The sequence below is a fragment of the Papaver somniferum genome, chromosome 5, assembly GCF_003573695.1.
Source record: "Papaver somniferum cultivar HN1 chromosome 5, ASM357369v1, whole genome shotgun sequence".
NCBI lineage: Eukaryota > Viridiplantae > Streptophyta > Magnoliopsida > Ranunculales > Papaveraceae > Papaver > Papaver somniferum.
Genome location: NC_039362.1, coordinates 100,989,040 through 101,061,128, shown reverse-complemented (window position 1 = coordinate 101,061,128; position 72,089 = coordinate 100,989,040). Strand labels below are relative to the sequence as shown.

General features: G+C 35.9%; 2 protein-coding genes and 2 long non-coding RNA genes across 8 annotated transcripts; 2 read left to right on the top strand and 2 right to left on the bottom strand.

The window, feature by feature from the left end:
• Positions 1–37,039: 37,039 nt before the first annotated feature.
• LOC113282318 lies at positions 37,040–39,570 on the bottom strand. 2 transcript variants are annotated; one of them, XR_003326754.1, is made up of 3 exons: positions 39,146–39,570; positions 38,527–38,656; positions 37,040–37,646 (listed from the first exon to the last, which is right to left on the bottom strand). It is a non-coding gene; the product is annotated as an uncharacterized LOC113282318 (long non-coding RNA). The 2 variants fall into 2 exon arrangements; XR_003326755.1 differs by lacking the exon at positions 37,040–37,646 and adding an exon at positions 37,853–37,991.
• Positions 39,571–40,108: 538 nt separating this feature from the next.
• On the top strand, positions 40,109–43,391 carry LOC113282316. The gene is made up of 9 exons (XM_026531299.1): positions 40,109–41,169; positions 41,485–41,540; positions 41,606–41,688; positions 41,797–41,875; positions 42,445–42,555; positions 42,663–42,772; positions 42,865–42,948; positions 43,034–43,071; positions 43,160–43,391. Exons 1-9 carry the CDS (start codon positions 40,230–40,232, stop codon positions 43,228–43,230), a joined length of 1,572 nt encoding a protein of 523 aa, XP_026387084.1. The 5' UTR covers positions 40,109–40,229; the 3' UTR covers positions 43,231–43,391.
• A 299-nt stretch (positions 43,392–43,690) lies between these two features.
• LOC113282317 lies at positions 43,691–47,898 on the bottom strand. 4 transcript variants are annotated; one of them, XM_026531301.1, is made up of 14 exons: positions 47,622–47,898; positions 46,763–46,949; positions 46,533–46,641; positions 46,280–46,420; positions 46,046–46,150; positions 45,484–45,567; positions 45,293–45,408; positions 45,085–45,186; positions 44,884–44,997; positions 44,729–44,785; positions 44,586–44,652; positions 44,450–44,503; positions 44,260–44,334; positions 43,691–43,822 (listed from the first exon to the last, which is right to left on the bottom strand). In XM_026531301.1, the coding sequence occupies exons 2-14, from the start codon at positions 46,789–46,791 to the stop codon at positions 43,709–43,711; spliced, it is 1,167 nt and encodes a 388-aa protein (XP_026387086.1). In that variant the 5' UTR covers positions 46,792–46,949; positions 47,622–47,898; the 3' UTR covers positions 43,691–43,708. The 4 variants fall into 4 exon arrangements, with proteins under 4 accessions (XP_026387086.1, XP_026387085.1, XP_026387087.1 ...); XM_026531300.1 differs by having other exon boundaries at positions 46,763–46,860; XM_026531302.1 differs by lacking the exon at positions 46,763–46,949.
• Positions 47,899–64,114: 16,216 nt separating this feature from the next.
• LOC113277687 lies at positions 64,115–67,507 on the top strand. The gene is made up of 5 exons (XR_003325055.1): positions 64,115–64,244; positions 64,671–64,903; positions 64,988–65,066; positions 65,764–65,846; positions 66,235–67,507. It is a non-coding gene; the product is annotated as an uncharacterized LOC113277687 (long non-coding RNA).
• The last annotated feature ends 4,582 nt before the right edge of the window (positions 67,508–72,089 follow it).

The following is a 72,089-nucleotide window of genomic DNA, read 5'->3' as shown; positions in this document are numbered from 1 at the left end:
CTGGTCGGTCGAATACATACCACGCCTCCCAAACAACCACCGAACGCCAGCCTAAAGTAGGATGGTTGGGCTGGTGTGGAGCATCTTGGAAAAGCTTGTACGCACAAGACTGCCAATGTCGGTCTCAAAACAGATCGCGGTCGTCCAACTTCGCCCGCATGGTTGGACGGCATAGATCGTCCTATGACCGGTTGGACAAGCGTTGTCCTGCACACCGGCGGGGCCCCCTTTCTACTTACTTGATCGACCTTCTCACGGCCTAGCCAGGGAGGAGCAAACACTTGCTCGAAGTTCGGCCGGCGTGATGCTTTAAGGTTCACAGGAAAGTCCACTAGTGTCTTAAATTGATCACGACCATCCAACTTCACCTGCATGATTGGATGGCTTAGATCAATCCTATGACCGTGGGACAGGTACACACATGCTCACCACCGGCTCAATGTGGGCCCCACATGGTCGACCTCCCCAAAGGAGGAGCATAGCTTGCCAAACCGTTAGGTTGAAGTCGTGTACACACGACCGATCCAAAACCCTAATTAGGGTTTGCGGCATGTTACATGTGTCGCTAATCGATCACGAGCGTCCATCTTCGCAAGCTTAGACGAAGGGTGTAGATGTAGACTTAAAAGGTCCCGAGCATGTCAACATGATCACCGTGGGCCCATCTAAAAGCATGACCGATCGACCAAGGCCAACCATGGCCGGACGTCTCAAAACGCGCGCCCGAAGTAGGCATGTCGCGCGGTTTCCAACTCCTTTGCGGCATGGGATTTCTGTTGCAAATCAATCTCAACCGCTCCTCTTAGCCTGTCAAATTGAGTGGCTTAGATCACACTTTCATGGGATAGTGAGGTACAGACGTGTAAACCGGAAAGCCGTCTACACGCATGCCCGGTCGGTCCTGCCTAAAAAACCTCCCATGCTTGGTTTCGACCAAGCTGAAGAGTGATGCTTGCACACCTCTTTAAAACCCTATAATTCCACCAACGGTCGCAGATGAGCATCGTAAGATCAATTCGTCCCTCCAACTCTACCAGATTGGTTCGGCAGCCCTGGCTAGCAGTTAGTCGACCAAAGAAGCATCCCCATGATCACCGCCCGCTACTCTTCCGCATAGAGTGATATGCCAAAGCAAGGCTCGCCCATGCAACCTCCAAACGATCACTTGAAGATGGTTGGACGTGATTCTATTTTAAGACACTTGATCGTGAATTACTCCGTTAAGCATTAAAATAGCGATGCTTCATACATGCTGAATATATTTGATGCATTACATGCGTAGAATACACACGATATTTCATAAATATCGGTTTCCCAAAGAATTTAGTTATTTAATCTAGCACCGTATGCTACCTTATGTGGGTCCCATGATCCACACAGTCGAGACATCAAGCATGTCAAAAACTGGGGGATACTTACTGGGGTATTGGTCTGGCGGTTTACAGCGTGCAACGCGCCTTTACAAGAACGTGTCAGGAAGACATGGACGGTTAGCGATGATGGGAGAAGTGGGCCAAGACGTGATCGTTAAATCACTCACACACAACCCCACTACTTCATCACTCCACTTCCTCCACTTCCTACAAGAGACGAGGTTTGTGCTTTATGACTTGTATAAATAGGTCCATCACCTATTTCCAAACAACACAAACAGACAAGACAGAAATCAAGTGTTGATACAACGTATTCAAACACCCAGAGATGATTGCTTACATTATTGCATGCCAGTTAGATATTCTGATACAAGTCATAAATAGCCAACACATCCATAATCTCAACACCTTCTTCGCTTCCCTCCCTAAGATCAACCCCATCTCCTTCACTTTGTAACCGAAGCAAGTCTGGAACGACCATTTCTTGGTTTAGGCCAGAATTGTATAGATTGATCTCTCGAATCAGAAAGCACTCCCATGCAGTACATTTGTTTAGGGTTTAGATTCGTTTCTCATTCACACACCCAAATTTACCACAAACCGCAGAAACAGTTTTCACCCATAAACAAACATCAAAGTAGATAACTGCCAGTTTCTTCATATATTGGGGGGCAGCGAGATTGATGTCAAAAGTATAATTAATAATCCCACAAGACTGAATGAACGATTGTAAAGCATGCTGGTACCTGAGGATGGAGTCTAAAATAGAAGGTTGATGTAAGATGGTACTTTGGAGGTGCCGAGTCTGAACACATGAAGCAAGGAAGCAGTACTGCCCCGTATCGGCCATGGTGTATACGCCTAAGCCGCCGTCTTTGATTGGCAGTGTAGCCAAGCGTTGTTGGAGTAAGCCAAACCCTGCCCCATCTCCCACGATAATGTTCCGCAGGTACAACATTAAGTGTTGATCGTAGTAAGTTGCTGCACTCTGAATAAAAATGGATGGGTGGTCCGTAATGTGAAGTAAAGCCTGGAAACACCGCTACACTACCGCAAGAGCAGCAACTCACATTGTGGATCACGCAAGGTCTTCATTCTGTCCATAAGTTGCACTGTCTTCTCGACTCTATCCTGAACTATGTCTCTGCAATACTGTATGTACAAGCTGACTGGTCCGCCTAAAAGCTTTACTCTAGTAGTAGGTTTTCCAATGGAAGTAGGAAAGTTTCCTGGTGTGTCTCTTCTAGGATCGTAAGAGGGCCAAAATATCTCAGTCTTGGTGATGTTCAGATGTAAACCTCTCCATGGGCCATCTTGTTGAATGATTTTGAGGGCTTTGGCGACCTCTAAGGTATCTCCTGTTATAGTCCCGTCGTCCAAGTACCAGGCATGCAAGGCTAGCGAGCATTCAGATGCAATCTTCTCAGCGATGGGGTGTAAAGCCAAGGAAAATAACAGGGGACCAAGGGGATCTCCCTGCTGTAATCCTTGGGCAGATGAAAGGGTTGTATCATTATAATAGAGTCGTGCTGGTTTTGAGTAGCATAACTCGATCCAACGGGAAATGCTGGGACAGTGAGCTTTAGCTTCTCTAATAAGAGTAGACCTGTCAACTAGGTTGAATGCATTAGAGAAGTCGACGAGCAACATTGTCATGGTATTGTCAGCGCCTTTCAACTCCAAAAGCCTATTAGCGGAGTGCAATATGCCTTCGCCTCCACAAGGTATACCAACTCCAAACTGGTATGTACCCAAATAAGATGCTAGGTCCTTAGAGACCGCAGTAGCTGCAAGTTTGGAGCACAACTGTCGCCAAATTGTACCTACAGCTATAGGTCGTATCCCTCCACCAGGTTTAAGTAAGGGGGTTAGTGGTGCACTTGCGATAAATTCTCCAAGAATAGGTGGGCACATACCTGCTAGCCATAAGTTAACAACCCATGTGATAGATTTCAAAAGTTCATCTGCCACCGCGGCCGCTGCCCCACTCAACGCATCTAAGAGATGTTGTGCTCGAAGACCGTCTCGTCCACATGATATTCCTTTAGGGAAAATTTTCAAAGCAGTAAGCACAACATTGGCATCAACAGTTAAAGCCGGAACTGTAATTTCCTCTGCGGGGATGGAGGGAGGTGGTGCGTATGGGTGTTTCTGTTGTAGATCATCCAAGGTGTCCGGTGTGGCAGGTGCAATACCATTGGACGATAAAATGCGTATGGCTGCTGAAAAATGGCCAAAACCAAGTTTTCTCCTACAAGCCTCCAGATTGGGGTCTTTATTTTTCTGTTTCTTAGTGCACTGCCTTGGAAGAAGTTTTGGCTGTGAGAGAAATTTATGAATCATTGAAGAGCATCCATTAGGTTCATTCCAAGTCTGAATAGCCTGGTTTATTGCGGCAACCTGAAGCTTTTTCCTATTGCCGGAACGTTCCTCAATGGCGCATGTTGGGACAAATAAATTCAAGGTACACATAGGAAGAAGCAATAATTGCAGCCAAGCAAGTGAATCTGTGGGATGTGCTAGTACCTTGTCCAAGGCCGCCTTCAAGGCACGAGAAAATTGTAACCTGCATTGTGGGAGTATACTCACAATGGTAGTAACACGCTTCTGGAAAGCTAGATGGAGCATCTCAACTGTGAGTTCGAATGCATCATTTTCATGGTTGCAATTATCAGGTGCAAATGTATAGGCTGCTGGCTTCGATGTCCCATGGATAAGAAAGTCTGCCTCATTATTACTATTAAGTGGACCTGCAACAATGTCAGCAGGGTGAGATTTAGCTATACAGGGATTTTTCCATGAATGAATCTGAAGACATTTTATGCAAAGCCACATTTGCATACGAGCCCGGGCACTCTCCCATGCATCAAAACATGCTACATTGGTTTGTATCCTCTCCTTGCAAACAACTTTAGCCTCCTCAGTAGGAAAGTGTCTGTCCGTAAGATGCTTGTAAATTGCGCTCTTAGCATAACCCCCTCCCCTAACACCACCACCACAACCATCGAAGCCTTTGAAAGGGCACGGAACTTTACCACTCTGTGAAACAACAGGTGGAATCTGCGATGAAGATACGAGCAATGAAGGACATGGTGATGTAGAAGGAGCACCTCGTAAAGCATTAGACAATCCGACTGAGGAAGAAGAAATAACAGATGACGATCTAGTTCTTGGCATATTCGTATCCCCGTGTGAAGATGATATGGAAAACTCCAAGCAACTGTCTTCAACTCCAGTTGTGCAACCAAAAAGTTTTGAAGAACAATTGGTGGTGCAAATCCTCAACACCACACACCCCTGTAACAAATTCGAATTGGGATAGTTGAGAACTAGGTGATAAAACGCCTCCCTCGCAATCAAACCACAATACCTAACACAAATTCAACTTCAATTCCACACAACTGTCAATCTGAACGAAGAAACCCCGCTTTCAAACACCTCTTTCAAACAAAACAAACCTTAACCAATTCAACTCACAGCAAACACTAACAGAATTGATGGTGCGAATCCTCAAACACCTCACAGAAACACCTTAGTCACCAATCGAAGAACTCCCCCAAAGAAACTACAAAATAACAACCCTAAACACCAATCGAAGAAAACCTCTCTACGAACTGTGAAAAACGGTACTTCGAAACCCTAATTAAACCACTAACACTGGAGAATCAAAGAAAACTACCAAAGAAACTGGTAATTCAATCACCAAAGAGAGAATTTTGATGTTGAACGAACGGAAAAAAAAAAACGAGAGGAAAAACCCAAAGAGTATTATTACATTAACTAGTTGGAAGCCTAACAAGCTAAGCTCCAACAACGTACTACTACATTAGTTAAACATGTTGTGGTCCTACCCTATCAGTGAGCCTCATTAGGAACCATGCCAAGGGAGCCGAAGCGGATAGGGGATGTGATTATGTGGGGGAAATCTAACTCTACCTTCCATGTCAAACTCTGTAATATTGCGCCATCGAGGACTCGAACCTGGGACCTCCTGGAGCACATGAAACCTCTGCGAAACGGGGATGACCAGCTGAGCTAGGTGACCCGTTTGTTAGATTATTATTATATTATAAAAACGAAAAAAATGTCTTTACAATGAGGTGGTGGGAAGCCTAGCAACAAGCTGAGCTCCTACCCCTTTTTGAATAAACATACCTAATCTATGAAAGAGAGAACCACATATCTTATAATTTGCATCGTAGCTTGCAAGGCATTTCCTTTTCTTCAGAAAGGCAATTGTATCGACCTCGAGTTCCCCTAATGTTGAAAAAGTCAACACACCAAAGTTGTATCCATGAGCATCACACTTGTCAAGGTATTTGGTGCATTTATGATTGACTGCCGCTGAAATAGTATGTCCCCGCGTAAAAGTATGTGTTCTAGCACTCGTAAAAGGTGATGCACCTGAGACGTCAAAACATACATACTTCTCATCCTCCCAATTATACACCAGAATGTCAGCGGGCTTCAACGCACTTTCATTATCAGATAAAAATCCCATGAGTATTTCTTTCCACGCTGCCACACCAGATTTGTAACACATATCTGCAAGGACATCCCTAACTAAGTCGTGCCTGAATTTAAGACCCACATCTTTAGATGATCAGATAAGTGTTTTTTTTTTAATATCATTAAACATATTATTTAAAATAATATTATTATTATCATTATTTTAAATTTATTTATTATTAGATAAAGAGTATTATTACAAGAAACTAGTTGGAAGCCTAACAAGCTAAGCTCCAACAGCATACTACTACATTAGTTGAACAGGTTTCCGTGCTAGCCTACGAGTGAGCCTCATGAGGAACCAACCAAGGAGCCGAAGCGGATAAAGGGACTGATTATGTCACAAGGGGGCAAGCTAACTCTACCTTCCATGTCAAATTCTACAATATTGCATCATCGGGGACTCGAACCTGGGACCTCCTGAATGATCATATAAGTGTTTTTTTTTTCTTTTTTATAATTTAATAATTATTGGCCGGTTCTTTAAGACTAAAGGAATAGACATTTTAATAGACAAGTGGGGTTCACAAATGAATTTATGGACTTATAGTGAGAAAAATCTTATAAGTTTAGTAGGAGTTTCCCTTAAAAGAATGTGATAAATACATGTTAACCAATAATGTGGCACGTCCTTGATAACATACGGGTTCCCTGATTTAATCAATAAACGGTAAAGAGTAAGATATTTTTTTATATGTCAACCAATTGTTATTTTTGTTATTATGTTCATGTTTACACAAAGATACCACACACTTCAACCAACCTAGGCAATTTGGAATCCCGAGGTTTTGTATAAGGACTGAACATCTCCCATAAAGCTCCTCCTATTCTGCATCTAATGTATGCAGATGACCTCCTAATCATTTATAAGGATTCTCCGGAAGGCACTTTTCACCTTAGGAGGCTTCTTCAATCCTACAGTTCCTCAGAAGGTCAGGAAATCAACACAGCAAAATCAACAATAGTTCACCATCAAAGACTGCAACCAAATCATCTAGACGTTATTCAATAATTTTTTGACTCCACCAATATACCTGGGAGTTCAGTTTAAAAACGGGAGAGCCTCTCGTCACATCTTCGAACCATTACTTCAACGCTTCGCTAGGAAAGTTCAAGGATGGATGACCAAATGCCTGAATCAAGCAGGAAGGTTAGTACTTATTAAAACTTCCTTAATACCTACCTCAAACCACCTTATGCACACATAATTATTCCCTACTCATATACACAAACAGATAGATCGGATCACTAGGAATTTTTTCTGGGCCATGATTCAACAGTTAAAAAACTTCACCCAATAGGATGGACCAAACTAAATAAACCAACAACAAAAGGAGGTCTTAGCATTAGGAAAAGTAGTCACCACAATAAAGCCTTATTCATGAAAATAATCTGGAACATCCACGATCAACCTTATTCCATTTGCTCCATATTATATAATGAGAAATATCCACACAATCAACCAATCTTCAAGGAAAAAACTCAAATTCCATCATCTTCCAGCCCACAGTGGAGACAAATGGCATCTCTCTTACCTACATTACAAAAACATATTTTCCATCGTATTGGAAATGGGTTAAACACGCCCATCCACGCAAATTGGTTATCTCACCACCAAAAACTAAACCCCGACCAATGCTACCCAATCCAATCAGTTTCTGATCTCATTGATCCCTACACCCACAACTGGAATCCTGAAAAACTAAATCACCTCCCACCTACTGCTATCCAAAACATAATAAACATCCACCTTCCCCTAAACATGCCTCAGGATAACATTATATGACCACACTCAAAATATGGAAATACACTACTACCACTGGATACACTTGTTTAATACAACAACAAGACACCCAGCACCACATAAATCCCCTACCTCCCACAAAATTCTTATGGAATTTTCCTTGTCCACCAAAAATTCAGCTTTTCTTGTGGAAAGCTATAAACGAAGGTCTACCGACTTTCTCTATTTTACACCGCATCAACATCACAAACTCCAACCTATTCCCCAGATGTAATGTCGATCCAAAAACAGTGGAGCACATGCTTATTCACTGCCCAATATCAGCAGCATCCTGGAACATCCTATCATCTCGTCTATCAACAAACCAAACCAACATCAACTCCCATATCACCATAAATAATCAAACAACCATTACCCAAATACTACATGATGCAAGCCATGCCACCAACATATCAGCTTGTTGTTTTCTCTTCTGGAGCATTTGGATGTCCAGAAACGATTTAGTTTTCAAACAACACCAAACAACCCCAGATAACATCCTCGCACTTACCCTGCAGCAACAAAGAGAGTTTGAATGGGCACAAAAAGTTTTACCCCCAGCTTTATCAGGGGAAGAACCATCCAGATTCCCCACCCCCCCCCCCCGACATATTTCAGAGCAACAACAACAATATTAGCAGGATGAATCAGATCAGAATCGGATTGGATAAAGATCAACACTGACGGGGATGCTAGAGGACATCCAGGACTAGCGGGAGCTGGTTTTATTTGCAGGTATTCGACAACTCAAACTGTGGTGGCTCTAGCGCAACCACTAGGCATAACTACGACGATAATAGCGGAAACGCGGGCGATTCTGCTAGCTTCAAGGACGGCAATGGAGAGGCAATGACCAAAAGTTATCTTTGAGACAGATTCAGAAAATTTAATGCGCTTCGTAAAAAGAGAACTTGAAGATCTGTGGTATGTTGCAGAAATGATTACAGGAATAAAATAAAGAATGCAACAAATTCCTTAATGCACAATACAACACAACTACCGAGAGGTAAATCAAGCAGCAGATGGTCTGGCAAACTTTGCGGCAGATGGAAGTCAAGCGGGAAATTTATCGACTTCAGTATGGGACCAGCCTGTCCCACATTTTATTAGCCAAATCCTATTTAATGACTCCGTGGGTGCAAAATACCCACGTGTAATAGCTATTTAGTAGTTTTCTGTTACTTTCTCATGCTTCAAAAAAAAAAGATACCCCACATAATATACAACTAAATTATATCTCTACATATTAAACATAATTGTTTCCTACCCTTGTTGGTGGTGGTTATATTGTTGTAGGTAGAGTTGACGGTGGTTTTGCAGTTGTGAGTATAATTATGAAATAGATTTATTTGATTTTGGTAGTGTCACTGTTGGTTATGAAATATGCTTATTTGATTCTTTGCTGGGATTAGGAAATTAGATGTTGGTGGTTTCGCTGCAACTTGACTTGGAGGCAGCTGAAGTGAGGTTGATAACTACCATTTAACTAATGTGAGTTATTGGCAATCTTAAACCTGGCTAGTTTGGGGCCTATGGTTACATGACAAAAAGAGTTATTAAAAAGTAAAAACGGTAACCCCTTATCCAACTATTTTACATAACTGCTAATTTACCCCTGATTAATTAGTGTTAATCGGGTGATTAATTAATGTTTAATCAAATTAAACTAGACATTAACTAATCTTGATTCTTCATCAAAACATGATTATTCTTTTTTTCCTTTTTTTTTTGAAAAAACTCGCCCAGAATCTGTGGATGTTCATACTCACATAAACCAATTGTAAGAATCGGTTTATAATATTTAGAACATAGTCTGATTGTAAAATTCAAGAATTTCTGTGATTTTTTTCGCCAGAATCTGTTTATGTTAATGCCCACATAAACCGATTGTTAATCTGTGCATTTCTTCGACTGTTTTGCTCATAACTTCTTCGTCCGATGTCGGAGTGATCTCATTCTTTTTGCTTTCAATTCAAAATTTCATGCTTTATAATATAAAGATAAAAATTTCAAAATTTGTGCAAAAATTCAAACATGGTTAATGAATCGGTTGATGTGTGCATCAGCATAAACCGATTGTGGTTGATGTTCATCACATCAACCCAGAATCGGTTTATGTAGGTGTACCATATCTACCGATTTTGGGGAACATCAATAACAATCGGGTTATGTGGACCCTTAAATAATCCGATTGTGAGCATACCAATTAAGAAATCAAAGATTGTACAAACGAGTTATGTGGACACACATATAATCTGATTCTAATAAAAAAAATATACAAAAAAGACGGTTATCTCTTCCGTACCAGAATTGGGTTATGTTGACATTAACGTAGACCGATTCTGGTTCAATTTTCTCGAACCAGAAAACACATGCAACACAATCGGTGCTTGTGACCAGGAACATCAACTGTTTCTAAACACAATCGATTCACAGGTACATTAACATCATCTGATTCTGGGAAACCCGGAAAATTTTGAGTGATTGCATGTTGCTAAAATCTAATTTAGGGGATTGGGTTGCTAGAAAAGTACCTGATTCATGCCATTTCATCTACTTCTATGTCACTCAAAAATGGTTCGTCTTAGGGGAGAAGAAGAGAAGAAGAATCAGTTGATTTTGATTTTAATTTTAATTTTATTTTATGATTTTAGTTTTTAGTTTATGATTAGGATTTAATGGGGATACATTTGTAGTATTAGTATTTAATAGAGGGTAAATTGGTAGTTTCATCATTTAAGATCCTTTTTTGTCCTGTAATAGCAGGCCCAAAATAAATGGGATATGCCCTAAATTAGCTAGGGTTTTAAATTGATGGCAGTTACTACTACTCGGTCTCCTTTTATACGCACACTTATTAACGTTTTTTTTTTTGGGTGTCACCCGTAATATGATTAGAGCATGTATAATCAAATATATTTAGTTGTATTTGTAGGTTACTACTCCAGTTTCACAAATTGTGGCTAGTGCTATTTCACTTCTAGATTTATTAAATTCAACTTCTATTTCTTCAACTAATTCAGCTATGGCTACTGATGCTTGCGTGTTACATTCATTTTCACTATTATCTTATCAACTAGTAATAGTCATCAAATTTCTTTCTGCTGGCTACTTTTTCTTAGAGAGCAATCTTTGGAAAAGAAAGCCTAACATTTTACAAATACAACTTTTACAATTTTTTCGTCAATCAGATTGAGTCAATCCTACCGAGTACTTACTTGACTGAGCTCCCTCTGGAAATAATTCATCTTTGATGAAGATCTAGGCTTTTCGTCAAATTATTCTCATTATTCTATCATTATTGAATAGTGTTTCCTCTTTATTTCCAATAAATATTCTGCTTCTTTTCGTTAACAAAGTCTTCTAGGAAATCACAAGATTTTCTTTGTATGTAAGGGAAAGATTATTATTCCACTCTTGCGTACAAGTGACGTAAAATTGGTACCTCGGTCTTAATCCGTCAGTAATTATTCTTAATATATTTTCAGTATAAATTTGTTAATTTCATGAAATAACAACAAATTCTTTAGCTATGTTTCTCAAATTCATAAAGTATTGGTTGATCAACATACCTTCTTTCTATGAGTTGCTTACTTTATTTCCCAATACATATATGCGAGCATTATTCTTCCTTGAGAAATTATATTGAAAGCATATCATATTCCATACAACGTAGTTGTATCCTTGATATGATCTAGCAACTTATCCTCAATGGTTTTTTTAATAGCATACATTGTTTTCCAAGCTTTAATTCGCCATTTCGTCGCTTTATGAACTTTCACTTTCCCCTTTCATCCATATGTCCATATTTTTTATTAATATTTGTTAGATCACTGCTCGGTAAAACTCGCAAGCGTTGCTACCTCAAGCTTGTTTGTCAATTTTAGTCGTCAAAACGATAAGTCTTGATTTCTAGTCTATTTGTAGCCATGTCTCGGATTAGGATAAAAATGTGTATTTGAGCTTTAGACTTCACGACGTTCATCGATTGAAGACGAAGTGTAAAGACCCTGAAGCTCGTCAACGCTATTAGACCAGTCAAGAGACGATATAGTCGCTAATGACTCGATTAGTTTAACACAAACCTTAATTAATAGGAATTAATCTAACAACGATTTAGATACGAAACTAGTACCGTTGGATAGATCTCGAAAAGTTATGCAGAATGGACTACTCGAACGTGTCATTCGGATACCGGACGAAGAAAAAATCACCAGACTGGTTTGAAGGATAAAACAGTTATTTTGCGGTATAACTGACTTGGTATCCCTTATCCAAGTTGTTGGGCGCCTCAGTAATTGGTCGGCCTTATCCCCAAATCTAGAAGATGTTTCTTTTCTATTTCTCTTTCTTTTCATTCTTCTTCTTCTTTCCTCTTTCTTCTTCTGCTTCTCCCATGTTCTTCGTCTGCTGATGTTTGTGAGATTTAAATGAGGATTTTGAGATCGAATCAAGAGTAGAAAGATCATGAAAGGGTTTTTGGTGGTGATGGTTGTAGTGTGGTAGGTTCTGAGTTAAAAGAAGTGACGAGTTAGAGAAGATTAAGTTCGGGTTTCTGTATCTGAAGTTGGGTTTGTGAAGTACTTATGATTATATTGAGTTGATGATAGATGAAGATTGAATGGGTTGATGATGAATTAAGGATGTGAAGTTGTTCTGGTGTTGAATCGAAAATAAAAAGGTAAATTAGGGTTCTTTTGATTTGAGGATTAAATTATTTGAAGTTGATTGATTAATTGAATAATTAGAGGTGGGTTTCATTTGATTATGAAGTTGGTATAAAAATTAGGATTTGTGTTTTTCAAATTGGGGTTACGTTTGGATGGAGTTACAAGTGGTAGTTGACTATATCTGAGATCAGATAAGAATAAATGTTTAGGGTTATGCAATGGGTGATTCTGAAGTTGCGGGTGTTGTTGAAATAAGAATTGTAGTTTAGAATTGTGTGTATGTTTAAGGATTGGTTGCAGATGGATATGTTGTTGTTGCAGGACATAAGATATAAGAGAACAAGGATGGTTAAGAGCTTGTTCCTGAGACGGGAAGATACAGGCAGTGGTGAATGGTGTTATAAATGAGAGATTGTTGTTAAGATGGCAATTTGGTGTTGGTGTGGGTCTGTTGAGTTTAAGGCAGGCGGTATGAGATTCAATTGAGTTTTATTCAGCTCATAGTGGTGATATGCTAAGGATGTATATTGCAGGGTTGTTGTTAATTGAGTTGCATTTGCATTTAACATAATTAGTAGAGTCTCAGTTTGTTGTGCAGGTATGAACTGAAATGGGTTTAAGCAATCCATTATTTGGCTATAGTTGTTAGAATATGAATGTGCATGTGGAGTGTAAATGGAATTAGGGTCATAGTGGTGGTATGTTGAGCTGAGGCACAATGTACTTGAGTATTTGTCTGAAATGAGAGAATAAGTTGAACTGACAATAAGTTGATAGAATGAAGAAATGTTAGATTGTTGAAAAGCTTGGAAATGATGATGTTGCAGGTAAGTTATAGTTGTATTTGTAAATTGATTTTGAAGTTCATTTAGAAAGAATGGATTTTTATTGAAATGATAAGAAGATGATGTTGTTCCAAGAAGAGATTAGATGTGTCTGTAATATTGGTAGAGTTTCAGTTCAGGTTGGTAGTTAATTTGTAGTTATAATTGACTGTATACCTGTTAGTCATCCCAGTCAGTTGTCGAACTCGCAAGCGTTGCTATCTCAAGCTTTTTTGTCAAGTTTAGTTGCCAAAACTATAAGTCTTGATTTCTAGTCTACTTATAGCTAAGTTTCGGACTAGGATACAAAGTGTAGTTGAGCTCTAGACTCCACGGTAAAGAAGAAGAACTACTCAAAGAACTGGTGAAACTTCATCGACTAAAAGGTATGTGGAGACTTGAACTTATCTATCACTAAAAAGTCTATCTACTCTATCTCCTATCTTGAGACAAAAGTTGTATTGTTATATAGACTTCGATTATACATATTTGTTACTTCGAGCCGAGTTTATCTCGCTTATCTATTTCTTGAAATATGTGTTGGTAAGCTTTCGCTTTGGCCAAGTCCATCTTTACAAATGAAAAAAGTCATGTTGGTTATTTCAAGATCTTGAAAATCGCTTTGATGAAAATAGTGTGTGAATAACCTCTATTTAACATCCTCTAAGAATGTTTCAATTATTGAAATGAGAAATCATACTTGTGTAAGTCCAAAATCCTTGAACTAAAGTATGCGTACTTTACTGTTCAGGATGTCCGGAAGCTAAGTCCGCGTACTGCCGAAAGTTCACATCCCGTGAATTTCTGCTGGAGTTTGTGAATTGAAAACAAACTCAATCGGGGTACTTAAGTATGCGTACCGGTATGCATACTTGAGTGGGTTATTTTCTAAAAATGGTTTATTCATGAACTAAGACATATATAAACTAAGGAATGCATATTTGAAACCCGTGGCTATAATGTTCATGAATCGATTCGAGTGAATCAAAATCGTTTTTGTTTCGATTGTTTCTTATATACTTCTACGAGATCAAAGCAATTAAACAACTCTCTAACTAGTTCTTATGAGTCATTTGAACTAGTTATAGTGAAGATGAATAAGGTTGATATGAAAGTGCTCATATGGCTAACCATTGGTTGACTACTGTTGAACCAACTAGGTGTACACATTTAGGTACGGTTACACAAACCTAAATGAACGTGCATTTCATTTGTGTATAACAAGCTAAGATTCGATCTAACAGTTGAAAGATATTAGCTTGAATCTAATCAGGTTTTCATCTAACCGTGAATATTGAATGCTTTGTTACCAAGGTAGCATTGATTGCAGACCCTGATTTGAAGACTATATAAAGGAGAACTCTAGCAACTGGGAAACCTAATCCCCACACCTCCGTGTGATACTAGTTGTATAATCTAGAGTCGATTCTACTTTAACATTAGGTTTCTACCGAGACCCTGTAGGTTAACGACTTGAAGACTTCATTGGGATTGTGAAGCCAGACCCAACTATTCTCTGTAGTTGTGTGATTTGATCTTGTTGTTTCTCTCGTGATTGAGTGCAGTCGTAAGATTGGCTTGAGATTAATTTCTCCGATAGGCAAGATAGAAAAGTAGTCATAAACATCTTCGTCTCATCGTTTATGACTCCACAATATCTTGTTTCGTTAGTCGATTAAGATTATTGTGAGGTGATTGATATTTCTAGGCTGTTCTTCGGGAATATAAGTACGGTATATCAGTTGGTTCCTGTTCACCTTGATTTATCAAAATACAGAACAAAACCCGTAGGTATTTATGTGGGAGACATATTTATCTATTCCTGTATACTTTTCTGTGTGATACAGATTTGTTTATTAAAGTCTTCGACTTTGGGTTGTAGAAACTCTTAGTTGTGGGTGAGATCAGCTAAGGGAATCAAGTGTGTGGTATTCTGCTGGGATCAGAGACGTAAGGATCGCAACTGTACCTTGGATTAGTGTGAGATTGATTGGGGTTCAACTACAGTCCAGACCGAAGTTAATTTGTAGTAGGCTAATGTCTGTAGCGGCTTAATACAGTGTTCAATCTGGACTAGGTCCCGGGATTTTTCTGCATTTGCGATTTCCTCGTTAACAAAACTTCTGGTGTCTGTGTTATTTCTTTTCAACATTATATTTTGTTATATAATTGAAATATCACAGGTTGTGCGTTGTATCGATCAATTGGTAAATCTAACCTTTGGTTGTTGATTGAAATTGATTGATCCTTGAACATTGGTCTTTGGTACCGTTCAAGTTATTTCTCTTGTATTCAATCAGATTCGCAGATTTCTATTAGTTTGAGTTGGGATTGAATCGGGAATTTGAGATATAACTCTTTGATATACTTTTTATTAAGATTGAGTCTGATTGACTAGTTGATTCTCTTAAAAGTATATTTGAGTTAGTCCATACAGATTGTTAAGTGAAATATTGGGTGAGGTTGTTGTACCCCCACTTTTTCAATTGGTATTAGAGCAGGAAAACACGTTTAAGACCTCAGAAGTCTGTATTTGTAGCAATCTGATTATTATGGACGAGTCTATCTCTAATAACGTACGAGGTCAGAAATTACCAAATGATTTTCAAAGCTTGAATTCACCTGAGAGAACTGTCGCATCTAAGTCAATATCTAAACATTCTCTGAATGTAGAAACTGTTGATTGGCAAACATGCCTAGAAGAACAGTTGATTGAACTTTCTGATGAAGGTGATTCATATATTGATAGGGATGTTGGTGAGGAAGTCTCAGAGTATGTTAAGTTTTTGAATTCATTAAAAATGAAGAAGATTACAACTTCTCATGTCACACCTCTTCTGACTCCCCTCTGTCGAGAAAACAAGAAATTGAAAAGGATTTACAGAGGTCTTTATGGTTGGAATCGCTCTTGCGAATCGATCCTCAAAGATACCGAGGAAAACCTGAGTAGAAAGTTACTTAAATGTGATCGTGTTTATAAAAAATACTTCTTGTTAGAAGAGAAACTTGCAGAAATTGAAGCAAGGATTAATTCCCAGCAAGCAAGTTTTGATGACAGAGAATGCGCATATCTCGATCGAGAAAAACGCCTTGAGGATGATTTAGCTGCTGCTCTTGATAAAATCAAGATGTTGGAAAATGACTTTAAAAAGTTCAATTCTAGTTTAAGCAAATTAACCACTATGCTAGGAGCAAGTAAAAATCATCGTGATACACGAGGATTGGGCTATAAGGGAATAGATGCTCCAAGTACTAGCAAAGAGGTAAAATTTGTCAAGGCTAGTGATTCTTCTCAACAAAAGGTTTACACTGATGTAAAAAGTGAAATACCTTCACCGGCAGTTAAGGTTCAAAATAGCAAAGTATATCAACCTCCAAAGTCATCACACACGGATCGAGGTAAGAACATTCCTTATGTTTGCCACTATTCCGGAAATAAAGGTCACCTGGAAAGGAGATGTCGTTTCCGTATAAGGAATGAGAAACTTCATGATGTTCTTGTTTGGGCATCACAAGAAGTTGTGAAACCAAGATCATATGTTAAGACTAATCCCCTTAACGTTACAGGTTGTAACTGTCTAACCTTTAGGAAAAGGAATCAGTGTTGTGATAAATCTAGATTTGCCTATGAACGTCATACGAATCCTTTTCACAATCGTAATGGTTATCAAAAGGATAACTTCGTAAATACGAAGACAATATCTGATGCTCCCAATTGGAGAATGACTAACTTGCAAAAGAATAGTCAATCCAATTCTCTTCCGAGAATTCTAGAAGAGAGTAATGGGAAGAAGGTTCTGATTTTTCCTACACGCACCCAGAAGTGGATACCAAAGAAAGTCAATGATGTTTTGAGTGTGAAAAGGAATGATCTCCCAGAAAATTTCATGACTATGGATAAGGCAGTATCCATGATGTTGGAACTTAAAAAGTTCTTTGGAAAGATGAATTTGGATGTGAAAGGTTCTAAAAGCGATCTCTTTCATGATAATCCAAAAGTCACTTGTGGTGAGCAATACATTGCTTACCTCAACACAACTTGAGTGTGTTTGTTAGTGCATCCTCACCAAGGAATGCCCTGCTATGTATACGGTGAGGGAAGCACAAGAATTGGGGCGCAAAGATTATGTTCGGTAAGGCTGTAGAATTCGAGTGGATTCTTCTAAAAAGGTATGTCTATAAACTTGAGCAAGATTTGTGTTTTTATTTTCTTAGAGTACTTATAATGATCCATGTACCTTGCTTATCGTTCATTTCTACCTAACTTGATCTGTGTTTAAGGTTCTCAAATGTTTGGTTTGAAAATAGTAGTTCTGTTTGTTTGGACTTCATGGTACACATACCAGGTATGCATACCATCACTTAAAATCAAAATCCAGGGAACCCGTTTGCATACTGCCCCAGGTCATGAAAATTCGTTTGCAAACTCGTATGCATACTTGCCTGTAGACGTCGATATTCAGTAAATGTTTTGGCCGTAACTTCTTCGTCCGAACTCGGAATGACCTCGTTCTTTTTGAGTTCTCTTCCTCTTTGAATTCTGTTCAAAATGGAGATGAGAATTATTGAATTTGGATGAGTTAAGATTGGTATTTGTCCTGTTTCTTGTTTTTGAGTGTTTTGCTCCGTTTCCTCGTACTTGTTCCACTTCTCTTGGACTTGGGCACTTGGATTCTTGGAGTAATACTCTTCTAAGATCATTTGTAGCTTTTACAAGAATATTTTTGGTGAATCACAAAGAAGGAAGTTCAAGAATGGACAGTAGTGCGCATTGCTATGGGATTCTTGAATGTTCACAATCATCTTATGTGAACTATGGTGCATGGTCATTAATGACTTTATATGTTCTTCTTTGTTAAGAAAATATTTTTATACGCCTTTGGTAGCTATTCTTGGTGTAAATCCATGCGAAAAAGATTGATTTTACCCTATAAGGACAAATCATCTTACATGTGCATTACGAGTTTGTCTTAATATCTAGGAAACTTCTTATGAGAATTTTATTCTTGTGTTTTTAAGAAGGATAACTAGGGTTTGGAATAGCCTTATTGTGAATACACATATCTATGTCCAACGTTTTCATCTTCAATGTTTTTAGATTTATTTATTCAAATTCTAAAGTTTATTTGGAAGATGATTTTGCAGTATTAATCTTTATGGTTTAATATATTGCAATTTGTTATGGGATATGTGTGTTTGCATCCATGAACTATGATTGTCCCATACGTGGTCAAAAGTTAAGTCTTTCGTATGTCGATATGCAAGTATTGATAAAAGATTGAATGAACTTTTGACAAACAAAAGTTAAGCCTTTTATGTCATTATGCAAATATCGATGGAAGAAAGGATGAGCTATTGTTTACAAAGATTAAGTCTATTATATGTCATTGTGCAAATAGTGATGAAAGATAGAATGAATCTTTGTTTACTCCGCAGTATTGATCTTCCCTGATCCATATTTTGTATGTATATATTGTGTGGCTCCGTAAGTTCTCTTATGTTGAGCATTTCCGATTAAATTAATCATGGGTTCACTTGTGGTTAATTTTAATTAGGTTTTTGGATACAAATTCATATTCTTATATGATTTGTTGTTGTCCAAAGAAATCATTCTTTTCTTGTGAAAGTAAGGTCGCTCTTGTTGTTCTTTCGGGAATGACATTTTACGGGGGAGAGTTCTTAATTGAACTTGTGCTTAATTGCCAAATCTTTGTGGGGAGTGCGGCTGTGGAATATTATAGGGTTATCTTGTATCTTTATAAACTCCTTGATGAATGCATTTAGTTTCGGCTATATGATTGCATCTAAAAAGTTGATATGTGCTTTCTTTTCTTCATGAAGTGTCTCTATGGAAATTTCATTAGGATCCCACTAGTTTTCGTACCTTTGCCAATTTTATTGACAAAAAAGGGGAGAATTAATGTGTAGTTCACACTACAAATACATATGGTTTTCGGATCTTTATGTAATGGGGAGTGGTTTTCATATGAGATGAAGTATTGACTAAGGGGGAGTGATACATATCACCATATTATTGTTGTCAAAGTTGTGATACAATTGAACTTTGATGATGTGTAATAATACTATGACATTGTGTAACAATGATTGAGAGCTTTTGTTTTCTCATTGTTATGGCTACGGATCTTCAACAATAAGACGCTGATTTGAATATCTTTGGAATCATTGGAGTACTTGGAAGTGATGAAGATTTCGAGTGACGTTGAAGAACCAAGGAGATCATGCATGTGGAAGAGAAGCTGCAAAGTTTATTTATTTTTTATTCCATATGTATGATAGTTTTGTCAATAAAATTGACAAAAAGGGAGATTGTTAGAGCATTGCTCGGTCGAACTCGCAAGCGTTGCTATCTCAAGCTTGTTTGTCAAGTTTAGTTGCCAAAACTATAAGTCTTGATTTCTAGTCTACTTATAGAAAAGTCTCAGACTAGGATAGAAAGTGTAGTTGAGCTCTAGACTCCACGACGTTCATCATGCAAAGACGAAGAACTACTCAAGGAACTGGTGGAACTTCATCGACTAAAAGTTATGTGGAGACTTGAACTTATCTATCACTCAAAAGTCTATCTACTCTATCTTTTATCTTGACACAAAAGTCGTATTGCTATATAGACTTCGATTATACACATTTACTATTTCGAGCCGAGTTTATCTCGCTTAACTATTTCTCGAAATATGTGTTGGTAAGCTTTCGCTTTGGCCAAGTTCATCTTTACAAATGAAGAAAGTCATGTTGGTTTATTTCAATATCTTGAAAATCGCTTTGATGAAAAATACTGTGTGAATAACCTCTCTTTAACATCCCCTAAGAATGCTTCAACGATTGAAATGAGAGTTTAGAATATATAACCTTGAATGGATATAAACATTGTATGTGAACTCATACTTGTGTAAGTCCAAAATTCTTGAACTAAAGTATGCGTACTTTACTGTTCAAGATGTCCGGAAGCTAAGTCCGTACTTGTACGCGTACTGCCGGAAGTTCACGTCCCATGAATTTTTGCTGGAGTTTGTGAACTAAAAACAAACTCAATCCGGGTACTTAAGTATGCATACCGGTATGCATACTTGAGTGGGTTATTTTCTATAAAGGTTTATTCATGAACTAAGACATATATAAACTTAGGAATGCATATTTGCAAACCATGGATATAATGTTCATAAATCGATTCGAGTGAATTAAAATCGTTTTTGTTTCGATTGTGTCTTATATACTTCTATGAGATCTAAGCAATTGAACAACTCTCTAACTAGTTCTTATGAGTCATTTGAACTAGTTATGGTGAATATGAATAAGGTTGATATGAAAGTGCTCATGTGGCTAACCATTGGCTAACTACTGTTGAACCAACTAGGTGTACACGTTTAGGTACGGTTACACAAACCTAAATGAACGTGCATTTCATTTGTGTATAACAAGCTAAGATTCGATCTAACGGTTGAAAGATATTAGCTTGAATCTAATCAGGTTTTCATCTAACGATGAATATTGAATGCTTTGTTACCAAGGTAGCATTGATTGCAAACCCTGATTTGAAGACTATATAAAGGAGAACTCTAGCAACTGGGAAACCTAATCCCCACACCTCCTATGTGATACTAGTTGTATAAGCTAGAGTTGGTTCTCCTTTAACCTTAGGTTTCTACCGAGACCCTGTAGGTTAACGACTTGAAGACTTCATTGGGATTGTGAAGCCAGACCCAAATATTTTCTTTGTAGTTGCGTGATCCGACTTTGTTGTTTCTATCGTGATTGAGTGCAATCGTAAGATTGGCTTGAGATTAATTTCTCCGATAGGCAAGATAGAAAAGTAGTCATAAACATCTTCATCTCATCGTTTGTGATTCCACAATATCTTGTTTCGTTAATCGATTAAGATTATTGTGAGGTGATTGATATTTCTAGTATGTTCTTCGGGAATATAAGTCTAGTATATAAATTGGTTCCTGTTCACCTTGATTTATCAAAAGACAGAACAAAACTCGTAGGTATTTCTGTGGGAGACAAATTTATCTATTCCTGTAGACTTTTCTGTGATACAGATTTTTTTATTAAAGTCTTTGACTTTGGGTCGTAGGAACTCTTAGTTTTGGGTGAGATCATCTAAGGGAATCAAGTGCGTAGTATTCTGCTGGGATCAGAGGCGTAAGGAGCGCAACTGTACCTTGGATCAATGTGAGATTGATTGGGGTTCAACTACATTCCAGACTGAAGTTAGTTTGTAGTAGGCTAGTGTCTGTAGCGGCTTAATACAGTGTGTGTTCAATCTGGACTAGGTCCCGGGATTTTTCTGCATTTGCGATTTTCTCGTTAACAAAACTTCTGGTGTTTGTGTTATTTCTTTTCAGCATTATATTTTGTTATATAATTGAAATATCACAGGTTGTGCGTTGTATCGATCAATTGGTAAATCCAACCTTTGGTTGTTGATTGAAATTGATTGATCCTTGAACATTGGTCTTTGGTACCGTTCAAGTTATTTCTCTTGTATTCAATCATATTCGCAGATTTCTATTTGTTTGAGTTGGGATTGAATCGGGAATTTGAGATATAACTCTTTGATATACTTTTTATTAAGATTGAGTCTGACTGACTAGTTGATTCTCTTAAAAGTATATTGGAGTTAGTCCATACAGATTGCTAAGCGAAATATTGGGTGAGGTTGTTGTACCCTCACTTTTTCAGACTCAGTTAATCTGACTGATTTGAATCGTTGTGACTCACCGAGTTTCCCTATCTTGAGTAGAGTTGACTCAATGACCTAATCACTTGACCTGACCTTAAACGTTTGACTTGACTTGACCATACTAGATTTTGACTATTGACCTGACCTTGGACGTTGACCGTTAATTGACCCTTTTGACTGTTAGTTGCCCTAGTGGACCAGCCTTTGTGTAATGGGCTTGTTTAGTGGACTTGGGCTTAGGTTTAGTTTACTTATTTTGATGTATTGGACCCTTATTATCTCATTTAGCCTTTGGTTCCTTCTACAAAGTTGTAGATATTCATGAGACTTAGCTAATGGATTATAAAACCAACCAAATTCAATTAGTGAACCTTACATATGCTAAAGATAGAGAATGAAAAGGTGTAAAGTCATAAATGGGCTTAGAACCATTAGATAGACTTGTATGAATCTTGTGTGAGCCATTTTGGCTAGATTCTTAGAGTTCTTGGGCGATTAACAGTTAGTTATTAACAACGATCGATTCAAATGATGAACCAGTGTATCGTGGATCTCGAGGTAGGCGTGGATTGTCATCAAAAGAGGTGGAAATTTACATTTAACTCTTTTGAAACCACTGTTGTTTCTTTTACAAAAATTTATGTTTAACAAACTCATGCATCGTCTGTTTGTGCATTCCATGCATTGTTTAGTTTGTATTATTGATAGTTCTGTTGATTCTTTTAATCTTTCCATGGTTTGGAAAGGACTTGTAATGTTTTGTTTGTAAATATGAATTGTTATGGGAAATAAGAATTTCCACCTGTGGTATATAGGATACGCTCCTTCACATTTATACCTACTTACTTTCTAGCTTTTATGTTTATATTGGTCGTCAATCTGCGAGTTCGGGATCGTCCACATCCATATATGCTATTAGGTGTGAATTTGCGAGTTCGTAATTTACAACCATATTATAAATTGTTTGAAGAAGGAGTTTGTCCATATACGTGTTTGTTTATTTCAGTGACTTGGTCACTTTTTAATGTTTGGGAAAGCATGCATTGTTTTCCAAGTCTTGCCCATGATTTCTTGAAAGTTAAATGTTATTTCTAATGGGCACCCCTTTTAGGGATGATGTGCTCACCAATTCCCACTTTCAGTTTTAGAGACAGATCAGAGATCGCAGCGAAAGCTTCGAGGAGTTGAGTCCGGTAGTTGGTTAACTTCGGCTATGTTTATTATGTTGTATGTTTTATTTGTAAACCAAATGACTATTGTATATATATAATTTGAGAGGAGTTCTTATATATATATATTTCAGAGCGGGGCTAGTTTTTGGGTTAAGTTTTGAAGCAGATTTATTAATTGAATGCTTAAGTATATGATTTAGATCCTTAGTGCCTTTTTATTTAGTTAATCTCTTGGATTAGTCAGCTGCTAGCTTTGGGGGCGCTACAATGTTGGTATCAGATCTCACTATTAGATCTTATATGGGAAAAGATAGAATTAGCCAGTGCTAGTTAGTGAACTAAACTAGTTTAGAACCGGGTTGGGTTGTGAGATTAATCTTAATCTCTAAAAGCTATCAATAATCAAAAGATTTATTTGATTGATTGATTTGTTTGTTTGGTTGTTTGTATATGTAATGAAGTAAAAATTTTAGGGTACACCAATAACTTTAGTTAATAAAGATTAAAGATTAGTCTAACAAAAATAATGTGAACATATAGACAATTCAATACTAAAAATAGTGAGATTAGTATTATTGATAAATCTCGAAAGTCACATAGAAACTCACTGAGTACCTTGACTCATATGTAGAATCAACAGTTTATAATTACATAAATGTTAATGATATTTTTGGGACATAATAATATTTGTAAGATAGAATAATAGTTTGTGAAAATGCGGGGATCTAACAACCACACCCAACAATTTGTTTGGCAATCTGAGAGGACTTACTCCAATACACTTTCTAGAGAATCAACTAGACAGACAAACTCAATCTAGAATAAAGTATATCAAAGAGTTTAATATCTCCAACTCTTAATCCAATCCGCAATCAGCAAATAGAAATCTGCGAGCCCGATTGAATATAAGAGGAATTACTTGAACGGTACCAAAGACCATGTTCAGGTGTCAATCAATGTAAATCAACAACCAAAGGTTGGATATTCTAATTGATTGATCTTAACGCACAACCTGTGATATTTCAATTATATAACAAAATATAATGCGGAAAAGAAATAACACATACACCAGAATTTTGTTAACGAGGAAACCGCAAATGCAGAAAACCCCAGGGACCTAGTCCAGATTGAACACTACATTGTATTAAGCCGCTACAGACACTAGCCTACTACCAATTAACTTCAGACTGGATTGTAGTTGAACCCTAATCAATCCCATACTGATTCAAGGTATAGTTGTGCTCCTTACGTCTCTGATACCAGCAGGATACTACGCACTTGATTCCCTTAGCTGATCTCACCCACAACTAAGAGTTGCTACGACCCGAAGTCGAAGACTTGATAAACAAATCTGTCTCACACAGAAAAGTCTATAGGATTGAATAAGTCTGTCTCCCACAGAAATACCCAAGAGTTTTTGTTCCGTATTTTGATAAATCAAGGGGAATAAACAATTGATAAACCAGACTTATATCCGGAAGAACATCCTAGTATTATAAATCACTTCACAATAAACTTAATCGACTAGTGAAACAAGTTATTGTGGAATCACAAACGATGAGACGAAGGTGTTTGTGATTACTTTTCTATCTTTCATTTCGGAGATATAAATCTCAAGCCAATTTTACAATTGCACTCAATCACGATATAAACAGCAAGATCAGATCACACAACTACAAAGAGAATAGTTGGGTCTGGTTTCACAATCCCAATGAAGTCTTCAAGTCGTTAACCTACAGGGTCTCGAGAAGAAACCTAAGGTTAAAGGAGAATCGACTCTAGTTATGCAACTATTAGCACACAAGAGGTGTGGGGATTAGGTTTCCCAGTTGGTAGAGTTCTCCTTTATATAGTTTTGAAATCAGGGTTTGCAATCCAAGTTACCTTGGTAACAAAGCATTCAATATTCACCGTTAGATGAAAAACCTGATTCAACCAAGCTAATATCTTTCAACCGTTAGATCGAACTTAGCTTGTTACACACAAATGAAATATACCCTCATTAGGTTTATGTAACCGTACCCAAACGTGTACACCATGTTGGTTCACAAATAGTTAACCGAGGTTAGCCATATGATTACTCTCATATCAACCTTATTCATCATAACCATAACTAGTTCAAATGACTCAAATGAAACTAGTTAAAGAGTTGTTCAATTGCTATATTCTCATGGATTTATATAAGAACACAATTGAAGCAAAATCGGTTTGATTCACTCGAATCGATAGATGAAAATTATAGCCACGGTTTGCAAAGATTGCATTCCTTATTGATGAATGGATTATGGGTTATATGAGTTGGAGCAAGAAGATTGAATAACTTCCGTAGACAGTTGAAATGGATTTGCAGATGTTAAATGAATGTTAAGCTAAGAATGAAGCAGGTATTGGTATTGCAGGTAGTGATGAGTTATTACAGTGAATAGGGATTATATAATTGGAGTTACATGAATTAAGGAAGTGTCTTTATGTTATGTAAGAGTCTGAGTTAGCCTGGTATTAGTTGTGGTGATGTTGCTCTGGTTAGTTGTGTTGGTGCTGATAAAGAAGATTTGCAGCTGTAATAAACTGAAACTGTGGATGAGATGAGAATGGAATGGAATGGGTTTGCATCTATTGAGTGATTGGTTAATGAGATTATCGAAACTCAAGTTGCACGCAATGAAGATATTGAAATAAGAATTGTTTTGATACTGAAATAGTTGGATTTTGATTCAAGCCTGGGAAATAGGTTAATAGAGAGTTTGTGTTTGCACTTGTGTTGTGATGCATTAGAATGTGTCTTGTGTCTTGCTATGTTCTGCTCTTTGTTAGCTGAGGTAGTTGTTTGACTTAGATCTTGTTATGTCTGACTCGGTTTGTCTGACTGAGTCGACTCACCTGAATCAGTCTATATGACTGAGTTGACCATTGACCCTGGACTTTGACTTGACGTGGACTGTTAATTGACCTCGTTGACCGTTAGAGACTGTCAGTTGACTCAGATGGACCAGGCTTTAGATAAATGGACTTGTTTAGTGGGCTTGGGCTTAGGAATAGTTTTCCTATTTTGATATATTGGACCTTATGGTCTGAATTAATCTTTAGTCCCGTCTACAAAGTTGTAGATACTTTTTAGACTTATCAATTGGACTATAGATTCTACCTAATGAAATTAGTAAACCTTTGTTATGCTAGAGATTGATAATGAAAAGGTGTAGAATCATAAATGGGCTTAGAACTATTAGATAGTTCACTTAACCTATAACTAGAGAATTGTATGAGATTATGTGATGAGCCTTGTATGAGCCTTTTTGGCTAATCTTTAGAGTGCTTGTGTGGTTAACAGTTACTCTTTATCAACAACGACCGATTCAAAGGATGAACCAGTGATGTATGGATTTCAAGGTATGCGAGGCTTGTCATCAAAAGAGGTAGGAATCGATAACGAGCTGTCTTGTATTCATTATTGTTTTACAAATCTATCTTTTGTCAAATTCATGCATATCTTTGTTACTATATGATAATGTATGGATGTATTATCTGTGTGTAATACAAACTAGTTTTCTTTTACATTTTGGGATGAGCTTGGATCTTTAGAAACAACTAATATCTGTGTTTTGGGAGTACTTATTTATTTTCAAAAAGTGATTTTTTCCATTGACTGGAAAGTTTTTACAATCTTTACTTATTGTTAGCATGAAAGGGAAAAGGTTTCCTTTTGATTGGTGTGTGATGTGGTTGCCCAAAAGTTATATCTATATTTATGCGCTAAAGGAGTGAAAATTGCTGCCAACTAATAAACTATCTAGGTGTTTACTCGTGTCACCGAATATTACTTTCCCTATTTCTGTACGGGCAACGCATGTTTTATACGTGGATGTTTACTGTTTCTTTTAAATTACTTTCAAAAGCTATTATATTATGTTTTGGTGTTTAGAGAGAATGATGTTGATAATCTTATATAAGATTGTTGGATTTACGCGGGGACGGTAAAGGGGGCTCTCCACCGTGTAAGCACTTCGATCGGATATAATGTTGTTACCATTAGATCTCTTTAGATACTTGATATGTAGAGTGCGCGTAGAATAAGGTACTGGTAAGGTACATATAGTTTATGACTTGAGGACGGAAACCTCATGGGCGCTTTAATGATCATTGAAAAATACGCAACAGTCATGCCTTGCTACTCCGAAGGAAGACGTCGCTCAACTATTATTTATGTTGTGAATGTGTGCCGGTTTAATGGTTGGTAGAACTTTATATTTTCAGTATAATTTACTATCTTAATATGTTTTATTCTTTTTTCCATTTCTCTAAAGGTTTTCAGTAAAACCCGCATTCTCTTTAAATCATTCTAGTGATTATTTGAAAGTTAGTTGTTATTTCTACGGGGCACCCCTTTTAGGGATGATGTGCTCACCCATTCCCACTTTCAGTTTCAGAGACAGATCAAGTTGTGCACATGGCGATGAAAGCTTTGAGGAGTTGGTTTCGTTAGTTGGTTAGCTTCCGCTATGTTTATTTTGTGTTTATATTCTATTTGTAAATCAACTCACTATTAAATATGTAACACTTGACAGGAGTTCTTGTATTTATTTCAGAGAGGGTTTAGATTCGGATTAATCTTTGTTTAGAACTTCTTTCTTAATGTTTAAATAGATGTTTTAGATCGTTAGTGCCTCATTTTATAGTTAATCTCTTGGATTAATCAACTGCTAGCTTAGGGGGGTTACAACGTTGGTACCAGAGCTCACTATTAGATCTTACATGGGCGACAATAAGATTAGCCAGTGACAGATAGTGAACTAGATTAGTTTAGAACTGGGTTGGGTTGTGAGATAAATCTTAATCACTAAAAGCAATCAAGAACTAAAATAATTTTTGAAATGTTTGATTGATTTGTTCAATATGTTGATTGCTTGACTCTTGTTTTGTGTGTATATATCTATGAAGTAAAAATTGAAGGCTGAAACCAATTGTGGTATAAGTTAGAAATTTAAATAGATAACTAGAAATTAGTTAGTCTCAATTGAATGATACTTAAATAATCTAGCACTAGAGAATAGTGAGGTTTGAAATTCTGGTGTGTTTGTGTTGTCTTTGTTCGTAGGAAACCATCGTCGGGTCTTGCTAACCTGGACAGGCCAACTACAAGCATGGATTACCATTCATAGTAGGAGGACTTGCTTCTATTAGTGAACTGATAGATCCCAAACTTTATTTAGAAACCGATAGAGTACCTTTTCTCATAAATTAGAACCATTAATCTATTGAATTAGAAATTAAGTTAAATTCTAAAGGTAATTAAAATAATAGTTCGACCATTAGTGTTAATAATAATAAATGATAATAGGATCACTAATAATCATAACAAAAATAATATTGACACTTATCTTATAGTATTGTATTGAACTTTATCTAATTAAAAATCTTATTAGTAAGTGTATAACGATAAAAGTAATAATTATGTAAAAGTAGCTATACGAAATTGTTACTAATTACCCACAGTCAGATTTTGTAAATTAAATAAAAATTAGAAATACATTCATGTGTTTTGAAACCGGATAGATAGTATAAGACATATCACGTCAAGACTAACGTGCGGACCAAATATCTTAATAATCTTATATCCAAATTGATCGCAGTCGTATGCGTCAAAAATAATTCACTTTCTTACTCAACAAAATATAAATGAAGTACAAGGTAAGGAAGAGTTCGTTTCCACATAGAGGCAATTGTTGTTATAAAATTATAGTTTCTTGGTAACCAATGGGGGGATTTTTGTTTTATCAAAATAAACAAATCAATAAAGTAATGAAAATAGTTAAAAATAATCAATAGAGAGAGATATTGGTCAAGGAGTTCATCTTCTATCTTAAACAAGTGCTTGCATACATGATTAGAATTACAATTTAATCTCTTCAACATCAAAAGCCTAGAGTATCAAGAGGGCAAGATATTCCATTAATTTCCTAAGTTCATCAACACACACATTAGAGATGCGTATGTGAATTCTACCTAAAGAATAACCTAACGCTTTGCACTAATTAAGTTCAATTCATAGGAGCATTAAGTTTTGGAAATAGGCTAATCAATGCAATTGTCATACATTGCGCATGACAATTCGGACAATGGTCAAACTCTACATATGATCACAAGAGTGTATCACTACAAACCGTGATCATATCATGCTACTTGTATTTGGGGTTATCGCTCGATGAAAAACCCTAAAATAGCTATGGACAAGGATGCAAGTTAAATTAATTGGCCACTTAACTAAACAAACTCCTAAATCCTATCACAATACATCAATCATGTGATTATTAAAAACAGTAGAGATTTGAACAAGAGAGAAAACTAACGCATTAATCAAGCACAAGTTGTAGATATAGGACTACATCCTTAACCAATAATATAAGATTTAGCTACTCATAGCTATGGAGTTTATCACAAATATATTAATTGAATAAAAAAAGATGAACATAAGCAAACCCTAGTAGAATAGACGCTCTCCTCCAAAGCTCCAAGTAGAATACGTGATCCCCCAAATTGTAGAAAGACTTCTCCTTTATAGCTCCTCTTGTTCCAAAATTAGGTCAAAGTCCCTTAGATAAAAATCCACCAAGCCCATATGTGAGAAAAACCCATGTAGAAATTATCCCAAAAATATGTCGCCGGAAGTTAGCCGGGAAAATGGCCGAAGAAGTATCTCAGGTGACCGACAAAGTCCACCCGGTCACCGGTCAAACGGGTCAGGTCGTCGAGTCAACTCAGTCAAAGTGACTGAGTCAAACCGAGTCAATGAGTCAGATGGCTAATCAGATGAGTCAGGTCTGGCTCAGTCTGATTCACTTTGGCCTAGGCCATTTTGCACATGCCTAACTAATATTGCACCAAGATGACGCTTCACTGCCTCAGTCTGCACCAGATCCTCTGCTGTAGCTTCAATTCAACAGTAAACCAACTGCATTATCAACCCAGCTTGCAGCTTACTTATTCCCTACAAGTCTGACCAGCATAACCACCTCTTCACTTCTTATTGTCTGTCGCTTCCATTTGCCGCAACACTCTGCACTCAAGTCACCACCTACACATAATCCATCCAGTATCAGCACTTCCATTAAGCTGCCAACCCTTCTGCCAGACACAACCAAAGCCGCAACTGCAGTGCATTTGGCATCATTGCCTAGTTCATCTCAGCACATCACCATAGCAACAGCTCAAGCCTGCACTGCAACATCACAAAACTGCACCTACAATTTCCAGTCATTCCTTCTCAGGCAACACAAGCATTCACTCCAGTACCATCTCAGTTATACCACCTGATCCAGTTAACCATATTCTCGACCCATACCCTTGTTCTGCACCACCAGCAACTGCTACCACCATCTGTTGCAGCTCCACCAGTTCAAGCACAATTCAATTCATTCCAGCTGCACAACAAGACAATGTAACTTGTAATCTCCTCTTTCTACAGCTCCTGCAGCTCAACATCAATGAAACCCACCATGTTTCTGGCACCATCTCTTCCTGCAATCCGAGTGATCTCCAATCCACCAACATAGCACCAGCAACAACATCAGTTCACCACCTCATGAGTTCACAACTCAAACTCAGGCCAATATATTACAGATGCTTCTGCAAATACCCATAACTCCAGCTATGATAACCCTTCCTCCTGCATTCTTCAAGGTCAGTTTTACTAGCTCAACACCTTAGCCTACACTTCCACAAATCTCCACTGGCATAGCGATGCATTCTATAACTTCACTTCAACACTGCAATTATCTCTAGCTTCACATTCTCAGACTCCTTGCCATTCACAGATTCCGACATCATTCTTATTGAACTGCACTTGCCTACAACTCCATCTTAGTCAGTCCACTAACCCATTAGCACCACTGCAATATCATCAGCCTCTTGCAATACTCCGTCTAGGCTTAACTGAACTGAACAACAGCAATAATTACATATACTCCATCTCTGCTCAAACACATTCAATCTTGCAGAATTGCAGCTTCAGTTATATCTCCCATTAGCTTCTTATTCTTCTCATAACCACCATCAGACAGCACCAGTGCCTTCAATCACTCTACCAGACCATTCTTATCACCACCACATCCATTCAAACCTCCTTCCAGTTCTTTTAGTCATTTCAGCTGCCATACTGAGATTTAAGCTTCAGAAACCCTTGTAATCCCCAGTTTCATCTTCTCCCTGAGTTCTTCATCCATTACCTGCACTACAACTGCACAGATCTCTTCCATGAGCTCTTCAGTAATCCCAATTTCCATTTTCAGCCGAAATCCCAAAATTCCTAACTTCCGAGTTTAAGGGTTTGAAATCAACTAAAAACAAATTCTTGAGATTAAGCACACACCCAAGCTTTATCAACCCTTGAATCAACCATTAACATCACCAAATTCTTAAATCGATCATCTTCAACAAAACCCTAACTTCTCTCCACTGAAATCTTTGTTCTTCATCAGTTCACCTTCTCTGAATTTAGAACTCTAGAATCGAGCTTAATCTTTGATGAGCAGCAGCTACATCTCTCCTCCATCATCACTCAAATTCCTTACTTCTATCGATCTCTCATTTCCTCAGAATAATGATGCCGCCATAGCCTCCCTTTTCTATCCTCTCGATTTCATTTTCTTCGATCTATCGAACAACAGTAACTCGAACTCAGACATTCAACAACAACCCAGTTATCTCAATCCTCTTGTCGAATCCTCCCTGTGCTCGTCGATCTCAGATGGGGAATCTCACACAGCCGCCTCCATTTACTCCTCTCTTTCTCTTTTCTTTTTTTTCGATTTCAAATATGTGGTAATGAAAAGAAATTCTTCTCTGACTTTTTTTTGGTTTGTGTAGGAATTGGAATTCCTTAAGACACCCAGGACATGTAAAAAGGCCACCAAAGAATGACAGCCCCCTCTTCCTCCATTATGCTCCCAGTAGCACATGCATACGAAATGATGTTTCGCCTTCTTGCTCCAAGACCTGCTCCAAATGAACGCTTTCTTCCTCCTCGAATTCTACCACCAACAACAATCGTCTCTTACTTCTCAGATCCACTTCTTCTCTTCAATTTCTCTTCATCACTAAAGTTGTCATGCTTTTCAGACAGAATTCGCATCACTAAAGCCGACATGCTTTTCAGATAGAGATGAAGAAATAAAAGCAAATAATGAGAACTAATCCGCCTCCAACAGCATTTGCACCTTTTTTTTTTGCCTTTTAAGCGACGTTTCTTCTTCTTTTGTTCCAAACGACTCCAAAGTACCTAAAAATCAAAAGCGAACATAAGATACATAATTTACAAGAAAACTTAGCAAAGAAAGCATAAACAATAGATAAATATTAAGGTGTTTTAGACACCTATCACAAATCATTTTTAGTTCGGGGACACATCTGATTTAATAAATCATTAGAAATGAAACAAATATACGTGAAGAAACAATAATAATATTTGAATGCTTAGTATAAAAAAAATTAGACTTGAAAGTAAATAAATTCGTATATTAATAAGATACTTTAATTTACATTAAAGACTATTAGAATACATTTATAATTTTATGCAGACTCAAATTGAAATAATATTAAGTTGCCAACGCTATAGTAAGATATAACTCCTATACAGACTCGTTATATAATTATAGTAATCGTTACGTGAATGTAAAATCATACTTAGAAAATTAAGACTTAGCGTATCAATTGGACTAACAATAAACTAATAACGACAATAATAAAGATATAGAAAATAGTTACACTACTGATAATAGTATTTCAATAATTTGGTTAAAAACAAATTTAAAGTAGATAATATTTAGAAAATTTATATATTGTATAACAGTAAAGTTAAAATATCAGATATTATGGATTTACGTAAAATTAAATTTAGATTAGTTATATGGATGAATATATAACAAATTATGGAACTATAAAGTACTAAATACTAAACTATAAATTTTAGCGCGAAGAGCCTGGACGTACATATCTGTTAGAATCAAATTACCATAGTGAACTTAGAGACGATCCCTATGAAATAGAAAAGTTAGTCTAATGAACCTATAGCTACAAATTATAGATCTTAGTTGTAGAAAACCAAATAGGCTTGTGCTTCTGTTCTTGTTATTTTGACTCATTTAAAATGAGTTGTTCTTTTCACGCGTTTGTAAGTACGAGCAGTACTTGCACTTAGTCGAGAGATAGTGTTTCTTTATAAGGTGAGGAGTTCTGAAGACCGGAAAGGCCAGTTCGATTTTCGAGGACGAAAATGTTATAAGGTGAGGAGAATGTAAACACCCTCAAGCTCGTCAACGCTATTAGACCAGTCATGGGACGACTAAGCCGCTATTGACTCGATTAGTTTGACACGAACGATAATTAATAGAAATTAATCTAACAACGATCTTGATGTGAAACTAGTATCATTAGATAGATCTCGAAAAGTTATGCGCAATGGACTATTCGAACGTGTCATTCGGACGCTGGACGAAGAAGGTATCATCGGATAAGTATGAAGGGTAAAATAGTAATTTTGTCATAGACCGCTTGGCTACCCGTATCAATTTTCTAGGTGCCTAAAGTATTTTGTTTGGCCTTATCACAACCCCACGTGTCGAAGAGAAATCTTTTCTCTTATTATTTTTTATTTCCTCTTCTTTCTTTCTTCTTCTATTTCCTTCTTCTTCTCTGTTTTCCTCTCCTTCTCTCTGTCGATCTCAGTTCAGATGAATTGAGTTATTTTCTATATGAGGTTTTCATAGAAACTTAGTTAGTTTAATGAATCGAAGAAGATGAAGCTAGAACTGAAGTTGTTTAAGCTTCAGAAGAAGAAGAAGGCGATGTAAATCTTGAATTGAAGTTAGGATTTCTGAAGTTAGGGCTCGTATAGAACTGATGATGATATAATGTTGCTAATGGATGAAGAATTGAAGGGTTGTTATTGATTTGATGAAGTGAAGCTGTTCTGATGATGAATCGAATAGAAAAGGTAAATCAGAGATTTAATTAGGATTTCTGTTTTGATATTTCCTTACGAAATTGTTGTTATTTGGTTGTTTATAGTGATGGGTTTGTTGTTAATTAGAGTATAATTAGATGTATTAAGTTTAGTTAAAGTTTCTTTAGGAAACAGATGAAGGGGTTGAGTAATTAGGGTTCCTAAGTTGAGTGATTTCAGATAAAGGAGATAATTTGAATTGGTGGTGATTTCTGAGAAAAGATGGAGCTAGTGACATGAATGGGTTACTGTGGTTTGATTGAAGATACATAAATGAAGATGTGTGGAAGTTTTGAATGAATTAGGTTATGATCCAGCTGAACTGGTGGAGTTGCATATGGTTTGTAAGGTGTAGCTGATTTATGGGTTGAACGTATATGATGGTATAGGTTTGTACTGGATTGTATGAAGGGCCGTTGTTGTAGTGTTCTTTGTTAGGTTGTAGTTCATGGTGCTAGTGGTGTACTGTAATGGTGATTGCAGGGTGTTGGATTTGTTTGTTGTAGTATGAAGAAGCAGTGGCAGTTGATATGGAGATGAGTTTGGATTTGAAGGGGGTTGATTAGTGCAGTGAGAGAGAGAGTTATTGTTGAGGTTAGATGAATGGATAATGGGTTATATGAGTTGGAGCAAGAAGATTGAATAACTTCCGTAGACAGTTGAAATGGATTTGCAGATGTTAGATGCATGTTAAGCTAAGAATGAAGCAGGTATTGGTATTGCAAGTAGTGATGAGTTATTACAGTGAATAGGGATTATACAATTGGAGTTACAGGAATCAAGGAAGTGTCTTTATGTTATGTAAGAGTCTGAGTTAGCCTGGTATTAGTTATGGTGATGTTGCTCTGATTAGTTGTGTTGGTGCTGATAAAGAAGATTTGCAGCTGTAATAAAGTGAAACTGTGGATGAGACGAGAATGGAATGGAATGGGTTTGCAGCTATTGAGTGATTGGTTAATGAGATTGTCGACTCAAGTTGCACGCAATGAAGATATTGAAATAAGAGTTGTTTTGATACTGAAATGGTTGGATTTTGATTCAAGCCTGGGAAATAGGTTAATAGAGAGTGTGTTTGCACTTCTGTTGTGATGCATTAGAATGTGTCTTGTGTCTTGCTCTGTTCTGCTCTTTGTTAGCTGAGGTAGTTGTTTGACTTAGATCTTGTTCTGTCTGACTCGGTTTATCTGGCTGAGTCGACTCACCTGAATCAGTCTATATGACTGAGTTGACCATTGACCCTGGACTTTGACTTGACGTGGATTGTTAATTGACCCCATTGACCGTTAGCAACTGTCAGTTGACTCAGATGGACCAGGCCTTAGATAAATGGACTTGTTTAGTGGGCTTGGGCTTAGGAATAGTTTTCCTATTTTGATACATTGGACCTTATGGTCTGAGTTAATCTTTAGTCCCATCTACAAAGTTGTAGATACTTTTTAGACTTATCAATTGGACTATAGATTCTACCTAATGGAATTAGTAAACCTTTGTTATGTTAAAGATTGATAATGAAAAGGTGTAGAATCATAAATGGGCTTAGAACTATTAGGTAGTTCACTTAACCTATAACTAGAGAATTATATGAGATTATGTGATGAGCCTTGTATAAGCCTTTTTGGCTAATCTTTAGAGTGCTTGTGTGGTTAGCAGTTACTCTTTATTAACAACGACCGATTCAAAGGATGAACTGGTGATGTATGGATCTCAAGGTATGCGAGGCTTGTCATCAAAAGAGGTGGGAATCGATAACGAACTCTCTTGTATTCATTATTGTTTTACAAATCCATCTTTTGTCAAATTCATGCATATCTTTGTTACTATATGATAGTGTATGCATGTATTATCTCTGTGTAATACAAACTAGTTTTCTTTTATATTTTGGGATGGGCTTGGATCTTTAGAAACAACTAATATCTGTGTTTTGGGAGTAACTTATTTATTTTCAAAAAGTGATTCTTTCCATTGACTGGAAAGTGGTTACAATCTTTACTTATTATTAGCATGAAAGGGAGAAGGTTTCCTTTTGATTGGTGTGTGATGTGGTTGCCCAAAAGTCATATCTATATTTATGCGCTAAAGGAGTGAAAATTACTGCCAACTAATAAACTATCTAGGTGTGTACTCGTGTCACCGAATATTACTTTCCCTATTTCTGTACGGGCAACACATGTTTCATACGTGGATGTTTACTGTTTCTTTTAAATTACTTTCAAAAGCTATTATATTATGTTTTGGTGTTTAGAGAGAATGATGTTGAGAATCTTATATAAGATTGTTGGATTTACGCGGGGACGGTAAAGGGGGCTCTCCACTGTGTAAGTACTTTGATCGGATATAATGTTGTTACCATTAGATCTCTTTAATACTTGATATGTAGAGTGCGCATAGAATAAGGTACTGGTAAGGTACATATAGTTTATGACTTGAACACGGAAACCTCATGGGCGCTTTAATGATCATTGAAGAATCCGCAACAGTCATGCCTTGCTACTCCGAAGGAAGACGTCGCTCAACTATTATTTATGTTGTGAATGTGTGCCGATTTAATGGTTGGTAGAACTTTATATTTTCAGTACAATTTATTATCTTAATATGTTTTATTCTGTTTTCCATTTCTCTAACGGTTTTCAGTAAAACCCGCATTGTCTTTAAATCATTCTAGTGATTACTTGAAAGTTAGTTGTTATTTCTACGGGGCACCTCTTTTGGGGATGATGTGCTCACCCATTCCCACTTTCAGTTTCAGAGACAGATCAAGTTGTGCACGTGGCGATGAAAGCTTTGAGGAGTTGGTTAGCTTCCGCTATGTTTATTTTGTGTTTATATTCTATTTGTTAATCAACTCACTATTAAATATGTAACACTTGAGAGGAGTTCTTGTATTTATTTCAGAGAGGATTTAGATTCGGGTTAATCATTGTTTAGAACTTCTTTCTTAATGTTTAAATAGATGTTTTAGATTGTTAGTATCTCATTTTATAGTTAATCTCTTGGATTAGTCAGCTGCTAGCTTAGGGGGCGCTACAGTTGATCCCAGTGTATGGAGTCAACAAGCAAAGTTTACACAAATAAATAAAAAATATTCCAGTTCAGTTGTGTCATCAATGGAAGTTGATCCGAGTGAATGGATTCAACAACCAAAGTTAACATAAAAGACTGAAAAATATTACAGTTCAGTTGTGTCAACAATGGAAGTTGATCCCAGTAAATGGAGTCAACAACCAAATTTGACACTAACTGGAAAAATACTCCAGCTTTTTTGTGCCAACAATGGATGTTGATCCTAGTGAATAGTCAACAACCAAAGTTGACACAATAACTGAAAAAAATACTCCATTTTTTTGTGTGTCAACAATGGAAGTTGATCCCAATGAATGGGGTCAACAACCAAAGTTGATACCAAAATCTAGAGTCAACAACCAATTGACACAAAAATTGACATACTCGAATGATTGAACCTGACGTGAATCGAACACGTATCTTCTGACTAGAGTCAGTTGTGATACCATTACACCACAAATTCATCTTGAGAGATACATATAGTTTGCAAAGGATCAGGAGATGGAAGACCAACAACAAATGTGGCCCGGAAAAGGAAAATGATCATCTCTTATATACCTGCAATAAACACCGAAAACAATAAGATGCAGAAACTCTAGTCCAACCGACCACCAATTTGTCTATCTAAACTTGTTATATGAACTCGGACAAAATGATACAACACAATATTTATAACAAATGCATATTTATTCTCAAAATGCATAGCCATTAGTTATATATATGAAGGAGATGTGCTTCGAAAAAAAAGAAAAAAGATGAAGGGATACAATAATAAGAAAGTATTGTTTAATTAAATTAGAGTTGGTTTCAGTTTGAATTTACAAGACCAATCAAAACAAAAACAAAAAGTGTACAGGTGTTGGTCATTGCAGAAAGCATATAGTATCCCCGGTTTTGGTCACCCTACAACAGACAACAGTAAATATCAACAACTGACAACTGTATTATTATATTGCAAGACATGATATGAACCACTTCTGTTATGGGAGTGGATTTTGCAGCAAGTGACTGTTTTCAGTATGGAATTAGTGAATCAAAATACATATTGCATAAAAATAATTTTTCTTTTTACTTATAAGAAAGTAAGAAACCGTCAACTAATATTTCTCTAATACTAAATCATAACAAGATAGGATACTATCATGATTGGTATAGGTGGTTGGTGAGTAAAGAAATGTAGAATATGCATCCACTAACCAAGATTTGATGATAATTGCTATGACTAACCAAGAGATTTTAGAGTATAAACCGAATCCGAGATTTCTTATTTGCAGTTAACAAGTCGGGATTCGACACGTTTGTACCTTTGTGGAGGTGCTGGTTACACTAAATTTATAAGACCAGAATGAACAAATTAATAAACTGACTATATTCACACTAAATTATATTCAAAGTTGAGCATGTGAGCAAGACAGAAGATTAGATGAAAAAATCATACTCGGCCATAGTAGCAGAGCTGATAGTTGTTCTATCATTCGACGTCATAATTCTCGCCTAAAATATATTGTGTGGATGTCCGGTAGACTACGCCAACCTTTTTCTCTTAGCATCCCAATCCTCATCAAAACCTGACACAATAAAAATCACATGTAGAGTTGAAGTGCATTGGATTTGCACAACCATCATGAGCATTTAAACTTCCCATATAGACTAATCTGCTCTACAGTAGCCAGATTCACAAAACAAAGATTCAAATACTGGGAATAACGAAAAACGAGCTTGTGAACATATTAAGAATCCAAATTTATTGGGATGAATCAAAAGTGTACACCAAAATCAAATTCAAAAACCAAAAACATAGCAGAATCATACTATTTCAAAAGATGAACCAACAAGCTCAAGAGAATTTACTTCTTCCATCACTAATTACAATCAAAACAAAGAAAGAACTACCATACACAAAACACCATCCACCACCACCACCACCATAAAAAAAATACTACCCCACCACCACACACAGATGAAACTAACAAATTGAAATCCAATCCGCTAAATTCTACTTCCATGAGTCAATACAGGTGAAAATAACAAATTGAAGAAAAAGATAAATTAATTACCTGAATCAATTACGATCCGAAGAAGAACGAGATCCAAATTCAGGGTTCAAAAGGTGAATCAAGCAAGTTCAAGATTTGGAGCTTCATGTACAATTCAGTTGAAAACGAAATGAATCTAACGTTTCTGATGCTCGAGATTGGGTTTTGGAGATTAATCTCGTTGGTTCATCACTAGATTTAAGTTTTATAGTTGATTCAAGTGAAAATCGATCTAAATCGATTGATTAGGAGGTGGAGAAACGGTGGTGATGGTTGTGGTTGTGACGAGGAAGATGGTTGTGGTGGTGCTAATGATGTTGGTTGCGGTGGTGGCGTAAGAGACGGTGATGGTACAGATACCAGCGATGGAGAAGTAATGATGTTAGGTTGTTCGACTAATTATTTTAGTTTTATTAGATGTGAAGAAGAAGTAGAAGGTTAAATAAGGAAATTATCAAAATTATGATTTCACATAAAATTTCAATTATGTCATCGAGGGTATTTGTGAAGTCTGTTAGAGATATTTGTGAAGACTAGGCTCTGTTGACATGGTTATAATGACATAATCTTGACATTTTAGCGTCATTTTTCTACCAAACCCAACAGACAATGAGTTTGAGGCTAGTTTTTTGATGACATGTTCTTCTTATAAGTTTCTACACTCTCACCAAAAATGAGAGCATCCGAGATGTATAAGACACCATCTACATTTTGAATATCAACCGTTGAAAATTAACGGTTGAAATTAAAATTTGTGGATGGTGAAGTTTTGTATTTCAGAATTCTCTCATTTTTAGTAAGAATAAGAACATGTCGCCAAAATATTAGCCTTAAATTCATTACCGGTTGAGTTTGGTAGAAAAAATGACAATCATGTCAAAGGATTATGTCATTATAATTTATAACCATGTCAACGGATCCTTCACCTTATTTAATTTCCACATTATCGAATAGATGGCCGGTTACTCTATAGGTCCCAGGTAAGGCGTGCCCGTGAGATTCTCCCTTGTTTGGTTAAAGATTGGAACCGAACTTAAATAATAGGTTCCAGTTCCCACCCTCCTGCGTTTACCTCCACCGAAGACTGTAAAACTCGAGAACAAAAATGGCGAAATCTCTCTCGTTATCTCATGTTTCTCTACTAATTCTTCGACCCAAACTAATAAATTTTTCAGCAAAACTCTCCGTATTACCACCTACTTCGAGATTAATCCTTCTCAATAAAACTATTTCATCATCCTCTTCCCTTTCTTTCTCTCCAACTGCAACTCCGTATCCACTTCAATATGACCTCATTATATCTCGACCATCTCCTGACTCCCTTCCTCCATCTCGACGTAGAAAATCTCTTGGACCCATTTCAGCAACCCCCAGTGACTCAGAATCATCCTCTGAAACAACTCCTCTGGATAATTGGGTTGACAAGAAAATGTCATCACTTGATAAATCAAAGAGAAAGTATTATAATAAGAGGAGACAAAGAATGTATGGGTCTGATGAATCAGATGATGATGGAAAAGTTGAAGAAGATAAATATATTGAATTGAAACAAGAAGTAGTTGAGTTTCCAAGTCTACATAAAAGAGAAGAAGAGATGTATTTTTATGATGCTTTTTCTTATCCATGGGAGAAAGATAAACATTATAAAATGGTTTATCAATTAGAAAAGAAGTATTTTCCTGATCAATGTTTAGATAAAGCATTTGTTCAACCAGGACAAGTGAAACCAAAAGGAAAAGCAAAGGGATCGAGTCATAAGGATGATGAGAGTAAGGGGAGTGGAGAGAGTGATAAAGGTATGGTTTTCTTTGACGAGGAAGAAGGGAATAAGGGAAACAAAGACATGTTGAAATTACCAGGCAATGGTATTGTTAAAGATGTTTCAGAGAAGAAAGTTGAGGAGTTCTTTAAGTGTTCGAAGAAAGTACCAAGTGAAGGTGGTGGTGAAATTGCATCGGGGCCATATTTGCTGACTAGGAAGACGGAATTACCACCAAGATTTGACGGTCCTTATGGGACTGTTGTTCTAGTGAACAAACCCAAAGGTTCGAATCTTGTTTGTCATGGGTTTTTATTTTGCGGAATGTGGTAACTAGTAGGTAACAACACCAGTTACCACCTACCACACCTACCAGGGAATGGGTTATCCCATATAGTATTGCATCTTTGGTTTGGTTTTTTGATGAGCATTGACAGAGTATAGAATTCAATATGAGAAATTATAAAATAAGCGTGCTCTATAGTAAAATATGTGCAGTTTCTGCATCTTTTTAGTGCCATGCTTGTTACTTCTAGATTTGGATTAGCTGTTACTTGGACACTTAAACTTAGTTGACTGTGATGTTGATGTTCTTGGGCAGGATGGACCTCGTTTACTGTGTGTGGAAAGCTACGTCGCCTGGTCAAAGTGCAAAAGGTGTTGTCTCTGACTGAATTTCTTGCTTATTTATGCTTTGTTTCGTATCTAAATCTGAATTGCAGGTTGGGCATGCTGGGACTCTTGATCCTATGGCTACTGGTCTACTGATCGTTTGTGTTGGAAAAGCTACTAAGGTGGTGGACAGGTATGCTTTTTCCTTGGTGCTTAACTTATCAGTTTGATTTCATGTTCATTGGTGAAGTTAGAAATCACTAATTCTTGTTATTAAAATTCTATGTTCGTTTGCTTGCAGCTATCAAGGTATGGTAAAGGGTTATAGTGGAGTTTTCCGATTAGGCGAGGCTACTTCGACTTGGGATGCCGATTCACCGGTCTGTTTATTACTTCCAACTAATGATCACCACAACCTATATTCACGTAATGTGCAATTGATATTTTTCCCCTAAGCTAGTTGACCTATGGTAAGATAAGCGTGTAGCCTGCTTTATGTTTTGATAGACCATTGTAGATCATTGGCAACACTTATGGAAAATGACAAAGCAAAACATAAAGCAACATATTTAATTTTGCCCTACGCTGGTCGAGTTCAAACTGGAAAACTGCTCTTCTGGAAATAAACTTGATCAGACTTGCTTCGTATAAGATTTACATGCTTAGGTTGTATAATGAATTACTTGCTCTGTTATTTTGTTTTGATCAATTGTCAATTGTCTTATTAGTATTACAGGGTAAATAGAACAATTACTTCATCAATAAAGATCCTGCATAATCTTTTATGATGCAAACACGTTGTTGGGATTTAAGCATAATATTGTTTAAGTCTGTTGTAGTTGCACGTGGTGAGGTCGTTTATTTGTCTGAAGGTGTCATAGAGTCGTCAATCATTGTGCCAGCAAAATCTACATATTAACATACCAAATATACCTATTTACTTATATAGGTCACTCAACGTGAGCCATGGGAACACATTAAAGATGCTGAAATAAAAAAGATTGCTGCGTCATTTTGTGGGGAGATTTGGCAAGTTCCACCAATGTTCTCCGCCATCAAAGTAAGCATTCCTGCTGTATATTTTATTTCTTGATTCGAACTGACTAGATTTATGCTTCATAAAAGAATTTGTGCGTGTTTCTGATGGATTTCTTCATGTATGGGTAGGTTGGAGGTGAAAAGATGTATGATAAAGCAAGACGAGGAGAAACTGTTGAGCTTGCACCCAGGCGGATCTCTGTATTCCAGTTTGACATAGAACGGAGCTTAAGTGACAGGTTAGTGGAAGACATGTGGGTTGATTGATTCACTGAAGGAAATCTTGTGAATGACATGGCCTTCTGTTAAGCGAATATCCTGCATTTTGCAGACAAAATTTGGTATTTCGGGTTACCTGCTCGAAAGGGACATATATCCGGTCTCTCTGTGCAGATCTTGGAAAGGCTCTTGGGAGGTACAACATTTCTGACAGCTGATATTTATCAACTATGTTAATTTCTCTGTGATGCTTAACGTTGAATCCTTAATTGTCTGTCCAGTTGCGCTCATTTAACTGCTCTCCGAAGAGACTCAATTGGTAATGCCTTTTTCCTTCTTATTAATTGCATATGCTCACAGCAGTTGGATGAATAGTTCTTTTAAGTTGTAGTTGTTTTTCCTTGCAGGAGAATATTCAGCAGATGACGCTTGGGATTTTCCAGAACTTGAACAAGAAATAACCAAATCCTATTTCTAAGAATACAACAATTATTTATTTTTATATCAGTTTTTGCATTTATTTTATTTTAATGATGGTAGCCGTATTCACTTAGATTTCAGGTGCAAAGATTTATCTTGTTCCACCAACCTGAGGATTATATTGGAGGTCTATGTATGCCATTAAGAACCGTTTGTATATGCTTTTGCAGAAAGAAAATCGAAAATATCAACTCAAAAAAATAAAATACTGATTAGGAACTCGATCTATAAATATGGGGGAATATACTAGTTCTCTCGGTTTCTTGAACAGCCGCCTTTAGGAAATTAGTTGACAACTGAGGCAACAATTGTACAGAGGCAGACTCTATGCTGGCAATGTGTTTTTGCCATCATCATCTTCTCGGTTTCTTGAACAGCCTATAGGAAATTAGTTGACAACTGAGGCAACAATTGTACAGAGGCAGACTCTATGCTGGCAATGTGTTTTTGCCATCATCTTCACTGTCATGCGCTCCTTAAATGAATGTGGAATTGGGCGGATCAATCCCCATTTTCTTGTGATAAGCCTTGTCTGCAGCTGCAAATCTGTCTTGGAAAATGGACCATTCTTGTCTACACCTTTCTCTAACCTGGCAAAACACAGATTTAAACACTCAATATCAATGTAAGGATTGTGATAGATGGAAGAACAATCTATCCGAGTGTGTCCTAACACATTCTAGTCAAATTGACAAATTCAGGGGGGTTATGGCTCCAAATTACCATGGTTACGTCTTGGTTTTCGGATGATTCCGTGCATTCTATTGAATATAATACAAATCTCTTTGTAAGCTAATTAACAAAGAATTGGAAAGAGAGACTCAATACATACCCCTTCCCATGGTTGCTTCCCATTTTGTGCCACCCCTGCCGAAGAAACAAGCAACACCATGTTTAACGTAATAAATTATACGAAAAGGAATCACGCTTAATAGATTTCATTGTTAATCTGAATTTGGAGCCATAAAACTCTAAAAAAAAAGCCTTGCATGGTTAATCTGAATTCTGAAAGGTAGTTTCCTATTACCTGGTTCCCCAGAGAAGGAACAGTTTGATGAACAATCCACTGAGCGTCCACAACCCCTATTTTCTCATGAGCAGTCTGTTTTAGGAAGAACAGACCAGAAGCCAAATCATAGCTTGAATTCAGTGGAAAGAATAACAGAGCTGATAATTAAAGAACAGAAACCAATAACATTAAAGACAGAGTCACCAACCTCAACACACTTGCTGAGAGCAAAGTCAAGACCCCATCCATGAACCAAGTCATTCTGCATTCACATAAAAATTAGGCCTTAATGTGTAGATTAGTAGGAAAGGAACAGATAAGCAGCATGTGAAGCTACTCTGTACCTGAATCATATGCCACACACATCGCCATGCATTTCGGGAAAATACAGGTGCCATGATCTCAACAAAACTGCACATAAAAAGGCAACTCATAAGATATACTTGATTCACATAGAAGAATAAGAAAATCGAAATAATCGGCATACGCTGCACATGGTGGCAAATGGGGGTCGCTGCACCAGCCTGGTTTCTCCTCGGTGTCTCTAATGAAAGGACAAATAAATGAAGCGCTAATCAGATAACCTCGTATTGATGCAACAGACGAAGTTAGAGTTGAAAAGAGGCTTTCGATAGTTCATACTTGTGGACTTCAAGGTCACCTCTTCTCTTTGTCATCTGCCATGTGGTTCCTCTATTAGGATCCAAACCAGGTTGTGAAATTTCCAAACCATGCTTTCTCACCAATTTAAGGTATCTACAAATAGTGAGATGATTATTAGTAATTTTTTTCAATGCAGAAGAATGCCAAAATCATTACATTTCCGGAGTCCCACAGACTCACTCTTCAGCATCAAAATGCTCCACCCCAAGGTCTTCATCCCATATAAATATGTAATCATATGCTGCAACCACATCAGGATGCAAAAACCTTTTGGCATACCACCTGAGACAAAATTGTAGTACTTTAGGTGAATGAAAAGAGATGCGACTTGAAGAAGTGTTAGCGTAAGTGTGAGAGAGTAAGTTTAGTTGTATGGCAAGTTTCTCACCATTTAGTTTGCTTCAACACACTCACATGGATTGCTTGCTTTGACCACTCAAGGTCATCCCATTCACTAGTCCGGCCATCATAGTGAAATAACATGATAGTAAAGTTCCCTGAAAACTGTAGGACGATGACATACAATAACCTATTAGAATCTCAAGCAATTGTATATGTAAGAATACTGAGTCAACTAACCTTTTTAACTGCTGCATCAATGTTACTTTTCTGACCAAGACCAACAGTGAAGGTTACGAGATACTTTGGCTTCATAGTAAAGTCCTGCAGTACCAATTTGATCAACTAAAATATACAAAAGAAGTAACTCAAGTTTCAAAGTAAGAAAGTTATGAAAATTTTCTAGCACCTTTGTTAAAAGGACAGTAACAAGACAAGTTAGAGTTTCAATATTCTGTATCTAAAATTTAATATCTAATTTGAAACACAGGAATTTATTTTCGTTTTCATTTTTGTTTATCGGTAAATTAGGACGTAAACGTGTTTCAACCTCGGGCATAGTATTACCACCCAACTAGAGAGGCATCTATGACACGCCGGAACTTCTGTATGGTGATTATTACAAATTTGTAGCCCATACAAACTCAGGGGTCTAAAAATTTATGTGAATAATGAAAAGAAACTGCGGTTATGCTTTTCCACAACCTACGAATATTAAGTCCAAGCATTGCTTTAAATATAATTTTTGTCTATTCACATTTAAAAGCAGTAGTAAGACCATATAATGGTTAAAAGCACGCACCTCACTGGGCTTGCCCCATAACCTACGAGCGTAAAAGTCTGATTCTGCTACAACAATACCCGGAGGTAATCTTTCTGCACCTCGCGGATTTGAAGAAACCCATATCTGCATCAAATGAAGATGCATCTACCAAATCATAACGGAAGCAATAAACAGACCAATCAAGAAAATACGAGGATAAAAGAAGCGATAACATACACAAACTTGAAACAAATATCTAAACAGTGGTTATACCTTTGAAGTATCATTACGAGTTTGAACTTGAGTTAAGCTACTTTCATTGTGGCCCGTCATACTGGACCAAGCATGGTGCAACAGCTGCTCAGTGGAAATACTGGAATTTGTATCTTCCACTAGATGGGATGTAATGTTAAGCTGTCATCATGAAACACAATTGAGAAAAGCTGTCCAGTTAGCTAAAACTTGAAATATAAGGTTTATATGTAAGTAACAAATGACATTAGAACCAGATATAGAGTATGGTTACCCTATATAAAGAAGCTGGAAAAGATACTCCTAGCAAGAAGCCAAACACAACTCCGACAAAAGTTGTTACGAATAACCTCATGCTTTTGTTTGATTTTCTAAATATCCCACTGCAATCAAAGGTTGAGAAACATACTCACAAAACTGACAACATGCTTGTATTACCAAGGAAAATCATCAGCAACAGCACAAACATTAAAAGACTCTCTCTACGAAGAGGTGGTTGAGAACCTGCGACCAATAGCTCCAATTTTACTCATGCCGATCTACTGACCAATTGTCACAATAAAGAAATCTGCAATATGAGAACCAAGAGCTGCTCCGCATCCCTTACCAAATTTCAGAAGCACAAATTACTTCAGAAACGAATTCGATGTAATCTCATAAAACGCTTAATGTAATATAAAGCCAACAAGACCTAAAGCAATAAAATCACTGTAAGCACATTATGTTCAGTAGCAAAATGACACTAACCCACTCTAAAGAAAAAAAGTTTAAATAAATTTAAGCACAAATAGCACATTCACCAAAAACATTGACAATGTTGTTCCGCGATTATAATTCACATTATACATAACTATTGCATTCAAAGAAACTCCTCCGGTTTACGATAGTTTTGCCTACCGGGGACAGACTCAGGTGATTTCAATAAACGGATGCACGAGCTGAAGTTTCCATAACCGCCTGCCGGAGTTAAGTCTTAAAAAGACAAATAGAGACTAATAGTAATAGCTTAGTTTGATCCAAGCTTCTAATCACATAATTGGTCATACTATGTTCAGAAAAGATCCTACTTATACCAATGAAAAAGACAAATTACAGATGTTTTCAGAACTGTTTTGGTAATCCTGTTTGCAATAATCTCTAAATATCTGGTAACCAAACATTGACATATTCGACCAACAAGAAAAGGAAAAGGAAAAAACAAGAAGAGAGAATCGCAACAAACCCAAGTTCTAATTTCCATTAAAAATACATGGTCGAATCAGATTTACCATGCCGATTCACACACACACATTATATATATATATATATATATAATGAAACAATTAAAATCAAACCTAACGAAAGAAAAACCATAAAAACTCACCTGTGATCAACTGATAAAAATCTCAACGAAGAAATTGATAATGAAACCCTTAAAAAGGGTTACCAGAGATGGGTTTCAAGAAACTGAAAAAAAACGTGGTTTTTCTCCCAATCAGTTTCTCTTACACCTCATGAACTACGTGAGAGTAATTTCCGAATCTCTGTAAAACGTTAATTCTCTAGTGAGAAAAGAAGTCGGAGAAATAATGTTTCTTCTATTATTATTATTATTATTTTGTGATTTTGATTTTTCTCGTGAGCAGGGGATGATGCTGATGATGAAGAAGAAGTTGGTCATGGTATTTGAATGAAACTAAATTTGTTTTATCAGAGAGAACTAACTGTTACGTATCGTTCCGTTTTATCGGGCATAATACGAGGAAAATAAGGAAAATATTCGTCACCCATCCGTAGATAAAATTTTCAATTTTAGAATTCAACGGTATACTTTTAATTCAAGAGAAGGACATTCTTGTGGGACTCGCATGTTTTAGAGTGGGAAGGAGAAGAACAAGAATAAAGAATGATCCCAAATTTGAAAAATCCTTGTATGTTCCGCTTCCCTATCCTTATATATTACAAAATCCTTTAACTCGGAATTCTTAAGTAGCAGCAAATAAAATTGTTTCTTTTTAGAGCAAGTGTTATGGTGGAATCCAACCTATTTCAAGTGTGGAAAAATCATGGAATGTCAAGTCTAATGACTTCTAAGTTGGGGTTTTCCACAGAAAATCCAAGCAAGATTCCATCGTCTCGTGGAAGGGTTCGTGGAATCCATCTGAACGCCAATAAGAATAGCGTTTTTTTTTGTCCGTAGATTTAGGATGAGTTGTTGAAATCTAACGGCTGAGAAAAAAATTATATTCTTAATAGCGTTTTCACTATTCCACCACTACACTTGCACTTCCATCCACAGTTCCAAATGTTGAGGTGGCGTGGAAGATGGAACTCTTCCACCACAAGACTTGCTCTTATGTAGTAAAAGTTGCCAAATCCAACACTTTTAATGCTGATTTCTAAACAATGAGGTCTGCGTGTGACTACCGCGACAAGGATCGGTTTATATTATCCCGTATTCCAGTTGTGGAGGGATCATGCAAATTTTTCAATTAACAAATATTTTTGCAAGTATCATTACAGTCATTCATATATAAAATTTATTGAGTGAGATTCTCCTACATCAAAATTGCAAGAGCAACGCCGGAACAAATTATTTTTCATGTGTAGTACAAAAAGTAATACTCCCTCCGTTCCTTTTTAATAGGCTGGTTTTGTTTTTAAAGAAATTTAAGGAAATTAATAGAACTAATCATTGAAAGTGGTCCTCATGACACTTGTCAATAAAAGAAGTGAAGTGAAATGGTCCCCATGACACTTGTCAGCAAAAGAAATAAAGTGAAATGGTCCACATGACACTTGTCATCAAAAGAAGTTAAAAGAAAAGTGGTCCCAGAAAATTAAAGTAACATTTGACTTTCCCAATTATGAAACCAACCTATTTTTTTGAAACATTTATTTATAGAAACCATCCTATTAAAAAGGAACGGAGGGAGTACATCTTACATATAATATTTAAGATGAGGTAATTGCAAGATAAGTAAGTAAAGATATATACGTGGTTCGACATGATTACCTACATCCACGAGGTGAAAGGACGAATAATATTACTTCTTATATGTTACAAGGGTGGTGATGCTTAGTAGAACACTCAAGGATGAATACACTTAATCTCTCTCCTTGTTCCCTCCCTTACAAAACTTGGCTAGTTTGGGGCCTAGTCCACTTATTTGGGGCCTGTTACTAGATGACAAAAAAGGTCATTAGAAATAAATTTCACACAACCCCTTATCCAACTATTATCTAACTACCTATTTTACCCCTGATTAACTATCATTAATCATATTACATGTCAATTAATCGTCTTAGATGTGAGATCAACTAATGTAAATCGATCTTCATTTGAATCAAACAACTGAAATTTTTTGATTTTTTTCGTAAACACAACCTAGAATCGGTTTACGTTCATGCACTTTTAAACCGATTCTGGGTAGTGTTTTCGATATTAACAAAGGACTTACAGAATTGGTTTAAGTAAACATAGGTACAATCTGATTCTATCAAATCGGATTTTTTTGAGTCATATATAAACCGATTGTGACCATTTCATAAGATTTTTTTTCATTCATTTCACATCTACTCCTTTTCGTAGGAATCACGGATGCACTTAGCACGTGCATCAAGCCTTTGAACCCTTAGGTGACCTTAGTGGACGAGTTATAGTCTCGTGAGGATTTACATAGAGGTCTACCCACAAAACCTACACAAAAACTTCTAAAACCATCAATCTTCGTCGGAGGAATCCGAGTCCGATTCACCCACCATAAAGTCCGGTCTATACTCCCGAATTTTGAATACCATGAAGTGATAGCTTGCATCGAATGCGAATGCTTTCCCCTTTTCCTCCAAGTAGCGCGCTTTCACGACTTGGTGCTACAAAAACACAACACAAACTTACTTTGTTAGTGGTGTTTCATTGGAAGATAAAACAACATGGATTACGTAAAATAATCCACAAAAATACTTACAAATTTTTCAATGGACAAGCTAAAGTGGATAGCGTTCAAAATTCGATGTTGGATAGCTATATAAGCAAGTATCTTATTTTCGCTGACTTGGTGCCTAGCATGGATTTGTTGAAAACTTATTCCATTCGGATTTCCAAAATCTTGCCTATATTTGTTATATACCTTTGTCCAAAAGGTTTCGGCATCTACCCTTACTGAGGACTGATTTTTAATTCGAGTTTCGGCGTACCATGCTTATGTGATGGATAAATTTTCATTTGAATCAAATGATGTCATTGTTGCATGTAGAGGTATTGGGAGAGTTAGAGAAAGGCCCCAACAATATTTATTTTTTAAAAAAAGTGAAATAATTTGGAACAATCGGTCTTCTCAAAGGTCTGTAAAATCCGATTGTGTTTTTATGCCACCAAGAATCGGTCTTTATTGTTGCCAACATAAACCGATTAAAGACATGGAAAAAATTTGAATTTTTACCGAAATTAATCAGTTTATATAAATGCACATGTGATCTGATTCTAGCTTTAAAAAGATACAGAAAAAACATCATTTCTAAGGCATGAAGAACCTGATTATACTGACCCCACACATAAACCGATTTTTTGATGGACCCTCGACAATCCGATTATGTTGACATATCGAGTAGACCGATTGTGGGCATGTATTTTGGTAACAGAATTATTGAGCATGCATAACTTGTTTTACGATACACATAATTATAATTAAAATTTTAATTGTATTAAGTTCAAACCAGGATCATCCAAAATATAAACCTTAACCATCCCAAAAGAGTGAAAAACTTAAAACTTAACAACCAAGTCTTAAAACCTTAAACTTTTAATACATAAAACTTAAACTTATAAATCATGGAGCACCAACATCAGGAGCAGCAACACCAGGAGCATTTGCAGGAGCAGCAACAGCACCACCAGCACCAGTGTCAAGAGCAGCAGCTTCTGCATCAGTCATTTCTTCAAACATACCTTCCAAATGTATGTGACGATCCCTCTCAACTGAAATCAAATACCTCCTTCTCCTCGCGAACCTGATGACCTCATGGAGCTCTTCCAGTGCAAGCTTATCTACCGGTGCGAGCGCTTTCTCCAGACGGGTCTCACGCCCATATGCAAACTTGTAAAGACTTCTTTCTGGCACAGGTTGTGGTGCCCTGTGAATATCCTCATGGGTGAGATCTCGAGAGTAAAATGCTAGGTATCCGAAGTCCATATCTACAAAAAAAAAAAACTAGTTAACAATCGGTACATAATTAAACATATGTAATCCGATTCTCAATAACAAAACACACGGGAATGTCAAACATTCACAATCGGATTATGTGGTACATATATAAAAACCGATTGTGAAATGGAATCTGAAGAGACAATTCACAATTGGTACATTAACAAGCAAATAAAATTTGATTACGGAAACCCAGAGTTTAAAAGAATTTAGTACTCAGAATCGAGTTATGCTAATGCACTTATAAACCGATTTTGGTGATGTATTTTCATATTTCGATTTCGGACACAGAATCGGTCGATGTGAATCATCATACAAACCGATTACTATGCATGCTCTTCATGGCCGAAGAACAAAACCCATAATCGGTTTATACGATATGTCAACATAAATCGATTCTGGGTAAGATCGGAGATTTTGGTTTTCCAAAATCGAAGATTTAAACATATAAATCAATGAAGAAATGCGAATACTAGAACGGGTTGATGGAGATTTACCTTTTTCTTGGTTGGATCGAAGATCGTTGGAGAAGAGGACCAAAAAAAAATTCATTAGGGTTTTGAGAATTTAGAAAGATTAAGATGAAAATAGAAAGATTTTTAGGTTTAGGTTTTTATGTTTTTTGGATTTTTACTGAAAATGGTAACGGATTGATATTTATATGAGTTAGTTTTATGAATTAATTTGGGGGTAAATTAGACTTTTTGTGAAATTTAGTACCCCATAGCCATTTGATAGAGTTGGGAGAGAAATTTCATAGGCCCAAATAAGTGAACTAGGCCCCAAACTAGCTAGGTTACAAAACCTGCCTCTATCTTCATACATAGATGTGTATTTATAGGCAAAGGTGCGCATACATCAAAGCTGCAGTGTTAGTCTATCCTATCAACATTGACGATCTTATCGGATGGCTACTGAAAGTCCCTCCCGGTATCTGTCACCCGATCTTACTACCATCCGAGGGATAGGTCTTCTGATGCACCAATAGCTTATCCGATCCGAACCTATCAACTTTTTGTCTTCGGGCCTCCCATGACTTGACCCTTATGCTCTCGCGTGTGCTCTGTCAGTGACATTTAATGCCCTACCTCCCGATTTGATTTGCACCGTTAGATATCACCTATGCTTTACATGTGTCAGATTCCCACTTAGATAGGGTAGATATCTCTTTTACCGCACCAGGACTTTAATTAGATCTGATTCGGCTTCTCCTCTACCCTTTTTCGAGTACATCCTAGTTTAAGATGTTGTCACTTGTATCTGTCAAATATTTACTATTACACCATGGTTGTGGCCTATGGGCTCTGCAGTTAGTCTTTATCCTCTCTCTAGAGATACTAATAGCACGTTTGGATACAAATCTGTTTCTAACTTCTACTTCTCCAGAAGTCGAAGACAGAAGCAGAAGTCGGAACCAAAACTATTTTGCTTCACAAAAAGTTAACTTTTCGACTTTTAGAAGTCGTTTTGAAATATGACAGACAAATTACCTCTTGACTTTTCAACTTCTAAAAGTCGAAAAGTTACTTTTGATGTAATATCCAAACAACCTATAAGCTTCGGGAAAGGCCTTACGACCGCTAGGCCCCTCACGGTCAAATCAAGGTAGTCTCGGCAGGATTCCTACGCCCGACTTTTGTAAGTACATATAACGTGTACAAAAGAGAACTCAGCTGGATCTATACGCCAAGCATGACTTTTGGTTTGAGAACAAAAAAGACTTGCAGCTACGTACCCCATAGCCGGTCCAAATCAAGACAGTCTATGGCAGAATCAAGGAACGCGTTACCCATATATGCTTCCAAAACAAGAAAACTGAAATTAAACAAGAAAACTGAGCTCTGGCTGTCGAGGTCTTACTGGTCTGGATTGAGAACAAGTTAACACTTGAGTTAGAATTGAGTTTCTTCTGCAGTGCCAGTGGGACTTGGACGATTACAAGTAAGGCCAGCATATATAACGCGACGATGCTTTCACGAATGGAGGGAGAGAAATGCTGTCATGGGAATTAATAAATTAATAAACAACGAGCAAACCGGATCATGATACACCATTGGCAATTTTGGTTGGCTTTCCCCACTGATTATAATCTAATAAGGGGGTCTGAACCCACAATGGGAATGGACTTAAAAAAAGAAGTCCTTTGCAGAGACAAAGACTGATGTGGGAGTAATAGGGAGAACAAATTAAGAGGCACTCAAGGAAAATCATCTCATTGCTTAGACATTTAAGCACTACATAAAGAAACAGGCATTTCCCAACAAACATCAAACTGAACAGAAACAACAGATAGAATTTGATGGACTAAAGCCTTACCAGTTCATCACTCTTTAACTAAACGAAACGCAAATACAACCACACATAGACTAGAATAAAACTGCAAATATGACAAAGAAAGATGTCAGAACAACCAAGTGCAATGACACACCACGTACATTTTAACTTGATATCGCAATTTGATTTGAAAAAACTGAGACCTAGAAATGAACCAATGAATTGTGGGAATTATTAAATTTCACTCGATAGTTAACAGACCTGAACTCAGCAGCTCCAATAGTTCTTCCACCTTCTCCTAAAGCAAACCCCATATCTTGAGAAAAAGCAACATGCATTACAAACTCAACAGACATCTTAACACAATCAACCGTCATAAGCTTTATCGACTCATCTTCAATATTCATAAATGTAACAACTCTTCCAGTAAATATCAGTAGTTCTCATGTAAAACTGGTTTGCAAGTCTGTGAAATCAGCCGATGCCTACCACCTACTTGTTTCTTAAGAACATAAACAAATGGCAGACACAATCATCAGATCCACGCTCCGAGAATGCATAATTCCCAACAGCTGACGGCTGCTAGTTAGTATCTGATTCTTTGTGCTTACTTTCAGCGTTTTGCTCAGCTTGACAGTCCTTCTATTTGTCATCAAAATGCCACCTAAATTACAATTAATGACCTGTGTTACAAATAATAAAATTACCAAATGAGTCATCTTTCCAGATACACAACCAAAGTATATAGCAGACAATCCAGACTACCAATTTTTACCCCAGATAAGTCATCTTTCCAGATACTTATACCTAATTTTGATTACGGTAGACGTGGACAAACCCGAACAGCGCCTTTGAATCACTATTTCCTCCAGATGCCTCATCTGGTAAGATAAACAAGTAGAACTATCAGACTCCTTTCGAACTTAACAAAATTTCTATGAAACACAACTAGAATTAACAAAGTATTAAATAATATGGAAGCAGTAGTAAAAACTCAAGAAAACAGAATTAAAGGCTGAGCAAGAATAGATTAACTAAACAAGCAGTTGCACATGAGCTAAGAAGAATCGTGATATCATGTTAAGTCGAGAGCAAAGTAGTCATATGAGCTTCGACTGGAACGTAACTTCAATACTGAAATAGCTTATTGTGAAAGGACAAATAGTCCCACGTCGCTATAATCCGCTTAATTAACTTAAATATAATATGGAAGGGCCGCTCCACTCATTGCCAATTGGTTTTTAGTTGGATGGCCGCAGACTTTAACATGGTATCAGAGCTAAGCCCCAGACCCAGACCTGCGTACGCCGGGTGTAGGCCGAGTTACTGGCCGAAGTGTTTAACCGATTTTGTCACTTGTACACCCCGGATGTAAGCCAGTGCCGATACTGGCCGAGGTGTTACCCCCTGATTTAGTCACTCACCTGTGTACATCTGTTACCGATGGACTGGTAACTCGTACGTAGGTCCACGTGTGAGGTCCAGTGACTGGCTTTACACGTGAGGGGGCGTGTGAAAGGACAAATAGTCCCACATTGCTATAATCCGCTTAATTAACTTAAATATAATATGGAAGGGCACTCCACTCGTTGCCAATTGGTTTTGAGTTGGATGCCCGCAGACTTTAACACTTATAGAACAAAAACCCATTGTTTTATCTGCTTCTTCATAGTCAGGTGGTCTTACAATGTCAACAACGGAAACAACTATTTTGTTTGTAGTTGCAGGAAATCCTACAACACACCCCTTAGAATATTTTCTAGATCTAAACATAAAAATGATGATAAGAGTGCTAAAATAATAAAGACGGACACAAGGATTTTTACATGGTTCGATCATTGTGATCTACATCCATGGTTCTTCACTAGTGATTGTTGGAATTACATAAATATTACATTGAGACTCCGTTAATGAATATTTGGAGCTCTAGGTTGATGAAGGAAGAAGAAGGAGATAATAATAATACAAATTCTGTTTTCTCTCTCTACACATGTGTTCCCTAAAAAGTGTATGTCCTCCTCCTTTGTCCCTCCTTCCTTTCTCTTTATATAGGTGTTTACATAGTGGATGACAGCTAATATGTAGTGGGGTACAGCTAATATTTCCTCTATTTTCGGATCTAACGTGCGATGTTCTCGCACGCTCACATTGGATCTTCTCGCACAGTCTTGATGTTGATAATGACGCACACTTGATATGTTGTGCGATATTTTGATCCTACATTGTTTGCAACATTCTTAGTAGCTCACTTACAAATGAATATAAATCAGGTTTATCACTAAAGTCCCTGGAATTATGAAACAATCAATCACTTGAAGCCCGGGAGAACCAAATGTTTGTAAAGCAAATATACAAACCGATAAATAATGACAAGGAAAAATTACCTCAATAGACTAAATTGAATGGTCGCCTTCTTAAGCTTTCCCTACCAAACATCTACAGATAAGATTATAATCCTTCAGAAAATCACTCAAACAACAAACATTCAACAATTACAAATGAATCACTACAGAAAGACACCACTAAAAGATTTGAGGAAGAAATTTAAGGTGATTTTAGTTTTCGAAGGAATCTTTGAACATTAGCTGACAGCATTATACAGATAATATAGCCATAATTGTTGGCAGACATTAGGCGGTATTATATATTAACAAGAAACCGGACTAAGTTACGACAGTGAAGAACCTTTCCCATATACAAAGGAAGATTGTACGACGGCCAATTCTAATACTAATAGTTTAGGTTTCACTTGAAGTTTACATGAAATCTTAGCTCTTTTTCTTTTTTGCCAAGTCCAAATATTAGCACGACGCTCTAACCAACTGAGTTAATGGACCACTTATAGCATATCATACATACATGATTTCAGACAGCTCACCTGACTGTTTGAATCTGAAGAAGCATATCTTTGCTGGTGTCTTCCGTAGCATTGTTTTACCTTGAGGACACATTTAAGATAAGATGACAGCATATAAAAGAGAAGATGAAGATAATTAAGGTACTTTTGGTTTCAGAAGACTCACATCTTTAAAATTAGTTGACAGTGGAATAATCTAACCCATCTCTTCTCTTTCACGATTGTTAGCAGACATTAAGACATACTAGTATTATACACTTGCAGTTTCCTTAAATACTGATGAAACTCCGCACGAAGATATCGCAGAAATTTCACCTTATTAGACATCTGAACAATTTCACCTTATTAGACATTTGAACAATAGTTTGCACACAAGTTAGGAGTAGCTGAAATATATAGAACTCTTGACTATATAGTATGCTGAAACAATAGTTTTCGCTCGTTGGTAATTACGTTATTCACCTTTTTCAAATGTTTATTTCTTCAAAATAGTTATTTATAATATATTATTTGCTGGTAAATTTATTCCTGAATCATTGAATTTCTTCAAAAAATTATATTTAATTATTTTAAAATAATTTTTAATTTAATTATCATTAATAATGTATATTTTAATAAACAACTAATAAAAGACTAGTAAATTAATAAATGTGATATTAGTAATTAAATAAACATAATATTATTTAAATTAATTTTAAATATAATATTAATTAAATATGACATAAATATAATATAATATTAAGTAAATATATTGGCATATTAATATAATATAGTATTATATTAAAATATTAATTAAAATATTAATATATGATATATTCATGTAATGTAATATTAATATTAATTAATTAAATATAATATACTATTTATTTTAAACATAATATTTATTATTTTATTATAATATAAATGTGATTTTTGAAGTTAAAAATTTATTTAAATTTGTTATTTTAAGTAAATATAATATTAATAATAGTCAGTCTTGACATTGTTTAAATAAAACTACTATATTTTAATGCAAAAATAATTTATCAATAATAATAATTAATTATTTATGTAATTATAATGTTAGTAATAATTTTATATTAATTGAAAGTTTATTTAAATTATTAATTCAAATAAATATAATATTAAATAACAGTCAGTTTTTTAATATATTAATTAATTAAAAAAATTAATATATGATAATATTAATGTAATATAATATTAATATAATTAAATAAATATAATATACTATACTATTTATTTCGAACATACTATTAATATAATATAGTATATTTACTTAGAGCCAGACTACTTGAGGTAAATAAATATAATATACTATTTATTCTGACACTCGTGCTTACTGTTTTCTTGCTTCTCAGAGCCAGACTACTTCAGTGCAGAAAGTGATCCTTGGTGATTTATTCTCAACAAACAGAGGTTCAACTTATCAGTTGGCTCTTCAGACCTTTATCCAGGTATGTGGATTACCGTCTACTTACTGTGTCGATGATTCTGCCCCCCTTCCATGCATTCCCTGGCAGTAGTTTATTTTGATGCAGTCAAGAAGCAAATCCCAGACCAATTTCATTTGTCTGCAAGAGATTCCGCACTATGGCAATGCAACCGTGTCAAGCATGCCCATGATTACCTCTGGCGGTGCCCATTAGTGGGTTCAATCAATGCCTCGGACCTCGACAATTTAGAGTTGTGCTTTGTCATCGTCTTGGTATTCCTCTGTTTTTGTTGACAATAGTTTATGCCCAAGTTGCAACAAATCTATGGACATTTTTGGAGATCATGCGCTTCATTGTGCTAAAGATATTGGATATAAGCTTCGTCATGACATTGTTCGTGATGTTGTCTTTGATATTTTGCTACAAAGCCAATGTACCTGCACGCAAGGTGGTTTCTCTCGGTCTTCGGTCAGATGATGGAAAAGATATAAAGCCCGCTGATATTCTTGTTCTCAACTGGGAGAATGGGAAAGATGTTTATATGGATGTTACAGGTGCCTCTCCTTTCACTGGTGATGGTGTCCGCTCCTTTGTCCCCGGTAAGGCTATTTCTGGTGTTGTTTCACGTAAACATACCAAATACTCGGACAAGTGTGCTGCACATGGATATGGATTGGGTGTTCTTTCCTTTACTACCTTAGGAGAACTGGGTGAGGATACTTTAATTTTTTTCAAGCGTCTGAAGAATTGTTTATTTAGCAATGACGTTAGTAGTGGCGTAGGTAGGTTCATTTTTTATAGATTAGGCGTTGCTATTCAAAGAGGAGTTGGATCCCAGCTTGTCGCTAGGTTGCCAACCAAAAGCTTTGGATGATTTTTCTTATACTTATTATTATTATTACTATTAATAATATTATATTATTTTATTATAACATAAATGTGATTTTTGAAGTGAAAAAGTTATTTAAATTATTATTTTAAGTAAATATAATATTAATAATAGTCAGTCTTAGCATTGTTTAAATAAACTACTATTTTTTAATGAAAAAATGATTTATCAACAATAATAATCAATTATTTATGTAAATATAATTTTAGTAAATAATTTTGTATTTAATTGAAAGTTTATTTAAATTATTAATTCAAATAAATATAATATTAAATAATAGTCAGTTTTGGTAATTTAAATAAAACTATTATTTTAAATTTTAAATTTAATAATTTATCAACATTAGTAATGTATTGGATAATAAGAAAATGTTTTTTTCCCTTTTTTAATATGCAAAAAAACAAAATATTATTAAAGTATTAAATATTATTAATTTAAAAAATATTATAAATTTTAAAAAATAAAAAATAATTACATTTTAATTAGATAGTAAATTTATAAGTATAGGAAACTAATTATTGTTTAAAGAAAAAAAGAAAATAAAATGTCAAAATGGTCAACGGGAGGAGTTGGAAGGATGGAGTTTCAAATTCCATGGGGGGAGGTGTCATTTGATTTTCCACTGAATGAAGTAGTTTCAACTCCCTGGAGTTCCAATTCCACCTATGTCAAACACCCTTGGAATTCAACTCCACCCTTGACTCCTCTCATTGATTGAACTCCACCCTCAACCACCTCCGTGCCAAACGCACCTCTCTTTTAGGGTTAGGGATTTGAAATCTAAATATTCCCCCCTCCCTTTTAAATTTTAAATTTTCCCCACTCCCTTTCAAATTGTCTTCTCCTTTTCTGCCGGCTCCTCAATTTGAAATCGATTTTTTTTTTACATATGGAAGTAATGAATATCATGCCGGAAGTGATGAGACCATACCGGAAGTGATGAATACCATGTTGGAAGTGATGAAGACCATGCCGGAAGTGATGAAAAATTCCAGAAGTGATGAAGACCATGCCGGTATAGATGAAGACCATGCCGGTAGTGATGAAGACTATGCCGGAAATGATGAAGACCAGGGAATGAGCGTCTTCTTTGGAAATGATTCTGACCGAGAAGATAAAGAATAAAAAATATTTTCTTGATAATTCATAGTTGCCTCTGTTTTTTATCTATGAGGGAAGAACTCTTGAGAAAGTGTTGGATGAGCGAATTGATCTTCACGTCTTTCTTCTTTGAGTATAATGTCTTCAAATTGCTTATGCGAAATAATTGAGCGAAAACACTTATGCGATGAAATGTGTATGCGATGTTTATGCAATGTGATGCTTATGTCATGTAATGCTTATGCGATGTTTTCATGTAATGTATAGATAATGTTGAGTTACTTACCTTTGTTCTTTGTCCATCTTTAATTCATCGTATTGCATTGTATTGTTCCTTCTTTTTCCTTATTCCTGCACTATTAGAATTGCATAAAAATAATATAATCATCATAATATATAGGTCTATATGTGTCTAGTTTGGTCTTATCTCGCCTCCCTATGTAGAGGTATTATCTTTGCCTCTATTTGGTCGGGCGGCAAAATCGCAGGCGGTCTTTACATTTTCATGAATGACCCATTGATCTTTCCTTATCATCTCTTGTATTTTTGCCTCTTCAGGATATATTTATGCGACAGGCCTAAGTACTCCCGTGAGTAGAAGCCCCATGACATTGTAGTCTTTTGACACAATTCAGCTCCCTAATGGAGGGTGTCGTCCTTATCTTCCCCCTAGTTGCCCCTTCAAGGAAGCTTACCTCTACCGGGTTAAGGTTATGGATCTTCCCATCCGGTAATTCAACAACCAGTTGATTTCGCAGTCTCTTATCCCACTACCGATGAGGTTTATGGTTACAAGACCGCACCCTAAGTGGGGTATCTTCGGACCGAGTGCATCATAGTCAGGACTTGTCAAGAGTGGCAAGGTACACTCCAGACGCCCCGGGCACTCTTGACTCAACCGTGTACCTCGGCGTCCTGATCGAGTTTCTGCACTCCTTAGGAGAGACTTTCTCACCTTGGTCTTCCAATCTAAGGTTAAGAACTTAGACTGAAAATTTAAGGCACCTCTCCCAGATGGGCATCATCGTTTTTCTCACCCCAAATCTCCATGACTCAAGTTCTGGGGTCGGTGTAGCCTTTCCTTGAGTCATACTTTCTAGGTTTCTCCGACTATGACGTGCGATAGGTCTTACTTTTTGCCTCTTGCATGTATGCGAACTAGGTTGCACGCCACATTCGGATTCCTAGTCTATCTGATTAAAATCACTTCTGTTGCCTTTTATTAAGGTCTTATTATAAGGTCTTATTTTTTGCCTTTTCTTCTTTGATTTTCTTTCTTATTGGATCTCTATCTATCTTGATTCAAGTTCCTCTTTATGTGAAATCTGCAAAAAAAAATATGTGCTGGAGGTGGGATGGATCTATCGCTTGTGCATATTCTTTGTTTTAACCATCTGTACGTCTTCTTCTGTGCGAAATAAACGCATACTTATTGAAAGTGGACCTCCTCTGTGCGAAATTATCGCACACTGTTGAAACTTGACTTTATCTTCATCTTTGGCAAGGAATCTAAAAATATGCGTGAGGTGAGATTCGAACACGCGAAGTCAAACTCGTTCTCTTCGCCTCTGACCAGCTGTGCGAGGTTTCTTCTTGTGTATATGGAACAATAGTGTAGCTTTATCATCATCTTCACCTTAGTTCAAAAATATTGTGAAAAAATTGTAGAAATTAACGTTTAATCCCAAATTAGTTGGTCTTTAGACATTCGAGTCCAGCGTCTTCAGGCCTAAAACTAGGTGATCCAAATTTACATAATTTCAGACGAGTCGGTCCATTTACGAACGATTCAGTCCAAAATTAACATTTTGGATGACACAAGTACCCATCAATGCTGAATGTGACATTTCTTCTCCTTAATCAGGAAAGAGCTCTCCATGTACTCCTGATATGATCTTGACAAAACTTCAGCTCGAATTTCGATTCATGATCAGGCTTAAATCATTTTACGCATCTCTATCTTTCCCCTCTCTCTCAGCCGCGAGGAACCTTTGGAAGAAGATCTCAAAACAAACAGATCTGGTAAAATTTCCTCAAAATCTTGTTCAAAATTTATTTAATTTTAGATTAATTGTTTTCTTTTAACATTTTCTTCTAAAATCTTGCTCCAATTTCTTTTGCGATGATATTTTGATTGGTAGATGTGAATTTGTGGTTAGTTTTGTATTTCAATTCACGGATCCGTTAGATGTATAAATTTTGTTTTTTTTTGGAAATTCTAGATTTGTATAAGATCTATTCAAGGTTTAGAATTTTTTTAAGAATTTGGTTTTGATTGTTGATCGTCTTCTCTTCGGTTCAGGTATTGATACTTAATATTCTTATATACAGATTTGAATGAGTTATTGTAAGAATTCTTATATCCATTGATTTCATTTTAAAATATAAATTTGATTTCTATATATAATTCACAAGGAACAAATTGAAAAATGACAGATGACATTAATAGCTTTAGAGTACCAATTCTAGATCTCTCTTGTGTTAAGTTGAGCATACAGGAATATACTAGGAGAATATATAGAGACGTGTCGGTCAAATTGTTAGATTGCACAAGTAGATAGTGTTTAGTTTCTATTAGTGCTGATGAAAACTTTGATATAACATCGAATAGTTGATGTACATTCTGTACCATAACTTGAAAGCTATCAAAATAGCTTTTAATCATTTGTTGTGGCTGCATCATTTATGCCTAATAAATTCTCATCTAGTTTAATTTTTATTGCAAACTGATTATTTTTGATAGACCCTTTATTTTACATTTCTTTGTGCGGCGCAATTTTTCTCTCCCTATTATGTTCTTTTAAAGCTAGCTTGATATGTTCAATAGGTACCTTCCTTTTAATATGTTTGCAGAACGAACACCAATTTGTTGTTTATATGATTACATATCTTAAGTATCACCATGTTTGGCGGTCCTCTAACATGTTCTCACTTGATTTATCTGGTACAATTAGTTAAATGAACGTCGGCATACATTAATGGAAGAATTTGCTAAGGAGTATATGCATGGAAATAGTGCTCCTGAACTTGAAGGGGAGAACTGGCCGGTAAGGGTAAACAAATTATTTTAATAGTTTCGAATAGTTTTTCTATGCAGGCCAGTATCTTCGAATAGTTTCGAGCTGTATCCAGTGTGTTGCTGCTTTGTTTTCTTATCATAGTGATTATTTTAAGTTGTAACGTTGCTATTTTCAGTACATAATTTAGAGGCGGATGGTGCCCAATACATTCTTCATCGCCGTTAGGTTGTGTTTAGTCCAGGCTCTAGCCCAAATTTACCAGTTGTACCACAGACAACCATTAGACTTTTTAGGGACATAGAGATTATGTTGTGTTTGGTTCCATTTGTATCTAAGACTCTTTTCGAATTAGAAGGCTTGCTAAATAACTAGATTGTAGATAGTTGATTTACAAAGGGTATGTCCCTTTCTATTAGTTGGGTTTCCTTTCCTTTAATTTCTTGCTTTCAGCAAAACCATAATAAATATGTGCAACAATTGAGTTCGTTGGAAGGTGCGGGAATAAGATCAGGACCTTAGTGGGAGGCTTTTCTTTTCATAGATTCGTTTAGCAGTAGGGAGGCTTAATGTGTACATAATGGTACACATTTTTATTCTTAATGTGTACATAATTGTACACGGGTTGATTCTTAATGTCCACATAATATTTAACACCTCTATTAGTTTCACTTAGTAAATTGAATCGGAGATACCTTTGTTACACGAATCCAATGGTTCTATAAGAGAAAATAGTACATATCTTGGATAAAGCATGTACCATTTCATAAAGTAAATCTTTTTATCTCTTTTATTGGAATTATTTTTTGGAAAGATATCTTTTAAACATGAATATTAGCTTTGTAATTTTTCTCTCTCGCTTTTGGATGGTTTAAAGACTTAATTATTGCCTAATGTAAATGTCATTCTTTCACAGGTTCATTGTGAAGGATATGTGTATTGTATCCCATGTATTCCAATTGCTTGATAAGTTTTAGGTTGAATTCCAGTCAACTTTTTTCTTTCATGTATTCCCACTTGTGAGGTACTCCAAACTTGACAAGATGCGATTTATTTGTTATTTTCTGTTTGCATCTCTAATGTGATATGTGATGTTAACTCAGGGGGAAGCTGGTGTTGATGAAAACGATGAAGTTCCTGACATCTCTAAATGAGAATGTATAATATGGCTTGTAATTTTGACAGCTTAAGTGGATCTCAGTCCTCTGTGAATACCTGGTTCAAGTGACAAGGTAAACCAGTTTTATTTCACTATACGAGATGTACTTATTTGTACACCAGTTTTACACGGTGTACTTTTTAGTGCACCAGTTTTATCATACTAGTTGTAAGTCGTGCACTTTGTTTCTATATTGATTATGCTCCAGAAATTATGAAATTAGTATTTGTATTCGAACTTATCTACTACAGTAATCTTATGATATTCAAGGGGTTTGTTATGTATTTTTTGCTTTTGGATACGTATTACAAAATTTTAAATTTTTATACAATGGATTGTTTGATTTTAGCACAATTTAGTAGAACTGTATAAGGGATAAGTGATGTATGTGTTATATTGGGCTTGCTATAATGTTTGTTAAATGGTATTGTTGTCGTGATTTTGCACCACTAAGACGTGAGTGACTTTTTAATGATTTCAATGTTGTTTTTGCTATCAGAATTAATTTGTCGAAACCATGACTCAAAGTTGGTTCTATTGCAAGTGATTGCTCATCGTTTTTTAAGCACGGGGATATGTACGTACTACCTAAAGATGATCGAGAAGAATAAGCAATTCAACTGTTCTGGCGAGCATTAATGCTTGCAGTCTCCTGAAAGCTTGAGAAAGGCTCTTAGGGAGATCAGTTCCATGTGCGCCAAACAAGAGTCTTTCTCAAGCTTTACAAAGATGGTAATTATATTGTTAGTATTTCAATAAATTGCAGATAATAAGAAATGAAATTGGCTTCGAGCCGATTAATCTGATGATTTTCAGATTGATCCATTCAGAAACCTGCAACTGTTGAGAAATGCTGTGGATTTTCAAAGCAATGGTTTGACACTTGGCTTGCAGGGTAATTTCTCTCTCCTACAAGATATATTATGTCTTTTACTTTTCTATAACATATCTTTTACCTTGCTGATTTTGGTATGCCTATTTTGGTAATGTGTACATAGTTATACACATGTTGATTCTTAATGTGTACATAATTGTACACATGTTGACTTTATCGTGCACATAGTTGTACACCTGTTAGTTGACGTGCACATAATTGTACACTTGTTGATCGTTAATGTTCTCATAGATCTTCACATGTTCGTTGAAGTGCACATAATTGTACACCTATTGATCGTTAATTTGCACATAGTTCTACACATCTTGATGGTTAATATGTACATAAATATACGTATGTTAATCGTTAATGTGCACGTAACTGTACACTTGTTGATTGTTAATGTGCACATAATTGTACACCTATGAATGATTGTTTAGAAATGCTCCAAACAAATATTTGTGTACAAAATTATCGGCTAATTTTCATCCTTTAAGGTTGAGTTTATCAAAACCGGGCCTAATTCTTTGGTTTACAATAGTAAAACCTTAAGGAAAACATATTTTATTGTTGTTTGCAGTGTAAAACTTAAAGGAAGTAGTAATTTATTGTTGTCTGAAGTGTCTTGTCTTCTTATAACTTGATTTCTTAGACTTCAACAGATACATTATCTGTTAATATCTCGAGTTCTCAACCTTTTTCTTAATCTCAATTGAAGGTGTAATGAAGGTCAAAGATGATAGATAGTCCCCAACTTATGTTGCTATGCTTGCAGCCCAAGATGCTGCAACACGGTGTAAGGTATTTGGTCTAGTTGTATACTTGGTTCCCTTTACAAGATTTTGTGCATTAGGCTTGCTTAGGTGAGTTTTCATGTGTTGAAAGTATTTTGAGTTTTTCTCATGTGAGTTCGGTATCCTACGAAATACATTGTTCCTCAACTTTTAAAACATAATTTCTCATTTGTATTTCTTGTCGTGACCACATAAAACACTATTTAGATAACTTAGGTTTATGACGAGCTTTTTTTTACAAGATTCACACTGATTAGTAAAACTATGCCTATAATAATTATCATGCGGCACTATGGATTTCTTTTGTTGGTTTACTTATTATCTTTTTCATTTGTATCCCATTTGTTCGGAACTCCTCATTTTCTTTCCAATTTTTTCCATATCGGGTTGTGCAGAAGATGGATAGCGTGAACGACGTTTTGGCATATTTTTTCGGAACCCCTTATGGATATGTTGCATGTTATGTGGACCTGAATGTTGGATTTTCTGGATTTTTACAACGGTGTACATAGTTGTACACAACAGTGTAAATTAGAATTCTACAAAAATGAAAATTACATAGTCACATGGGTACTCTTTTTGTAGATCTCGGAAAGAGCTTTCCAAATATATAAAGTTTGTGAATTTTTGACCGGATTATTTGTATATTATTGAAAATTGTTGACGTCATCGTGGATTAAATAGACTAAATTGTAAACAATAAGGATTATTAGTGTACTTTCTCATACTTTGAACTAATTTGTACCTAGTTGACCCGCTGGACTAAACCGTATTTTTATTTTACTGTAAAAATAAATATGCATGGTGTGGGTATTCGACCTCACAGCCTATAACTCATATGCTAGGCCTTCAACCATCTGTACCAGCTTCTGTTTGTGTTGGTGCAGTAATATTCGCGCAACTTATTATTTTGTTGACGCCCTAGCTTTATTTGCCGCTTATTCCTCTTTCTGGGATATCATTGCCTTTGTTTCTGCTGGTTCATCTTTGTGTTTTAGTGTTGCTGTCGAATTGCTTGATCAGAAACATCATTTTCTCACCTGTTTTGCTATGGAATTCTATGTTTTTGCTGGTAAAGTTTTTGCTTAGTCCCTTGCTCATGATAGGTGTTTACATCTGCTCCTGTACGTTTCATGCTGTGATTAATAATCACCCACCAAACCTGAAAAAGTTAATTTTCTCATGTGTATTATTTGCGTTGTTCGCATGCTGATTAATTTTTTCGAGATGGTTGGTCTTTAAGGATTGTTTCGCATAGTTGTGTTGGCTCAGTTCTCACCACGTGTTGATTTGGTTCCGTTTTCTCCATTGACTTTTGATTGTTCTCGTGTAGTCTGTTCCCTTCCATCCTCTCCTTTTATCTTCACTCTTTGTTTGAGCTTTTTCTTTGTCCCTTTTTCTTCTTCTTTTCCTGTTTCTTAGCATGCCCTAAAATCTTTGTTTGTTCTGGTTGTCTTTTTCGCTTCGTCGTCACCTGTTCGTCATTGTTTATGCCTTGCTGGTCTTGAATTTATTCCTTGGATGTTGATATGGCTCATGATTTACGATTAATTGCTGGGACTCTGCTCATTACTTTTTAATTAGCACTGTCGTCATTGGCTTTACGTTTCTTTGATGCGTTTTCTTCGCTTGCAGCATAGATCTGCTATTCCTCTCCCTCGTCTGTATACGTCTTTTGTAACCTGCAGTTCCAATTTTCTACTCTCTCTACTTTCCTTGCCAATCTTCTTTGCTTGTATATCTTTTCTCTTGCGAACTTGTTCGCTTGATATTGTTGTCTCGTACTTCCCTTTGCTGCAAAATAATTTGAATTGAGTTTCATAGTTGTTGTGTTCGCATGAAGCCTTGTCGCCTAAGCCCATTGATTTCTTTATTTTTTTCCTTTTGTCTTTGTAGGGTGCGAATTCTTTCTCATTTGTTGTGGTTGTTCCTTTTTAAACCGTTGTTTGATGTCATCTCCTGTGCGAATTCGTCGCACCATCCATTCCTCTTGCTATTATTTCATTCGCCTGCAAAAAATTAAATTCATATTGTCACCGTGTGTTGCTGTTGGTCCTTTGAGCTTCACAGAATCTCCGTGATTTTTCTTCTTCGCCCGTGACTAATTCTATTGAATATTTCTCCCCGTTTTTAATTTTCTTCCTGGTCCTGCAAAGTAGGATGTGCAATTTGGTTGGATTTCCCTGTACCCACTCTTTCTCCATATTCTCCACCTCTGCTGCTGTTCTTCAGTATATCTCTTGTACGAATATATCTCTGCTGCAGTTCTGTTTGTTGATGTCCATAAATTTATAATATCTCTTTTCTTCTTCCCGCGATGTGACTGCATCTTATTCCCTGATGTCACTGCATCTTATACCTTATTTCATGCGAAGTAATCTACCTTATTTCATGCGAAGTAATCAAAGACCAAGTATGCGAACCATGCTAACTCTCTGCGAAGTAATCAAAGACCAACTGCTCCTCTACTCTGCGAGATGACTGTGCGAAGATAAAAAAAAAATGTGTGTGTTGGGATTCGATCATGCGACCACATTGCTGCCTTAACCAACTGTTCAAGCATCTCTATGCGAAGTAAACACTTAATATTTTTCTGTTGTTCTTTTATTCGCCATTGGAAATGAGAAGAAATGAAAAATATGTATGTGCGCGAATCCGAACACGCGACCTATTGTTTATTCACCCCAACTTGAACCATCTGTGCTAATATTCGCTTATGACAGGAACCGCAGCGTCTGCCTCTTATCTTTTTTTCGCCCTTTCTTGATTTCTTTCACATTTCCCTCTCTTTCCTGTTGTTATTGGATTTCTGAGAATTTCAACATCATTTGTCTTCTGAAGATGAATTTCTTCCACTGGAATTTCATTTTTACCTCTTAATTTTATAGATCTGGTATGATTTGTTGCACGTAGGATAAAATCCTTTACTCTCTCCCTGTTTCTAGCGCCAAAAATGTAGTTGCAGGAAATCCTACAACACACCCCTTACAATATTTTCTAGATCTAAACATAAAAATGATGATAAGAGTGCTAAAATTATAAAGATGGACACAAGGATTTTTACATGGTTCGATCATTGTGATCTACATCCATGGTTCTTCACTAGTGATTGTTGGAATTACATAAATATTACATTGAGACTCCATTAATGAATATTTGGAGCTCTAGGTTGATGAAGAAAGAAGAAGGAGATAATAATAATATAAATTCTGTTTTCTCTCTCTACACATGTGTTCCCTAAAAAGTGTATGTCATCCTCCTTTCTCCCTTTTGCCTTTCTCTTTATATAGGTGTACAACTAATATGTAGTAGGGTACAACTAATATTTCCCCTATTTTCGGATCTAACGTGCGATGTTCTCGCACGCTCACATTGGATCTTCTCGCATGGTCTTGATGTTGATAATGACGCACACTTGATATGTTGTGCGATATTTTGATCCTACATTGTTTGCAACATTCTTAGTAGCTCACTTACAAATGAATATAAATTAGGTTTATCACTAAAGTCCCTGGAATTATGAAATAATCAATCACTTGAAGCCCGGGAGAACCAAATGTTTGTAATGCAAATATACAGACTGATAAATAATGACAAGGAAAAATTACCTCAATAGACTCAACTGAATGGTCGTCGTCTTAAGCTTTCCCTACCAAACATCTACAAATAAGATTATAATCCTTTAGAAACTCACTCAAACAACAAACATTCAACAATTACAAATGAATCACTACAGAAAGACACCACTAAAAGATTTGAGGAAGAAATTTAAGGTGATTTTAGTTTTCGAAGGAATCTTTGAACATTAGTTGACAGCATTATACAAATAATATAGCCCATCTTTAATCTACCGCAATTGTTGGCAGCCATTAGGCGGTATTATATATTAACAAGAAACCGGACTAAGTTACGACAGTGAAGAACTTTTTCCCATATACAAAGGAAGATTGTACGACGGCCAATTCTAATACTAATAGTTTAGGTTTCACTTGAAGTTTACATGAAATCTTAGTGTTTTTTTTTTGCCAAGTCCAAATATTAGCACGACGCTCTAACCAACTTAGTTAATGGGCCATTTATAGCATATCATACATACATGATTTCAGACAGCTCACCTGACTGTCTGAATTTGAAGAAGCATATCTTTGATGGTGTCTTCCGTAGCATTGTTTTACCTTGAGGACACATTTAAGATAAGATGACAACATATAAAAGAGAAGATGAAGATAATTAAGGTACTTTTGGTTTCAGAAGACTCACATCTTTAAAATTAGTTGACAGTGGAATAATCTAGCCCATCTCTTCTTTTCCACGATTGTTAGCAGACATTAAGACATACTAGTATTATACACTTGCAGTTTGCTTAAACACTGATGAAACTCCGCACGAAGATGTCGCAGAAATTTCACCTTATTAGACATCTGAACAATTTCACCTTATTAGACATTTGAACAATAGTTTGCACACAAGTTAGGAGTAGCTGAAATATATAGAACTCTTGACTATATAGTACGTTGAAACAATAGTTTCCGCTCGTTGGTAATTACATCATTCACCTTTTTCAAATGTTTATTTATTCAAAATATTTATTTATAATATATTATTTACTGGTAAATTTATTCCCGAATCACTGAATTTCTTCAAAAAATTATATTTAATTATTTTAAAATAATTTTTAATTTAATTATCATTAATAACGTATATTTTAATAAATAACTAATAAAAGACTAGTAAATTAATAAATGTGATATTAGTAATTAACTAAAAATAATATTATTTAAATTAATTTTAAATATAATATTAATTAAATATGACATAAATATAATATAATATTAATATATTAAAATATTAATTAAAAATGTTAATATATGATAATATTCATGTAATGTAATATCAATATTAATTAATTAAATATAATATACTATTTATTTTAAACATAATATTTATTATTTTATTATAATATAAATGTGATTTTTGAAGTTAAAAATTTATTTAAAATTGTTATTTTAAGTAAATATAATATTAATAATAGTCAGTCTTGACATTGTTTAAATAAAACTACTATATTTTAATGCAAAAATAATTTATCAACACAATAATAATTAATTATTTATGTAATTATAATTTTAGTAATAATTTTATATTAATTGAAAGTTTATTTAAATTATTAATTCAAATAAATATAATATCAAATAACAGTCAGTTTTTTAATATATTAATTAATATATGATAATATTAATGTAATATAATATTAATATAATTAAATTAAATATAATATACTATTTATTTTGAACATACTATTAATATATTATTTTTTTTATTATAACATAATGTGATTTTTGAAATGAAAAATTTATTTAAATTATTATTTTTATATTAATAATGTCAGTTTTAACATTGTTTAAATAAAACTACTATTTTTTAATGAAAAAGTAATTTATAAACAATAATAATCAATTATTTATGTAAATATAATTTTAGTAAATAATTTTGTATTTAATTGAAAGTTTATTTAAATTATTGATTCAAATAAATATAATATTAAATAGTAGTCAGTTTCGGTAATTTAAATAAAACTATTATTTTAAATTTTAAATTTAATAATTTATCAACATTAGTAATGTATTTGAATAATAAGAAATTTTTTTTTTCCATTTTTTAATATGCAAAAAAATAAAATATTATTAAAGTATTAAATATTACTAATTAAAAAATATTATAAATTTTAAAAAATAAAATATAATTACATTTTAATTATATAGTAAATTTATAAGTATAGGAAACTAATTATTGTTTAAAAAAAAGAAAATAAAATGTCAAAATGGTCAACGGGAGGAATTGGAAGGATGGAGTTTCAAATTCCATGGGGAGGTGTCATTTGATTTTCCAATGAATGAAGTAGTTTCAACTCCCTGGAGTTCCAATTCCACCTATGCCAAACACCCTTGGAATTCAACTCCACCCTTGACTCCTCTCATTGATTGAACTCCACCGTCAACCACCTCCGTGCCAAACGCACCTCTCTTTTAGGGTTAGGGGTTTGAAACCTAAATATTCCCCACTCCCTTTCAAATTCTGAATTTTCCCCACTCCCTTTCAATTGTCTTCTCCTTCTCTGTCGGCTCCTCAATTTGGAATCGATTCTTTTCTTTTTTACATTCGGAAGTAATGAATATCATGCCGGAAGTGATGAAGACCATGCCGGAAGTGATGGAGACCATGCTGGAAGTGATGAATACCATGCCGGAAG

Excerpts from the sequence above, each read along its gene's own strand:
- LOC113282316 (XM_026531299.1), top strand. The coding sequence starts at position 40,230 with ATGGCGAAATCTCTCTCGTTATCTCATGTTTCTCTACTAATTCTTCGA. Across the intron at positions 41,170-41,484 it reads TCTAGTGAACAAACCCAAAG|GATGGACCTCGTTTACTGTG; the intron begins GTTCGAATCTTG and ends GTTCTTGGGCAG. Across the intron at positions 42,949-43,033 it reads CTTGGAAAGGCTCTTGGGAG|TTGCGCTCATTTAACTGCTC; the intron begins GTACAACATTTC and ends TTGTCTGTCCAG.
- LOC113282317 (XM_026531301.1), bottom strand. The coding sequence starts at position 46,791 with ATGAGTAAAATTGGAGCTATTGGTCGCAG. Across the intron at positions 45,187-45,292 it reads GTGTTGAAGCAAACTAAATG|GTGGTATGCCAAAAGGTTTT; the intron begins GTGAGAAACTTG and ends ATTTTGTCTCAG. Across the intron at positions 43,823-44,259 it reads TTCCTTCTCTGGGGAACCAG|GTTAGAGAAAGGTGTAGACA; the intron begins GTAATAGGAAAC and ends GTGTTTTGCCAG.